Source organism: Cebus imitator, unplaced genomic scaffold (genome assembly GCF_001604975.1).
Source record: "Cebus imitator isolate Cc_AM_T3 unplaced genomic scaffold, Cebus_imitator-1.0 Scaffold268, whole genome shotgun sequence".
Taxonomy (NCBI): Eukaryota; Metazoa; Chordata; class Mammalia; order Primates; family Cebidae; genus Cebus; species Cebus imitator.
This window is the reverse complement of record NW_016107583.1, coordinates 149,806-221,894: the sequence shown is the minus strand read 5'-3', so window position 1 is coordinate 221,894 and position 72,089 is coordinate 149,806.

Below are 72,089 nucleotides of genomic sequence, written 5' to 3'. Positions count from 1 at the left end.
AGTCACAGCCAATTAAAATACGACTCAAATAGAAAGACTTATCACAGAGCAGAGTTTCAGAGATAACTTTAAAGGCAAAAGCTGCAGTTTTTTTTAGCTTAGCAATATCAGTATTCTAGAGTTGGACATTATCATGCCAAAATGACCTAAAAGATTAATGACAACTTCAAAGCACCCTTAGTGACAAAATGAATTCTCTCATTATGTTTTCTTTCTTTTCTTCTGTGTTTTTCCACATCATAGTTGAGAGATGCTCAGATGAACATAATGGATATACACTTGGCTAGACTTTTCTGTTGTGGATTCTTCGCCTTTGGAAGGCTAAATAAAGGTAAGATTAAGTAGTAAATTTTAACACCTACACCAGGTACTTCATTTTTTTTTTCACTTCCAACTTGAATAATCAAATATGTGAAGAAAGTAGATCAACTTTATTCTCTGGCAAGTTCAATGAATGGGTTTCTAAATTACTGAGTGTTTGTATAAATAATTCGAAATTCTGGATGTAGAGCCCAGTAACATTTGAAAGTTCTTATTGTTAAGGCTGGCAATGATTTTCAAATCTTGAAATGTAGAAGATCTATCTGAGGATCTGATTAGTGTCCATATATTATCAGTTGTTTACTGGCTATCATTCACTGTGTCGGAAATGGCAAAGGGAGGTAAGCAGAATCAAAGGAATCCAAATTCAGTCAAGAAACCAAGAAAAAGAGGACAATGGTAAAATTCAGACAAGGTGAGGTGATATTAGATGAATAGTACATTATTAGGTGCATGGATACAGCATTGATGATATGGGAGTGGCTATAAATCCCATACGTCATAAATCCTTTTTTTTTTCTCGTTTCTCAAATCCTATTTCCATCATTAATGAAAAGAATAGTGTCAATGTTTTTCATCATATATTGCCTTCAGAAAATTTCTTACATATCCGGATTTATTTTAAGAACAATATTTTCCCTGTGTAATTTTCTTCTGTTTCCTTATTCTTTTTTTTTTAAGGTTTAAAAACAGGTTACAAAAGGCAATACTTGCTTTGAGAATTTTGAATAATGAAAAGAATTATATAAAACAAGCTGCTAGACTTTTCTCATAAGCAGGTGTATAAGGAGGGTACTTCCACCAGACACTCATTTGTCTATCTTTACGCAGCTGCCTTTCCTATTTTCTTCCTCCTTTATCTCTGTCTTCTTCTTCTTCTCTTAGGCTAGGAGTAAGAGTTGTTGAAAAATTTAACACCCTTCCCAGTCTGATTGGAGACATGAGCAATGAGCTGGGGTGATAATAGATTCCTAATCTTTCATCCCATGAGACAAAGATGCCGAGAAAGCTTTATAAAAGCTTTGTAAAAGAATTGTAAAAGAAAGAAAATTCTAGATGAAAATACTACTTTGTAATCATTTTATGAATCTTGTCAGTGTCCCTTCTGCTCTCCATTTCTCACAAATCTCTATCTTGGATAAAATTGTGTTTTGCTCTAAGACATTCTTTAAGAAGCAAAGAAAAATTCAAGTATGGAAGAACTAATAAGGAATTTGATTTCTACTTAGATTTACTACTAACTGCTGTGTAATCATGGGAAAAATTACTGTTTCTAGTAAATGGAATAAAAAAACTCAGAGATTAATGGTTTTAATCAAGTGTAGCATTCTACCTGGATCTAGTTTAAATAATTTACCCATCACCTTGTTTCTGAAGTGGTTTTATTAGGGCGTGAAAGTGATAGAGGCTCATGAGGTTGGAGGATGAGATTAAATGCACAAATGTATGCTAAACATATGCATGATACAGAATCTCCTTCAAGAAAGATAGGAATAAAAGCTCACAGAAATGGTCTTAAAATACCAAAACATCTTACAAATATCAAATTTTTACTTACCTGAAAATTATATTGAAATGCCTTTATTTTTCTATTTTTCTGTTTCTTAATATTTTATTAAAGACCAAACTGCCTTGAAGACTCTCCTTTCCCACTCCAAATTCTCCAAAACTCTATTCAAAGAGCTTACATTGTTTCTGTCTAATCTCTTTTCTTCCTTTTTTTCTCTTGAGTATTTATTCTTCTCCCCAGTAAGTAGTCAGCTTTTCAATACAAATCTCTTAGCTTTTTCAATGACCTTATATCTACATCTGCTTCCTACTAAGATTCAAGATCTGATAGGTTAACACCGTATCTGAGAAGGTAGTAGGCTTGAAAAGAAAGGTCCAGAGGATATCAATGGATTCTCCTTAGCGGGCAGGGGAAGGAGATGCTATAATCACTTAAGCTCTGATCCCTCCCTCCCTCCCTCCCTCCCTCTCTCCCTTCCTTCCTTCCTTCTTTCTTTACCTACACTGTCTTCCTGCCTGCTTTTTGCATTATCATACTCATTCAAGTTTAAAGACAAATTATAACTCAGTCATAAATTATACCAGATAAAATCAGTCATAATTCTTAGACTTTATTTCTCTATTAATCTGTATCTAGCAATGAAGCCGTTGATCAATCACTTATCTACTTTGTATGGCAATCAAGTTTTGATTGTGCAGTAATCATTTTTCTCTCAGTTATTCACAGTGGTTAATATAGCTTTATGTGGTTTGTGGAAATATGGAGAGTGTTTACCAAGGGATTGTAGATTTGTAGTTTCTTCCTTGTTCTGGCTAATTATGTTCTCCTAAATATCAGCTTTAAACTACAGCTCTCTGTTGACTAATTTAAATAAAACTGCTGCTCTCTGTTCTCTAATGAGCTTAATTTACAGACATATGTCCTAAACTGGTGAATTGGATGAGTTTATAATTAGGACTGAAAGGAGTGAGTCACTAACTGTGGAAAATATTGGTGACGAAAAAAGATGAAAAAAGGTTGGAGGATGTATGAGAGAGACTCACAGAGAGAAGGTGATTTTGTGATATGCTATAGCTGTTAGTAAGCCTCTTTAAAATGGTTCCCACTTTCTGTCAATATTTTCAAAGACAACTGATTCAACATAAGAAAGTCCATTGAGATTAACCTTATAAAGGAAAGAAAATTGCAATTGGCCCTGCTTGTGCAACAGAAAGGACTGTCCAATTTGTCCCTTGCTCATACTTTAAAATTCAGGCCAGAATGAAGGACAGAAAATGTATGAATGTTTCTGGGGTGATAAACACCACTTTCTGTGTTTTATGGAATTTTGAGAAAGAAAACCCGTGAGTAAAGAAAGGAAAATATAAATATTTGTGGATTCAAATCTAGGATTCAATTAGAGGTTGCTTTGTGCTTCTGGAAACCCATGAGCATCTGACTTCTCCTTTGCTGATGTATAATGTATTTCTCAACTTTGCTTTTAGCAGAATTATCATATTATTTTTGCTATGCTTATTAAATAATAGTATGAATATGCTTCTTTCCAAATTAATTCAGCTGAAAAAGTAATATCAGTTCTTTCATAAAATTGTTATTGTTAATAATGACTTTAGAGCTTCTTATAGTTATATAGTTGGCTCAAATACCACTGAGTGATATGATTTAAGAGGTTGTCTCTAATTTTTGCTAATTAATATGATGAGAACAAAAGCTTTGGGGCAGATGAATGTAAATAATTGTTTGTACTTCACAGGTGTAATAAACTTTTGAAAATAAGTTCTATATCGTTTCCTTAATTCCATTATTTAAAGCTAATGTTTTAATTCAGAGAACTTATGAATATAAAACATGTATACAGTGAAAATACATTAATCACAAAGACAATACGTATAACAGGATTTCTCTTTTATATACGCTTGGATTAAAGTTTGAGAAAGGTCATTTGTCATCCAAGTTATAATAGATAAAAAATATGATATCAATAGGTGCAAAAGCAAGGAAGCATATACAAAAATCAACTAAAACTAGACCTGGAAAAGCTGGAGGCACTTAAATATTAGTGATCAGATAGAGATGCATAATACCAGAGGGAGAAAAAGTCACAGATGTACAGTCAAGCCGTCACACAGCAGTGGAACCTGTTCTAAATCTGAGCAGTAATATTTGCCATTTCCCATTTAGAAAAATGTCTTCTCTCAATTTTATATTCCCAAAGTACATATCTTCTGGCAATCTGTAAAACTGTAGGCTCTCTGCTTGGTTTTCAATTTTGATTTTTAAAGCTACCATTTTAAAGCTACCATTGTCACCCAAAATTGATCTCATCTCTTCCTTTCATCTTCTACTCTTCAGAACTACTGCTATAATGTCATGATTTGATAACTGTGGGTCAAGTTTCTAAGAAGGAAACAACAGGAAGAAAGATTTCAGGGTAAAATGGTTGCAGATATTGATTGTAGGATTATTGATAGAGTAATTATTGTACAGATATTTTGATGAACACAATATTGAATATTTTTAATAAAATAAAACACTCAATTTGAAATGCTAATTGGAAACCAATTTAAGAGCTTAAATATATAGTAGATCAAATTACAAAAAGATAACAGTAATTGCTATCAATTTTTGCTTTGCTATGTGTCCACTTATAAATGCATTATATAGTCTTATTAGATCCCTACAATTGAAATATACTCAAAACTAAGTGCATTTAATTAAATAAACACATGTATTACATTTAAATAAACTTATACGTTGATTATTTTAAATCTATATTGTCATCATAAATGAATACTCACAGGAAAGGGGGATTAGAATTGTGTCCCAGGTATGGGCATGTTGCATGTAAATTAAAGGAGGAAAAATATTGATAATCAAAGGAGCAATATGAATAAAGTTCAGGAGATGAGAATTGCTAAGATGTTGAGTGAACATATAAAGAGTGAATCATTAAAGCATGCCTTCTCAGTGAAAGAAAAACTGTCTCTAAAAGGACAAAACTGGCTTGGTGTAGGGGGAAAAAAGATAGAAAAACATCTTAAATATTACAATGGTTTGTGGTCCTTCAAAGCTCAATTATATCTGACAAAATCTTATTTCTTAACATTTAATTTCTTTCATTAGGTAGATACTAAATAAAATTTTAATTAAATTAAAATAGATTTTTTCATGAGGGGCATAATAAGGACAAATAGGTTGAGAAACTGTGGTCAAAGATAGAAAACGTTGGAAAAAAACTTTAATGGCAGTGTCATTCTCATTCGTTATAAATTCAAAAACAAAAAATTCAAGAGGAAACATTTATTAAGTCTTCTTCAGTAGCACAAACATAGTATGAATATGTTTAATGAAACTTATTGTATTGCATCGTATGTCATAGCTATTTGTGTAAGTATCTAGGACTGAGAGAGAGACAGTCCATTTGTTTTATACTGATTGTCCTAGAAACTAGTCTATCTTAGGCACCTAATGAAAGCTTGTTGAGTCTAGTTCATATTTAAATCTATAATCACCAATATCTCCAGTTTCTCTGATAATTTTGAACTTTCACAATTGTAGTCATACTTTAGTTTGTTAAAATCATTCTTGAAATGGGCTGAATGCTGAACTGAAAACTGAACTCCTACCGTCTAATCAACACAGAAGAAAAAGAGATTGACATGCTTCTCAAAACGTTCCATTTTGACAGCAGCCTTAGAAACTATTGGATACGTTCACTGTTGATTCAAATTTAGCTTAATCTCAATGGGTACTCTTAAATCTTCTTTGTATCTGCTGTTAAGCTACAGTTGTCAGCAGCAGAGGTAAAATATCTGTTTAATAAATTCAAAAGAGAATACTTTAATAACAAAATTTTATCATATTGTGTTCAGTCCAACATTCCAGTCTGCTTTTGAAACTTTTTTAAAATGTGAAACTTTCATCTGTTTATCTTCATTCAAGTATCATATTTGATCACTTAATAAGAATTCCACTCATGTGCTTCCAAGTGAATTATTAGAAATGATGTAAGAAACCTCTCATGGCATATCTTTTTCCAGGTTTACATTCATTCATTAATCATCAATCTTCCAATAAAGCTATTTAATAAAAAAAATGCACTGAATCATACTACCATCTATTGCACATTTAGCAATATAAATATCAATGATATAATGTAATACTGTAAAAAGTGCATTAAAATTGCTGAATCCAAAAATCATGATTGTAGCTGTCAACTGATATAACAGACTGGTAATACAAGAAAAAGAAAAAAAAAAAAAAAAGAAAAAAAAAAAAAAAAAAAAAAAAAAAAAAAAAAAAAAAAAAAAAAAAAAAAAAAGAACTTTACTCTGATGATCTATTTAATGATGCATTCTTTTCCTAAATGCTTACAAACTATGTTAGAAAAATGATTTATACTAAACATTATTATGTTTTGATATAATTAACCTTCCTGTATTTCTTTTAAAGAGAAAAAGAAATACATGTGAAGGCTCACCTAAGTGAACTGGTAGAGAAGATGAAAAAAATAACCTCCCTTAGAGGCAAGAGGTGCTTGAAACAGCAACACAATATGGATAGAAAGAAGAAAAAAATGAGATGTCCAGAATAAAGTTCCTTTATAATCAATAACACTTATTAGAATTCTAATTCTAGAATTAAAGGAGCTCACTTTGAAAAATTCTGATTTAAAACAATTATTTTGTTAAAAAGTACCCTGGGGTATTTAATGCCCTCCATCTTCTTACCTGACCCATGCTTTTATTATTGAAAATGTCAATATGAGGACCATTAAGAGCTCATTTCCTGCACTTTTCCACACACAAGAATTTTTAAACAGTATCTGACAGATGGCTGTGTATCTAGTTAGGAATGTTTTCCTGAGAAGTTACTCCATAATCTTCTGCAGCCAACTGTTCAACTATCCAGCTGTCCTTCCTAATCAAGAAGTATTTATTTAGATTTAACCGAAGAAGAAAATTAAATGTTCAAAAAAAAAAAAAAAAAAAAAATCACAATGATTCCTCGACATGTCAATCTTAACAACTGAACCAAGGAAAAGAGGGAGACATTGTTATTTTCTAGGAGATTTAGAGTCTTTAGGTCAATTTTCAAAATTCAGTTTCTGATTCAGGGAGCATTAATATTGAGACTTAAAAATAATGGTCACTTATGCCTGCATTCAACCTGTCCAGAAACCTCTAGTCCTCAATGTGTAGACACAAATTTTGGAGTAGTGCTTGAATTCATGGTTCAGTGAGAAGGATTTGGCACATTTTCTTGGATTCAAAGATATGACTAGTTTGTTGAAACAATCAGTGGACTGTGATAATATCAACAGTTCTTGAGCCAAAGACTTGGGGAGTCTGAGTGATGTTATCCAAACTCAAAACCTCAGAACTGGCTTTATTCTTATTGATGACATCAATAGTTCATAGTCCCTTGGAAAGTTTTATTTACCAACATTTAGAGTAGAGAACTAGGGCTATAAAATCATATTCCTCTCCCTCACTTGAAATTCTCAACTATAACCTCTCTCTGGACACCTGCTTCTGATGTTTGCCAAGACATCTGTGCATTCTCATTTGAAAATAGATTCATCAGATGTCAAGTATCTCCTTAGATGTCCAGTATCTCCTTATGAATGTTGAATTTTACATAACTATTTAGCACCTTATAAAATATAATATATATATAAGAATTTAATATATACCATTTTAATTATTTTGATCCAAATTTATCATAGTAAATTTTAACAATTTATTATTTTGTCTCTGCAGAGAGAGGAGATTAAGACTACTCATCAATTCAACAAACATCTGTGTAAGCTGCATATAAGCTCCTTGTATTTTAACCTCTATTATTCCACAAACAAAGACTGAATGTGTTATTGTGTCCTCAGACATTTTATTTCATTCATATTTTTTAACCCATCCCTGCGGCAGTTATGTCCACTCTTCCCTAAAATTTCTATGCCAAACTTGTCTTTCACAGAAAGACTTTCTGGATTAATTTAATCAGCTCCAATAATCCTGTCTCATTTCTTTTTAGCACCTATACAGTTTGCTAGTCCACACTTACTATCCTTCTTAATATATATATAGATTACATAATTGTGACCTATAGCTTTATCTGAACAGGAATCACAAAGTTATCCGTGCTTCAGGCCTTGTATTTACTACTTTGAGACACGTGTCCCATGTCCATATGTGCTACTGACAAGCACTATACCTACATTTCTCCCTGAGGATATTTAAGTATTTATTTGCTAGTTGTACTACCTCCTAGCTTAATTACTAAAGTGAAGGTCAATCCAAAAGTGAGAACAAATAAATTTTGAAAGACACCTCACAGCCATATCCTGTTATACATGGAAAAGAACATATTCTCAACCCATAATAATTATCCTTGCATTCAGGAGTTTACAAATATTTGCTGAAAACTCTCATAAGCTTTTGTAATTTAGCCTTCTATATCCCCAGTCCCCATTCCATCTCTTTCAGTCAGCAAAAGAGAAAAGATAATCTATACTATTAAGAGTTTCAAAATTTAAAAGAAACATAATATACGACCTTCCAAATTCTGAACCAAATGATAAATCAAGTATCTAGGAGATAATTCAGCTAGTGTGTATATATATATACATATATATACATATATATTTCTCCTGGTTTGGAGACCAAGCTTGGACTCATGAACCTAAATGGCCTACTTTACTTAAGTAGCTGAATTGATATAGTTCACCATATTGCAAAAAAGCAGCTGGAGAGCTGCAGATAAAGAGCAGCCCTGTTGAGCCTACATTTTAGAAGAAGCAGCACAGAGAACAGTCACCATTAACAACCAAGCAGGTCTCACACATGGCACCATATAACCCAAAACTTCTAACACATTAATCTCACTTGGAGTGACCAGGGCTGTCAATTGTCCTAGCATTAATTAAGCTTGGGTTGACTGAACAAGGTGGAGAGAGAGCCCAAGAGATTTTCTTTCTCTCTTTCCTCTCTGTTGAGAAGTCTGCTCTTGAAAAGATGAGAAAGCAGGAATAATGTTTCTTCTCACAAAATGCCAGGGAAGATCCCAAAGGTATTCAAAGATGTTCCATACATACTGTTTTCTGAAAGAATGGCCAGTGTGGGATAAAATTTTCCATGTTTGAAAGTAACAATCAAAGAAAAAAAAAAAAAGCAACATACATGGTAAGAATACATTTAGAGCAAAATATAAGAAATGCAACATATAACAGAAAGGAAAACATCTCAGAAAACTAACCCTAGAAAGCAGTTGAAAATACTATTCTCAAATAAATTGCACTTGACAGAAAATTAATGCAAACATAGGTTAAATGAAATAGAAATTAATAAAACAAGATGAGATAAAAAAGTATTTGATGCAGTTATGAAAAGAAATAGATATTGAACAAGTTAAAAACATTTACATGTAGCAAGTTGCAGAGCAGATATACAAATTTTAAAATCCTTGAACAAATAAAGAAACAACAACAAAAAGTCCGTGAACTGGATCACAGCCTCAAGAGCAATCAATATTATACAGGGGTACAATCAAAAAGATGAAACTCAACAGAGAAAAAGAGAACAGATATGGCAGAGGATAAAGTGCCAGTGATAAAGAGAGAGTAAACAGACATCTCTAGGCTTGTAAAAGAAATCTAAAAAATTGAAATGAACATAATTTTAAAAATATAATGAAACATTTTTTATGTAATGAAAGAAACATTAATTGAAAGAAAATCACTGTGTACTGAAAAGATCAATTCTAAAGCATTTCCTGGCAAAATGCTGAAACTGAAGATAAAAATATTATTTTTTTGTGAGCATTCAGGCCTATGCAGCAGGTCAATACAAAGGATGTACTTTAAAAACACAAATGCAGGCTTACTGCAGTTAGCAGCTGATGAAAAATATATACAATATGTTTCAAAGGAAAGAGGGCACTCTGAGAATTCTGTAAGTGGTTAAAATGCACACAATACCAACAGCAGGACACCTTTAATTACACAAGCGCTCAGGACTTTTCACCAATTTCCAGGGGTGCCACTCCCATTTGTATGCGTATGGAGGGAACCTACGAAGCTCTGCCATATACAATGTGTGAGCTTGTATGTGCTTCAAAACAAAAACAATAGGATATAATCCAGTTGACCAAAATAGAATCAAAATATAGTAACCACAAATGAGAAAGTCCTAGATTAAATACTGAACCTGGAAAATAAATGTGATGAGAACATTAAATATTATATGAAAAAGTCATAACCTTAGAGCTTTCGAAAAACACTGTTTTTTGGAGCAGTTTTAGGTTCACAGCAAAATTAAGAGGAAGGTAGAGAATTGTCATATGCCCCTTGCCTCCACACATGCATAGCCTCTCCTTATCAACATCCTCCACCAGAGTGGTACCTTTACGACAGTTGGAGAACCTCCGTTGATACGTCATTACCCAACATCCACAGTTCACGTGGGTTCACTCTTGGTAGGCTGTACCGTCTATGGGTTTGAACAAATATGTAATGACATATATTCATTATTACAGTATCAAAGAGAGAATTTTCACAGTCTTAAAAATCCTGTGTGCTTTACCTATTCATACCTCCCTACCCTCAACCTCTGGCACTGCCTCTTCCAGACTACCATACAGTTGGAATCATACAGTATATAGCCTTTTCACATTGATGTTTTTTCTCTTAGTAATAATATATACTTGAGGTTTTTCCATGTGTTTCCAGCTTCCTTTTAGTGCTGAATAATGTTCTACTGTCGGAATGTGCTACAGTTTAATCAACTAATGAAGAATATCTTGGTTGTTCCAAATTTTGGCAACTATGATTAAAGCTACTGTAAATATGCAACTGCAGGCTTTTTTTCAGGATGGAAGTTTTCAGCTCCTTTGGATAAATACCAAGGAGTGTGATTACTGGATCATTTCATAAAAGTATGTTTAGTTTTGTAAGCAATCATCAAACTGTTTTCCAAAGTGGCTATACTATTTTGCATTTCCATTACCAATAAATGAGAGTTTTTGTTGCTCTGCATACTTGACAGCATTTGGTGTTGCCATTGTTCTGAATTTTGGCCATTCTAATTAAGTGTGTCGTGGCATCTTGTTTTAATTTGTATGGGCTTTATAACATGACAAATGGAGAATTTTTATATGCTTATTTGACAGCTCTGTATCTTCTTTGGTGCGGTGCGTAGTATGACTCATTTTGAAGTTGGGTTGTTTGTTTTTTTATTGTTGAGTTTTAAATGTTCTTTATAGATTTTGGATAACAGTTCTATATTAGATATATCTTTTGCAAACATTTTCTCCCAGTCTGTGGCTTGTCTTCTGGTTCTGTTGACACCGTTTTTTCACAACACAGTTTTTAATTTTAATGTAGCTTATCAATTATTTCTTTCATGGATCATTCCTTTTGATGTTATATCTAAATAGTCATTGCCATACCCAAGGCCATCCCAGTTTTCTCCTGTGTTAATTTCTAGGAGTTTTATAGATTTTCATTTTATATTTAGGCCTATGGTCCTTTTTGAATGAATTTTTGTGATAGGTGTAAGATTCTTGTCTACACTCATTTTTTTCTTACATGTGGAGATCTGGTTGTTCCAGCACTATTTCTTTAAAAGACTATTTTGTTTCATTGGATTGTCTTTGCTCCTTTTTCAAACATCAATTTACTATATCTATATGGGTCTATTTCTGGTTTCTGTATTCTGTTTAATTGATTTACTCATTTGTTCCTTCACCAATATCACACTGTGTTCAGTACTGCAGCTTTATAGTCTTGAAGTTGAGTTGCATCAGCCCTCCAACTGTGTTCTTCAATATTGTGTTGACTATTCTGGGTCTTTTACCTCTTCATAGGAACTTATGAATCATTGTGTATATCCACAAAATAACTTTCTGGGGTTTTGATTGAAATTGCATTTAATCTACAAATCAAGTTGGGAGAAACTGAATTCTTGACAATATTGTCTTTCTATCATGAAAAATAAATACAAGGAATATCTTTCAATTTATTTAATTGTTCTTTGCTTTCATTCTTCAGAGTTTTCTATTCTTCCTCCTATAGAACTGATATATATCTTGTAAGATTTATATCTAAATATTTTATCTCCTGGGCTGCTAATGTAAATAGTGTTGTATTTTTAATTTCAAATTCCACTTTTTCATAATAGTCTTGTATATTAACCTTGTGTCCTGAAACCTTACTGTAATAACTTGTAAGTTCCAGAAGCATTTTTTGATTCATGTGGATTTTCTGCATTGAAAATAATGTCATATATAAACAAAGAATGTTTTATTTATTTCTTCACATTTATTACTTTGAATTTATATAGTTCATATTTAAAGTGGCTTTTGTTGTGGATAACATATATTTGGCTCTTGTTTTTTGAAACATTCTGACAAGCTTTTTTAATTGGTACAGACCTTTGACTTCAAGTGATTATTGATAGAATTAGATTACTATCTACCATATTTGTTAATATTTTATATTTATTACCCATGTTCTTTTCTCATGTTTTTGCTTTTTATTCTTTTTCTGCCTTTTTTGCTTTTAATTAAACATTTTGTATAACTCCTTTTCTCTTCTTTCTTATAATAAGAGTTATACTTCCTTTTTAACCTTTGACTGGTTGCCCCAGAATTTGCAATACACATTTAAAATAATGCAAGTCAGCTTTCAAATACCATTATACCATTTCAATGGTAGTATGAGTATTTTATGTAACAGGACAATCTTAATTTCTTTCTTTCATCCCTTATATAATTACTGTCATTCATTTTACTTACATACAAACATAAATAGGCATATGTATATACATTATGTATACACAGATAAGCATACAGAGTTGAACATATTGTTATTTTGAAAAAATAATTTTAATTTTCTTTTTTTTATTACATTTTAGATTTTGGGGTACATGTGAAGAACATGCAAGATTGTTGCATAGGTACACACATGGCAGTGAGATGTGCTGCCTTCCTCCCCAACACCCATATCTGGCATTTCTCCCCTTGCTATCTCTCCACAACTCCCCACCACCCACTGTCCCTCATCTATTTCACTCCTACAGATCCCAGTGTATGATGCTCCCCTCCCTGTGTCCATGTGTTTTCATTGTTCAACACCCACCTATGAGTGAGAACATGCGGTGTTTGATTTTCTGTTCTTGTGTCAGTTTGCTGAGAATGATGGTTTCAAGGTTCATCCATGTCCCTACAAAGGACACGAACTCATCATTTTTGATGGCTGCATAATATTCCATGGTGTATATGTGCCACATTTTCCCCGTCCAGTCTGTCATCGATGGGCATTTGGGTTGGTTCCAGGTCTTTGCTATTGTAAACAGTGCAGCAATGAACATTCCTGTGCATGTGTCCTTATAGTAGAACAATTTATAATCCTTTGGATATACACCTAGTAATGGGATTGCTGGGTCAAATGGAATTTCTATGTCTAGGTCCTTGAGGAATCGCCACACTGTCTTCCACAATGGTTGAACTAATTTACACTCCCACCAACAGTGTAAAAGTGTTCCTATTTCTCCACATCCTCTCTACCATCTGTCTCCAGGCTTTTTAATGACCGCCATTCTAACTGGCGTGAGGTGGTATCTCAATGTAGTTTTGATTTGCGTTTCTCTGATGACCAGTCATGATGAGCATTTTTTCATATGTTTGTTGGCCTCATGTATGTCTTCTTTTGTAAAGTGTCTGTTCATGTCCTTTGCCCACTTTCGAATGAGATTGTTTGCTTTTTTCTTGTAAATCTGTTTTAGTTCTTTATAGATTCTGGATATTATCCCTTTGTCAGATGGGTAGAGTGCAAAAATTTTTTCCCATTCTGTTGGTTGCTGATTCACTCTAATGACTGTTTCTTTTGCTGTGCAGAAGTTGTGGAGTTTGATTAGGTCCCATTTGTCTATTTTGGCTTTTGTTGCCAATGCTTTTGGTGTTTTGGTCATGAAGTCCTTGCCTACATCTATGTCCTGAATGGTTTTGCCTAGGTTTTCTTCTAGGGTTTTTATGGTGTTAGGTCTTTTGTTTAAGTCTTTAATCCATCTGGAGTTAATTTTAGTGTAAGGTGTCAGGAAGGGGTCCAGTTTCTGCTTTCTGCACATGCCTAGCCAGTTTTCCCAACACCATTTATTAAACAGGGACTCCTTTCCTCATTGCTTGTTTTTGTCAGGTTTGTCAAAGATCAGATGGTTGTAGATGTATGGTGTTGCCTCTGAGGCCTCTGTTCTGTTCCATCGGTTTATATCTCTGTTTTGGTACCAGTACCATACTGTTTTGATTTCTGTAGCCTTGTAGTATAGTTTTAAGTCTGGTAGTGTGATGCCTTCTCCTTTATTGTTTTTGGCTTAGAATTGACTTGACTATGCAGGCTCTCTTTTGGTTCCATATGAAGTTTAAAGTGGCTTTTTCCAGTTCTGTTAAGAATGTCATTGGTAGCTTGATGGGGATAGTGTTGAATCTGTAAATTACTTTGGGCAGTATGGCCATTTTCACGACATTGATTCTTCCTGACCATGAACATGGAATGTTTCTCCATCTGTTTGTGTCCTCTTTTATTTCGTTGAGCAGTGGTTTGTAGTTCTCCTTGAAGAGGTCCTTTATATACTTTGTTAGTTGTATTCCCAGGTATTTTATTCTCTTTGTAGCAATTGTGAATGGCAGTTTGTTCTTGATATGGCTCTCTTTAAGTCTGTTATTGGTGTATAGGAATGCTTGTGATTTGTGCACATTGATTTTGTATCCTGATACTTTGCTGAAGTTGCTTATCAGTTTCAGGAGATTTTGGGCTGAGATGATAGGGTCTTCTAGATATACAATCATGTCATCTGCAAATAGGGACAATTTGACTTCCTCCTTTCCTATTTGAATACGCTTTATTTCTTTTTCTTGCCTGATTGCTCTGGCTAGAACTCCAGTACTATATTGAATAGGAGTGGTGAGAGAGGGCATCCTTGTCTAGTGCCAGATTTCAAAGGGAATGCTTACAGCTTTTGTCCATTTAGTATGATATTGGCTGTTGGTTTGTCATAAATAGCTTTTATTATTTTGAGATAAGTTACGTTAATACCTAGTTTATTGAGGGTTTTTAGCATAAAGGGCTGTTGAATTTTGTCAAAGGCCTTCTCTGCATCAATTGAGATAATCATGTGGTTTTTGTCTTTGGTTCTGTTTATGTGGCGAATTACGTTTATAGACTTGCGTATGTTGAACCAGCCTTGCAACCCCGGGATGAAGCCCACTTGATCATGGTGGATAAGCTTTTTGATGTGCTGTTGCAATCGGTTTGCCAGTATTTTATTGAAGATTTTTGCATCGATGTTCATCGTGGATATTGGCCTGAAGTTTTATTTTCTTGTTGAGTCTCTGCTGAGTTTTGGTATCAGGATGATGTTGGTCTCATAAAATGATTTGGGAAGGATTCCATTTTTGGATTGTTTGCAATAGTTTCGGAAGGAATGGTACAATCTCCTCTTTGTATGTCTGGTAGAATTCACCTGTGAACCCGTCTGGACCTGGGCTTTTTTTGGGTGGTAGGCTCTCAATTGCTGCCTCAACTTCAGACCCAAAATATCCATATATTTTTTCAAAATAATATAGGAATTATTTTATAATAATTGTCAACTAAGAATCAGAAAAATAAAAGTTTTTATTTTTTTACTTTCACCTATTTCTTCTTTGGTACTTTTCCTTTCCTTGTACAGACTGCGTTTGTGATATATGTAATTTTTCTTTTATCTGAATAATTTTTTTAACATTTCCTATAAGGAAGACCTATGGACAACAATTTTTTTTTTTCATTTTTACTTGTTTGAGAAAGCCTTTATTTCTCCTCCTCCTTTATTAGTTTTATAGGATAATTTAATAGGGTACAAAATTTTACATTTTATTTTCTCTCAACATATTTCTTAAATATGTCACTCTACTCTCTTGCTTGCATGGTTTCTGAGGGGAAATTAGATGTGATTCTTGTTTTTTCTATAGGTAACCTGTTTTTTCCCTCTGATTTATAGTCTTTTCTTCAACTTTGATTTTCTACAATGTAATAATTATATATCTAAGTGTGGGTTTGTTTGTTTGTTTGTACCATTTATCCTACTTGGTGTTCTTTGAGCTTCTTGCATATGTGGTTTGGTGTCTGACACTTACTTGGGGATACACTCAATTACTATTTCAATTTTTTTTTATTCTCTCTTTTTCTTCTTCTTTGTTATGCATAAGTTATACCTTTTGTAATTGTCCCACAGTCCTTGGATATTTTGATCTTTGTTTAATGTCTCTGTTTTCTTTGATTTTCAGTTTTCAAAGTTTCTATTGATATATTCTCATTCTCAGAGATTATTTCCTAAGCTGTGACCAGTCTACAGATAATCTCATCAAAGGCTTACTTCATTAATGCTTTAGAATTTTTGATGTCTAGTATTTCACTTTGATTATTTCTTAGGATTTTCATCTCTGTGCTTATATTACTCATCTGTTCTTGCTGGCTGTCTACTTTATCCTTTAGAACCCTTTGTATATTAATCACAGATCCTGTAAATTCCAACATACTGACCATGTCTGGTCTGTTGCTTGGGCTGTCTTTTCAAGGTCGTTTTTTTTTTTGTATTTTGGTATGCCTTTTAATATTTTTCTGAATAGCCAGAGGGCATGATGTACTGGGTAACAGGAGCTATAAATAGGCTTTTAGTTATTTGGTGGTAAGTTGTGGGAAGAAAAGCATTCCATAGTCCTATGATTAGGACTCAACCTCTGGGTGAATCTACATCTTTATATGGTGAACTTTATAAGGATCTCAGCTTTTTCTCTTTCTTAGGTAGGACAGGATGAATAGCTTGATTGGAGTTGAGTACTTCCTTTGTGTCACATGGAAGACTAGATGGAGCTGAAGTTGGGTATTTCCCTTCTGCTAGGTCAGTTAGTATAATACCCCAGCAGTTAAGGCTCTGTCCAACCAGTTTCTCCTGAGGAAAGACTTTGTTCAGAACAGAATGCTCTGGTGTATTTCCAAATGGGTTCTTTTTCTTTCTGCTTGCGGAAGCATCAGGGATTTGACTTCATTATTTACTGTGAGAACTTGGTTGAGCTTCTGGAGGTAAATCTCACAATATTGTAGGGGACCCCCTAAAACTGGATGACCATGGAATTTTTAACTCTGAGATGTGTTCATACTGTGCCTTCAGCAAACTGTCAAATACAGTTCAGGTTTTCCTACGTTGGCACTCATTCCTGCTGTGCTTCCTGCTCCAGTAAGCCAGGACTTCCTGTATTTGTTTGTCTTCCCAGCCCAGGAAGCAGTGATTTTTCCTGTGCCTTCTTCTTTCTTACAGACCCAAGAAAACTTGTTGATTTTTGTCTACTCAGGCTTTTACTTGTTCTTAACATGGAGTGGTAACTTTCAAAGTCTTTTCATGAGGAATTGGAAACCTAATCTTACTTGTTTTATAACACAAAGTGAAATTCTTAAATAAAATTCACAAATTTTGGGAAAAAATGCCATTCAGGACAAAATAAGAAAACATTTACACAATATTGTAACATTTTTAAAAAGCAACCAAAGAAAAAATTATAAACTTGACAACACTAAACAATGATAGAGGAAAATTACTCTTTAGATTAATCAAGAAAATTAGAGAGAACATATATACTCATAATTATGAATTAAAAAGTAAACAACCACAAAGAGTGAAGGAATAAAAACAATGATAATAAAGTGGTTTTAATAATAATAAGCTAGCAGTCTGAACAAACTAGATCATTTTTAAGAAAAACTACAGATTTCAAAAATCACCAAAAAAACTTCAAAGAAATTAAATAAAAGTCTGGCTATCTAATGCACTATATTAGCTCCCAAAGTAAAAAAAAGTGAAAAAAAAATTTTCTAGTTTCAGAGAGCTTTACATATTTAAATAAATAATCATGTTGTTATATAAATAATTTTAGGGCATAGAAAATGAAAGAAACTTTCCACTTTCCACTGCTATGCCATTAATGCAGTCCCAGCTACTCCTGAGGCTGAGGCAGGAGAATGGTTTAAACCTGGGAGGCAGAGGACACAGTGAGCCAATATCATTCCACTGCATGCCACATTGGGTAATAGAGTCTTAAAAAAAAAAAAAAAGAAAAAAAAAGAAAAAAAAAAATAAAAAAAAAAAAAAAGAAAAGAAAAGAAAGAAAGAAAGAAAGAGAAAAGTCTATGACATTTTAACATAAAAATAATATAAAAGATAATAAAAGTTAGTCATAAAAAATCAATAACAAATTCATGGAAAACATCCAAATAAATGGCATCTGATCCCATCTCCACCATCCTATCATATAGGGCCTTAGTATTAATGAAGAAAGTACTGAAGTTTACCATATTAACAGCTTAAATGAGCAAACTGTCTGCTGCATGATCTAATTTTTATGTCAAAAGGCACCTGATAATGTTTAAAACCAGTTCTGACAGAAGTCATTAGTGAAATAGGGTTAGAAAGATTTTTGCTATGTTTAATAAGGAAACAATAGGAACATTTCCTTAAAAGCAGACGAAGAATTAGATTGCCAATAGTTATCATTTCTAGACATAAGCCATTAGGTAAAATGAATTTAAATATAATTACCCAAAATGAGGAAATAAAATTTTACTTATTCACAAAGAAAATCAACAAGAAAAATTCTATATTAAAAGAATACTGTAAAGTAGCTGACGATGAATTAAATACATGCAACCTGAAAGTCTCTTTTTTGTTTTTATACTTTATTCTCATCAGAATTAGTTGTGTATAGTTTTAAAAGCATAATTGTTATACAAGGTATGTTAAACAAAATTAAACAGCAGAGACAACCAATATTGCTTCTATTTACTGATTATTTATCTCCACATTTCTATAAAATATAATTTTTTTTTCAGTTTTAAGTGAGATTTTGAATTCCTAGTAGGGAAATAAGTATTAACCTCTTTTTGATAATCTTTTTTTTCTGCATATTCCCACCCTTTTTATCTCTTCACTTTCCTAACAGAGTTTTATCATAATTTTGGTTACATTGAAATCTAGTATTTTGACTACTTTTATGTCTAAATAATTTTACAACTAAGTCACATAGTAAGCCATTATTACTTTCTTTTTCCTATCAAATCATGGGTCACAAAGGTCTTTCTTGGTAAGAGACAAAAAATTAAAATCATTTAATTATTTGACTGAAATGACTATCCAAAATGAAAAATGCATGCTATATGAATGTATACATGTCAGGCAAATACTAAAAGCATTTTGAAATTTATTTATAATAAACAATTATTTTCTGAATATACAGTCATCTTCAAAATCAATAAGAATAAATGAATAATTCACTAAAAAATAGACTAATGCAATTCAAAAACAGACATATTTGAAAGGAACAAGCAAGAAAACACATGAACTTCATTAGTAATTATAACGATGTCTACAAAATGTCATGTTTTCCTCATTATTTGTCAACAGTTGAAGAAGAAAAGAGGTAAGATTCATTGTGAAGGAAGATTTGAATATAGGCTGTCACTATGTATTCCTCCAGAAGACACTGAGACAAGAATTTAACCACAAATAAATCACTTCAGCCCCCCAATTAGCTGAGGCTACAGGCATATGCCAACACATCAGACCATTTTTTTTTTTTTTTTTTTTTTGGATTTTTTGTAGAGATGGGGTTTTACTATGTTGCCCAGGCTGGTCTCAAAACTCCTGAGCTCAAGCCATCTACCTTTTCCCGGCTTCTCGAAGTGTTAGGATTACAGGCATAGCTGCCTCTCTTCTTATAAAGCCAGGAGTTAGGGACAATAGGGGCTGAGGAAAGAGAAGTTGTAAAGGGATCCTTGTGGTAATGGAAATCTTTAGTATCTTCATAGTTGTTATAGAAACATGAACCTATACATTAGAAAATTGTTGTACTAGTCCATTTTTTGCACTGCTGGGCAGAACTGCCTGGCACTGGGTAGTCTATAAAGAAAAGAGGTTTAATTGACTCACAGTTCTGTATGGCTGGGGAAGCCTCAGGAAACTTATAATCATGCAGAAGGCAAAAGAGAAGCCAGTACCTTCTTCACAAGGTGGCAGGAAAGAGAGGGGAGAGCAGGGAAAGCTGCCACTTACAATACCATCAGATCTTGTGAGAACTCAGTCACGATCATGAGAACAGCATGGGGGAGATGGCCCCCACGTTCCAATCACCTCCCACCAGGTCCCTCCCTCTACACATGGGGATTACAAGTGGAGATGAGATTTGACTAGAGACACACATCCAAACCATATCAATTGTATAGAGCTAAATGTACAGATACACACACAAATGTTCCTTTCCCATAATAATGTGTTAATTCATTAACCCATTAAACTATGAATAAATTAATATGTGAGTAAATTAATTACCTCTCAAAGGGCCTACCTTTCAATACTGCCACAATGGGAATTAAGTTTCCAATATATGAAATTTGGGGGACACATTCAGACCACGGCACGATTATCTTTAAATTATTTAGCATACTGAGTCTCTTAGCAGTTGTAATGTCAATCTATTTCTCCATAGCCATTTTAGAGTTAGTATGAATTGTTTTGTAGGTTAAATTAATAACTTTTAAGTCATTATTTTATAATTCATTTTACTCTTGCAATAACAGCAATTGCTTAAGAATTTTATTTTTATTGAAATTGTATTAAGATTATAGATTCACGTACAATTGTAAGAATTAATGCAGAGACACCATATATCCTTTAATTCATTTCCCCTAATGGTAACATTTTGCAAAATTATTTTACAACATCATAACCAGGATATTGACATTGAAACAATCCACCAATTTTATTCAACTGTCCCAGTTTTACTAATATTGTATGTGCATAGGTGTGTGTGTGTACATTTAGCCCTATACAATTGTATCACGTGTGTAGGTTCAAGTGTTTACCACCATTGTTAAGATACTGGAGAGTCCATCACCACAAGTATCCTTTTACAATCTTCTTTCCCTCAATCCTTCCTATCCCTAACTCCAGTCTGTTCATTTCTAAAATTTTATCATTTCAAAATGTCACATAAATAGAATCAAAGAATATGATACCATTTGGGAATGCCTTTTTTTTTTTCACTCAACATAGTTATTTGAAGATCCATTCAAGTTGTTGCATGTATCTATAGTTTGTTCCTTTCTGTTGCTGCATAGCATTACATGATATGGATGTACCACAGCTTATTTAACCATTCATCTGTTGAATGACATCTGGGATATTTCCAGATTTGAGCTGTTACAAATAAAGCTGCTATGAATATTTTTGTACAGTTTTTGTGTGAACATATGTTTTAACCTTATAAGTTTTAATTTAATTTTTACTTCATTTGACTGCTAATTTCAACATGTATTAACACATAAGAATATTTTCATTCAAGTTAAACCTTTTATATCCTACATCCATTTTAAAATGGATGATTGAATAATAATTCTGAAACATGCTATGTTCATATTACTGATTAAATTAACTACCTAAGTTGGCAATCAGTGTGATCACATTATTACACTTTTGTACAAATTCAATTTTTAATATATATTTGGTTTTTTAAACATTTAAAGGTCAAGGCTAAATTGAACTGAGTAACAGATTTTTGCAAAATATATCAGCCAATCTTAGTGCATTGTTAATGCCTAGAACAAGGCTAACAGCTAAGCTTACTGAATTAAATAATCGTCACCATTTACTTATCAATAATTAATGCACATTTCATGTTTAATTCAAAGTGGTGACTTGTGAAGAAAAAAAATGAATCTGTTATATGGTAAGTACTTTATAAACTTAGACTAAATTATGTGTGTATATGTCTGTCTGTATCTGTGTATTGGCCTTCAACATTTAACTCATCCATTATCTATTCATTCTAATAAACTGCTATTAAATACTTGTCAAAGGCAGACACAAAGATAATTCTTAAAATTTAAAGATTAAACAATATAAACTTCACTTTCAAATACCTCATTGTTTAGAGTCTATATGACTGAAATAAGTTCTGTGTTGTAGTTTTGACTAAATAGCATGCTGATGAATAGATAGTAGTGGATAAGTTTAAATAACTTATAATAATACAGAGAAAAAATGATTTTACCACAGAATATCAAAATTCCTTTGTGTATGTGTTATATATATGATATATATGTATACATAATGTGTATGTTATATATGATATATATCATGTATATGTATATAATACACACACAGATAAAGAGAGAGAGAGAGAAAGAGGGAGAGAGAGAGACCCACATTTACTAAAATGCTTTTTTTTTTTTCTGACTATGTCTCATTTGAGATATTGATTTGCATTTTAATTCTTTCTTATTTTCTTTCCCATGTAGGTAGGTGACATTCTTCACTAAAGTCCTCAGTTTTGTATCAGGGCTGAAAGCAACTTTTTTTCTAACTTTGCTTTTAAAAATTTTACATATTCTTTAGGAAAATTTAGCTTTGCCCAAATGGGAGAAAAAATAGAAGATCCCTGGGTAGAGATTGAGTCTGTGAAGAAACAAGAGGGTGAAAGAGTGTGCAAAGCTTCTTCCCAACACTGAAATAAATTCTGTGTGAGAGGAGAAATGTAGAGATATCTGTCTTTCCTTGAGTTACATGTCTCGAGGGCTGCTTTCTGGTGGGATCACCAAAGCTGTGAGAAACTCTGTGACAGTAATTCTCCCTGGTACATCTAGGCAGACAAGGTTACTTACAGTCCACTTCACTTCATAAGATTTCTTTCACTCACATAGCAGAGCATTATTGATCCTGAACAGTCACTGGGACAGGGATGAGTGACATCTTAGAGACATGTTGAACTGCCTCACTAATATGGCCTAAGACTTTTACTTTTGGCATGATCTAGACAAAAAAACCTCTGGAATGATGGAGATTTACATTTCCTCCAATATGGAAGACTAAGGCTCAAAAATAAAAATCGTATCTAAAACCGAAAGATAAGCAGTGGTTTGCTTGAACTTGAATTTGTGGTTTGAAAGTTGTGCTCACTCATAGGGCCACACTGGAGTAGAAATAAGTTACTTTGTCCTGGGTATTGGTCTGAGGCTCAGGGTGTTTAGGGAAGCAGCTGTGCTCATTTCAATGAAGAAGAAGGAGGCGGTGATGGAGACAACCATAGCTCCCAGGAAGTGGCCAAAGCGAGGAAAAGCCGAGCTTGCTACACAGAGGCAGTGGAAGAATGGAGTCTAAAGAGGACACGGTTATGAGTGTGTTGTAAATATCTCCTCTTCTCCCTTAAGAAATCTTTAAAACTAAAACCAAAAATCCTCCAATAGTGAGTCTGATAAGATTTAAAAATAAAACCTTGGAGGGTTGATGTTTGCGTGGTGATTTCAATGAGCTAGGCAGAGAGGCTGTGAGGATGAGAACACCTGACATCTGGCTTACAAACTGATTATTAAGGTAGCTAAGATTCAAGTTTGCCATGCTCTCAGTGTCAAATGTATAATTAGAAAGCAGAGTTTGTATTTATCTGGGCAAAAGAAAAAAAATGTTTACCAGACCACGTCAACCTTTCTCTCTTTAAAATTCAAGTAAACAAAATATAAGAATGTACATTTTGTATATATACACACACATATAAATACCATGCAGTATGTGTATACATATATATATGTGTATATATACACATCATTGAAGTACATTTTTGTTCTGTTTATTGCTGGTTTTATTTTCTATAGCATGACTTTATGCGAATAGCTATATGCTATATACTTTTTAAGATGGAACTAAGGTGATAAAGTAGCTATGTATTTTGGTAGTCACTGCTAGAGTGATCTATGGAGTCTTGTATCACTGAGCATCTACTGGGCCCTTTGATTGTGTGCAATGACATAAAAATACTGTGCAATTCTTTTTTCACAGTAAGTTCATTGAAGACAAGCCTTGCTATAGATTTCATAGTATTGTTATTTGTGTTATAAACAAGAAAAAAAGCATATAAAAACGCATATTGTATTACTGAGGTTTCTCTCTGGGCTCAGAAATAAAAGGAAAAGAACATGTACATTCCCTATGCTTCAGTACCTAGTTATACTCGTCTTTTTTCCTTTGCATTCATCACCTGGAGAGTTTGACATTTATAGTTTGCTAGTGAGTGAGTTTTAGAGCAGAGAGATGGGTCACTTTGATGCTAATATCAGCAGAGACTATAGTACTAACATGGATAGAGTTGTCAAATGATCTTGACAAACTCTTTATTAGTTCCTTGGTTTTGCTTTCCCTAGAAACACCTAGATGCTGAGATACTTGTACAATAGAAGCCTGAAATCATTTAATGACACTAGGATTTATGTCTGGGAATCTTACACAGTCATACATTCCATATCACATGTCATAGAAGGTTGAAGTGAGAAAGACTTCTGGGGTTGACTTGAGACACAAGTTTGCTCATTGATGCCCCCAAGAAAAACTCTGCCATTGTAGAACTATCTCCCTTGTCATTTAGAAATGCTCAAACTTGACTTTAGATGAAAACCTTGTCCATTCCCTAATTTTACAAATGGCATGCAAAATTTTGTCTGACTGGAAGTTGAGGCGGGGAGGCAAGAAGCTAAATTGATAGAGAAAGCAGTATCAGAAAGGTTTTAGATAAATTATTAGGAGAAATATGCAATATTGGAATTTTCTATGGGAAGGAAAAATACAGAAAATATAGAATAGAAAACAAACCGTATGCTATCTAAATCTTCTAGTCAACTGACATTGTCCAGTTTATCAGGTGTTTATTGAACTTCCACTGAATGAACACTGAACTGAGAACCCATCCATAAACCGTTAAAATATTGTCAGGAAAATGAAACATTCATGGGTGAAAGAAGTTTGATAATGATTAATTTCATATAATTACAAAGCAAAAGTAGTGATAGAAATAATGAATTCATAGAACTTCAGAGGAGGAAAAGGGTGTTTGGGAGTATGTGTAAGCCCTAGTTCTCCACTGGGGAGCAAAATACAGAAGAGCCTTCTGTACAGCCTAAGTCAGTAGTCTTCAAGTGGAGGCAAAAACTTTCAAGTTCGTTTTCCCATAGAAAAACAGAATATTACCATAAGTTCTTGAAAATGAGAAAAAATAATGAAAGAAATGTCACTTCCGGAAGATGAATCTGAAAAGACTGCAGGCATCATACAGAGTAAGTTAGCCAGTTATGGTAGACTACGACAAATAAGTGAAAGAAAATATTGTTTTAATTATATTTGCTTCCTAGTAAAAAGAAAAGCTAGTCCTGTATTATGGCCTCGTTGCTGAATGCTAACCTTCACTCTACGCTTCCACCTTTGGAATCTGCATGACCTCTACTAACTGGAGCTCCCAGGTTGGGCAGTGGTACAGAAGTTTCTGTGTGAACTCCTGGGCCTTACAAGAGGTTAAGGCGGCCGGAATAATCTGCCCAGAGCCACAGCAGGGCATTCATGTATCTAGTATATGTGTTACATCCTTAGGCTAGACAGCCATTTTATTTATGGTTTCTTAAGAATATGCACATCTCTGTCAGATGTTGAGTTTTTACTGTTGTGTTTTTCTGAACTCCATTTATCATGTAAATCTTAATGCCTATTTTTAATTATTAGATGTTCTCCCTGATATACCACTGCCTCGCTGTTCATGTCCTGTCTCTTTTCAGGACACTAACTCTGACCCTTGGTTGTGCAACCTTCTTTCTGATCTAATTCCGTAAGGTCTTACATTGGCTCTAATTAAGGTATAACCCTGCTTCCTCATTCCAGTTTTGCATGAGATCGTTAGCTGTGAACTTGCCTTTGCCCTTCAGAGACATGCTATTTTCACACTCACTCCTTCTGAACATAACTAATTCCATGCTATAGTTCTTGGCTTGTGTGCCATGTCACCCACTCTCCTTTGGCTGTTCTCTGCTGATTCTGCACCCTATTTTCTTTGAACCTCACCAAACTGCTTGCTGTCATTTGACCACTGGCTCATGATCATTTTTACTTTATAAATGCTTTGTTTTGTTGTTGTTTCTGGCGTTTTGTTTGCTTGTTTCTTTGAAAGTTCTTTCCTTACCTTTATTATTGTGGATTGTTGAAATATGTCAAAAATCATTCCAAAATCTACTAATTACAAAAAGCATTTTTGTGTATTTACTTCACAATATTATGCATTTTATATAATTTCATTATTTTGTTTACATATTCTAGACGGATTTAAAGTTCACATTTGCATTCATTTCTAACCCAATTAATTCTAAAATTTATTTGATTATTTGCATATACATCAAGGTAAAATTAGAAAAAAATTAAATTACAAAAAAAATTAAGGGAACAAATTAATAGGAATATTATTGTCTTAAACTTTGGCTAGAGATCAGACACACACAAAATATAAGCAAAAGAGAAATGTATCAGCAATCAGAATAGACTTCTAAAAACAAATTCTTTCATTCTGAGACCAGACAGATATTCACATATTAATCTCCCATAGAGAAACCGGTATGCAGTTTCAGGGTAAATATCTTTAAGAATACCTTTCCAGTAATCATCTGTAAAATCTAAATAAATACTTAAACTTTATGTCTGTCATATGATTGTTTTATTTTGTAGGTACATCAAATGGATACTTTATTTCAGAAAATATTTGATAATTTATTAAATAATATATTTTTATTTAAGAAATTAATGAAATATTTTATTTCAATAAATTTAAAATAGAACTTTGAAATTAAACTACTAAGTCTGAATCCAGTCCAACTCTGAGTTGAAGAAAACAAAAAATGAAAATGTAAAGTATGAAGAAGGCAAAGGCAACACTTAAAAAAATTTTCCATGATTAGTATTAATGGTTTCCCTTTTGCAGAAATTATTTTTCTTTTCCTTTGGCTGATTCACTATGTCTGAGTTAAAAGAGCCAATAATGCGATAGACTGGTCCAGCGAAAAAGCCAGCTCTTTAAGGAAGAAAACTCATTATCCCGGGAAATACGTAACTTCACTGGTCAGCTTCTCTAGCAGTTTTCTTAGTACCTGTAGGCTTCTAGGCTTCTTGGCTTCTGATTATCTGTGATGTTGAAAACCAACAACTGGTGTTTCATTAGAAGCCAAAGCTGGAGAAGTGTCTTGAGATACCTCAGACACATACACACACACACACACACACACACACACGCACACACACACACACACACACACGAGCACATTCCATTTTCTTTCTTATAGAACATATCACGAATATATCAGGAAGAAATCTTCCACTTCCACCCACAGGAGTTGTGCAATGAACTTCTATGCTTGAATCTGTAAACAATCCAATGTCTTTCTAAAAACTATTTTAGGTACTCTTAAAAAATCTCTAAATTTGAATTATCATTTCAGGCAGATCAAGTATTCAAGTCTCAAAATCAACATATTTTTTTTCTAATGTAGTTCTTAGCTACCATACTGCTTTCTTTTATCACAAATGTAAAATTAAGACACGCAATGACCCAAATTGATCATTTAGTTCCAGGTATAGAAAGACATCCTGAAAATCAGGATGTGACTTATCCAGATTAATAGAATGTAAATGGGAGAATCAAACAGCGAGAAATGAGGCTCCGTATTGTTTTTCTTTCCTCCTTAGAAATGTTATCCAGAATTTAACTTTTAGATCAGTCTTTAAAGAACATTTCTGTCTTTATTCACTCATTCATTCGTTCATTCATTCATTCATTTGCCACTTCCAGGGGCTTTCCATTCAGCTCTTGCTCAAATCCAGTCATTCAAGAGACCTACAAAGTACTGCTTGACCACTGCCCACTACTTCTATGATACGAACCCCCTGAGCTGCTTTTGTTCACTCCCTCCAGCCACGCTTGCTTCCCATAGTTCTGTGAACATGCTGAACACGATCCTGTCTCTCAGTGTCGTAACACTTGATATCTTTGCCTAAATACACCCATTTCCAAATATGCTCAGGTCTTTCTCACTTCATTATGTCTCTCCTAAATATCACCTAGTCAGAGGAGCGTTCCTACTGCTTTATAAAAATGACAACTCCCTTGTTGCTGATGATCAGTTTTTATTCTTCTTACCTTGTTTCATTTTTCTTTATAGTTCTTATCAATACTGGAAAAATATACATTTATTGATTTATTGTCATCATTCTTGATAGAATCCAAGGCTCGTAAGAAAAGGGGCTTCTTTTTTTTTTTTAATGGCAGGTCCTCAGTGTCTAAAGGCAGAGCCTGACATATACATATAGCAGGTTTCCATCAAGGATTTCTTGAGTGAATAAATGTATTTATTCATATATTTAATCACTGTTAAATACTCTGTGTCCGTTTTGTGTTATGCAGGAACAAGGAATAAAGCAGATGTGGGCTCCACCATCTAGTAATGTTGAAGGGTTCGGGGGACAGATACTGGGCATGTTAAAACATGTATGAAAATAAAAAAAATAAAACAAAAGAACTAGTTGCTGTGGGCAAACTTAACAGAGTGTGGTCTAGGTTACATTGAAATCGAAGAAGTCTCCACAGATATGACATTTACGTTCATATCTGGATAAATTAGAGAACAAAATCATTCAAAGAGTGAGAATAAGAATGTTCTATGCAGAAAGGAATAGAACTTTCAGAGTTAAAGGAGGAAAAACGAGGGCTATTTTCACTGTACTGTCTGTCAGTCGGCAGTTAAATAATAAGTGTGGAACTCAGAAAAGATATCTAGGTTCTATATTAATTTTAAATAACTAGCACAAAACTGGCTTGTAAATCTCTGAAAATGGATGAATTCCTCTATGGAGAGATTATAGAGAGAATAAGTACAGACCAAGGCTAAGGAAGTCCAACATTTAGTAATCGGGAAGTAAAGTATGAAAAAGAGGAGACTGCAAACAAACAGGTAAAGAAGATGCAAGACATAGAGTATATCTAACACTATGGAAGGCAATGAGAAGATGCTATCTGGCTCCTTTGAATAACTGAGAGGCGCCCCAAAAGACTTAAAATGGCAATGGCTATGACAGCACAGAGGCTATTATTGCTTTCCCCCATGACATTTTGCAGTCATGGAGAAGAAAGATATGTTGGTGAGAGAATGAGAAAATGGAAGAGGAAGACATGGGGGCTGTGTGTATGTAAAACGTATTCCAGGAGTTGAATTATGATGAAAAGCTAGCAAAATTAGGGGAGAAGTGGAAGAGAAGGGAATGTATGAGAAGGGGGACTTTTGCATTAATAGGCAGCTATTAGAGTACACTTCTTTGTCAAATTGAAGAACAGTATAAAGGAAGAGACGTTTCTTTATTTAAAAATGTATGTGCACCCAAAATTATACTGTGAATTTCAAGGAATTCATGCATTTCATTAAACCTTTCAGAATTCATGGGTCCAAGTTTACTAGCAGCTGTGCTAAGACGTACTTATTCAACTTTTTAAACCAGATGAGCTTTGATATATATTTTTTTGACATATGAGATTTGTATCTCCATGTAGTTGCCTCTGATAGATATTTATTTGTCAAGAAATCTACCTTCTCCTCTTTTTAACATTTCATTTCTTAGTGTTACGTAGTTGCTGTGTAGAGAATCTTCACGATAGATTAGAAAGTTTATTTCTTCAAGTGGGAATCAAATAATTATCACATAAGGTTATTTGAAATAGCCTTTTCACCGCCTTTGGGCACTGGAGAAAAAAATGCTGACCCTGTGTAGGTGACCGAGTAATTGCTCATATTTCCGCCTATTGTCGTAGTTCCGAAAAATCTACAGAGCAGGCATACAAAGTTTAAAGACATTTTCTCTGCTTGTAGTAGAGTTACTTAGGCTGTAGCATTCAATGTCATGATTATTTCAAAATTATTTCTACTGGTACTAATGGCTGAACTGGCCATAGATGGAGAGTGCATGTGACTCATTGGTCACCTTTACACTGAGTAGTTCTGCTTCTCTGAAATGTGAGTGTTAATAGGGAAAGCTGACTATGTCTACATTATTGTCGCTTTCTCCTCTATACAAGTCCAAGACTAACCCCACCCTCAGAATCCAAAAAAGATAGAAATTAGTACAAATGGGAGGGACTATGTAGCCTTTTCTATAATTAAGGCAATAATAAATGTTTCCAAATGAAGATAGAGAACACCTTCGTGTAAGTATCAATAGCAGCGGAATTACTTTTTTTAAAAACAAAAGTTCATGTGTGTTACCTGGCTAAGACACTGGGAACAAATTCAGAATGAAGATTGTATTTTGCTTTTTTTGGTGTAGGCATTTTCTAGTATCCTTTAGCTAAAAACACCAGGCATACTTGAATGTTGCGAATTCTTCTTTGGAGAAAAGAGGACAAAGCATTGTTTTAATGGAGCTGGAAACCAAAGTAATGTACACAAGTGCCACTGTTCTGAAGGCGATGACCACAGAGAATGAAAGGTGACAGGAGGCAAGATTGGAGACTGGGAGAGACCCTCTGATGAAGTGCTCTGGCCCAGGATTTTAATTCCCTGTTTCTCACAGGGAGGTAAGATGCTAGTAGGCATCAAGGCTTGGCCAGGTTATATTAAGTCTTTCATCCATCAAACATGTTATTTTGCTTCTGTCAGTGACTGATACCTGATAAAAATTCTTATCATTTACGGAGCACTTTGTATTTTCAATGTACTTTACAGTCATCGGGGAAACATGAGTATCTCCACGTGAGGCTCAATTTGTATTAAATCCACTATCCTCTCTACTCCTATCCTGTGCTTTTTCACTGATAAGCAAGCTCACCGCAGTAAAGTTTGCTAATGGGGTATGCTTATCTGACAAGTATATGGCAGTCTTGAAGTCACTATCAATTTAAAGAGATCTCTTTATAGGTAAATACTTCAGTGTAGATATATTTTGACATCAATGGAATTACACAGTACACATATTTCTTAATCCTATTTTTTCATGTGATTAATTATGGACAACTTTTTAAAGGTTTATTTGTATAGTATATATTCCCTACAATGTTTGATGTGAAAGACAGTAGTTTTTTTTGTTTGTTTGATTTTTTAGCTACTGAGATTGTCAGTAATGCCACTACTTCTTAAAGCGCCTTTATCATCACTTAGTCACAGCAATGAAATCAGGACCCAAAACAACAGCCCCGAGAAGTCTTTTTGAGGTAAAGGAACTTGAGGTGATGAGCTTCAAAGGTTATATCAGTGAAGCAGGTTTACAATTCTATGAGGGCCCTTGAATTGGTGAAAAGAATTTGCATAAAATTTATTGGCAAAAATATTGTACAATTTTTCCAATGGCTGGCTTATTCAATAAATCACATAATCCTGAAAAGCAGATGTTATAATCATTTTAAAAACAAATAAATATCATTGTTGACTTACAAAGGAATCTTCAGAGCGAAATTAAACACTGGTAAATATACATTTAAATATTTTTAAAACTGAGACTAACAGCTTATAATGTGTACTTGCAAAGTGCCTCAATAATTACAAAATGCTGTTATGATAATTTAGAATTAAACAGTAAGGATCATGCACACAAAGAGAGAGTGTAAGTATATGTAGAATGTTGAAAATCATATTATTTATATTGTACATGCCAACAATTTACTGGTTTCTCTCTTCTGTAATTTTATTTTAATTTCAAATAATTATATGCAGTCAACATTTTATCTCCATTTGAAAAAAACAGAACTTGCTCACATGGGTTTCTACTGTACAACATTTGCTCCCAGCTGAGCAGAAAAATAATTAAACACTAAGAAATAAAATGTGAAAAAGGAAGAAGTCAGATAAACTTCAAAATATTAAAAAAGATATGAACAGAAAGCCTCATAAAATATTGAAAATATAGGCAGTTATCATTTTATATGAAGAACGTTCTTTATAGAATTAAAGTCCTTGTCAGAAACTTCATAACTTATAGAAGAGAATCTATGAAACTAAGACTTATATTCCTGGATGCTGGAAAACCTAGGTAACAGTAGAAAATATTTAATGATATTATACAAATTTTGTATAAAAAGTAAATGTTACAATTGGGAATCTAAGGCAAGAGAAAGAAGATAACTAGTGGAAGACAGTGAAATGACATTTAGGAATTCAGACAGGGTCTCTAAATGGGGAAATATGTCAAAGTATATGGTGCAAGGAAAAGTTGGTGATAAAATTTACAGACTTGCAGAAGGTGCTCAATAGGGCCCCGAAGAGTTGATTATTGTCCCAAATGAAACAAGGTTTTCCAGGCTGAGTAGAGATCGTGAGTACTACTAAGCCATACTTTAATACAGGACCTATTATTTTAAAGACCTGTGAATTTGTTACAAACACGCACATACACACACACACACACACACACACACACAGTTGCATCCTTTCCCTGACTTTTTAATATAGGCGTTATTTTCATAATTTTATACATGAAAAGACCAAGATTCAGTGATGCTGAGTAGCTGGCTCAGGTTGAAGCAGAAAACAGATACTGGAAACTTGAATTTGAGGCCAGATTTTGATAGCAAAGCTCTAGCAATGTATTTAGCCATGGCTTTTATAATGACACTCACTAGTTATTTGATTCTGTTAACTGAGTCAAGAGTTGAAAATTATAAACTTAATTTCAAGAAGAGTTGCAAATTCGAAGTTACTATTCATTTAAGAACAGATAGATATTAACATTAACTGTTCAACTATAGCAAAGTTCCTAATATGTGAAATGAGAACATACCTTAATTTTTTTTTAGCTTTTATTTTAAGTTCAGGGGTATACCTGAAGGTTTGTTACACAGGTAAATGTATGTAATGGGGGTATGTTGTAGGGATTATTTCATCACTCAGGTATGGTAAGACTATCAAGAAAAGAGTCAAGATTTGCAGTGAGCAGAGTAAGTGGTATTCTGTTGTCTTCTAAGCACAGAAGACAAGCAAGATGTCTCTTTTCCCTGTGAAAAAGCCAAATAATTTTAAAATTCCGGATGGCACCAGTTTCTTCTTACAGCAGGGTCTTTCACAAATTTGCCTGGTCTTTTCAAAGGTCACATGGGGAGTGATATTTCATATGTAGATGTGACCATTGTTTTGTCAGTGTGTGTGCAATCACCCTACAGATAATAATTTCCATGGAATAAATGCACTAATAGCAATGAAAGAAAATACCCTAGTAACTTACTGATTTTTTCTTTACTCATTATCTTGATAGAAAGATATCTGCCTAACATTTTTTAAGTTATTATTTATTATTATTAGACATTATAATAGTGAGATACACGTGAGATACACGTGCAGAATGTGCAGATTTATTACATAGGTATACACGTGTCATGGTAATTTGCTGCATCCATCAGCCTGTCATCTGCATTAGGTATTTCTCCTAATGCTGTTCTTCCCCTATCTCCCACCCTCTAACAGGTTCCAGTGTGTGATGTTTCCCTCCCTGTGTCCATGTGTTCTCATTGTTCAGCTCCCACTTACGAGTGAGAATATGTGGTGCTTGGTTTTCTGTTTTTGTGTTAGTTCGCTGAGAATGATTGTTTCCAGCTTCATTCATGTCCCTGCAAAGGACACTAGTTCATCCTTTTTTATGGCTGTGTAGTATTCCATGGTGTATATGTGCCACATTTTCTTTCTCCAGTTTATCATTGATGGGCATTTGGGTTGGTTCCAAGTCTTTGCTATTGTGAATAATGCTGCAATAAACATACATGGCATGTGTCTTTACAGTAGAATGATTTGTAATCCTTTGGGTATATACCCAGTAATGAGATTGCTGGGTCAAATGGTATTTCTGTTTCTAGATCATTGAGGAATAGCCACACTGTCTTCCACAATGGTTGAACTAACTTACACTCCCATCAACCGTGTAAAAGCATTCCTATTTCTCTACATTCTCCCCAGCACAACTGTTTCCTGACATTTTAATGATGGCCATTCTAGCTGGCATGAGATGGTATCACATTGTGGTTTTCATTTGCATTTCTCTAATGACCAGTGATGATGAGCTTTTTATTTTTCATGTTTGTCGGCCACATAAATGTCTTCTTTTGATAAATGTCTGTTCATATCCTTCACCCACTGTTTGATGGGGTTGTTTGATTTTTTATTTTTGTAAATTTGTTTAAGTTCTTTGTAGATTCTGGATATTAGACCTTTGTCATATGAGTAGATTGCAATGATTTTCTCCTATTCTGTAGGTTGGCTGTTCACTCTGTTAATAGCTTCTTTTGCTATGCAGAAGCTCTTTAGTTTAATTAGGTCCCTGTTGTCAATTTTGGCTTTTGTCACCATTGCTTTTGGTATTTTAGTCATGAAACCTAACATTTTAAAAGAACTAAAAGAGCGTAATTGGATTGTTTGTAACACAAAAAATAAATGGTTGAGGGAATGGATGTGCCATTCTCCATGAAGTGATTATTTTACTTTGCATCCCTATATCAAAACACCTTATGAACCCCTTATATATGGGTACCTAGCATATATATATATATATATATATATATATATATACACACACACACATATATATGTGTGTGTGTGTGTACACATACTATAAGATCCACAAAAATTAAAAAATGAAAAACTTAAAAAATACTTGATTTGATAATATTGGATATAAATTAATAGTAAGAAAATTTGGTGTACAGAGTAGTAGAGCTTTGAAGCAGGTGGTCATGTGATCTGTGGACAAGTGCTGGCCCACGAACTATTGGTTACATTACAACCAAAGTAAATATAGTAAATTAATCATTTAGAAATTTGTATAGAAATTTGCAGAGTAATCATATCTCTGTCTGTTATAATAAAAAGAATTTACATTTTTATGTCTTTTATTTCATTTATTTTAATGTATATTAGAAAAGTAAGGCTTCAATGAAAAAAATAAAATTCAGCTTTTTAGGCATTTTATATTTTTAAATTTCAAAATATTTATTTCAGTGGAGTTTACAGAAGTATTTGTCCATAATGGATTGGGGGAAAATAGTTCTTCACCATGAAGAATTTGGAAAACACTGATAAAGGGTTTTGTAGATGCTGTGAATCCTTAGGACATGATCAGGGTCAGCAATTGAATTCTCAAATGAATAAAGAAACTGCTAAAGTGGGGAATTTGAGGAATTAGACTTATAACTCTATGTGGGGATCTACATCCTAAATAAGCGCACCAGTAGAGGCTAACTACAGGTTCAGGAAAAGGACACAATATGAGTCTCAATATTTTACTTACCAGATTTTAAATAATTAAAAATTGTTAATCCCTACAAAATTATGTTCATTTAAGATTGGGTTTTTCTAGTATTTCCTTGGTGGTGGTCAAGCCCCCCAGAGATTTAAGTTAGGCAGAAGGGTACAGTTAGAAAGGTAAGAAAATACACAGAGGAGAGAGAGGGAGTCAGGGGGTACAGCAAAAGAGGGAGAGAGAGATGCTGCTTGCAGGCAGATCTCATCCAGTAGTTGTTGGTGGATGAGATCTAGAAGAATGCTACATCCTAGTTTCTTTACAGTCTGCTCCTTCCTTTTTGGTGCAGTTGAAAAAAAGCTGGCTGGGGATATTTTCAGAGTGAGACCGATTCGTGCGACTTCTTGTAGCTATTAGTTCCAAGTCAGAAAAAATCACTTTCTCAGCGCATTCCATAATTTGACCACTACCAACAAAATACTAGCAAAATCCAATCTTAAATGAACAGAATATTTATTTAACGTTTCTTTCTTTATACCTAATAGTGCTCTGAATATTCTTACACATAAATATTTTGTCTGTATCTGAGCCTCTGCTTAAATTCCTAAAAATAGAAGTACTTAGTATGAGCATGGATATTTTAAGAGTGTTGATATTTATTGCCTAATTTGTCCCATAAATATTAGGGATTAACAATTTTTAAGTATTAAAAATCTGGTAAATAAAATATTGAGACTCATATTGCAGGATTTATAAACATAATTATAATTTGAAATACTGCTCATTTTTATATTAGAAAATATTTTGGGTTTATGAAAATACAATATGTTTTTGAACTAAAAAGAGCTATAATCATAAAATGTAAATATAATCATAATTTTAAGTGTTCTTTGTTGCCATTTTTTTCTGTGTGAGTATATTTTTTTCAGAATTTATATAATACTGTATATGTTTCTGTCTCCACTAAATATTGTATGGTGGTTGTATTAATTTGAAAGGGCTGCCATAACAAAGTGCCGCAAACTGATGGCTTAAACAACATAAATGTATTGTCTCACAGTTCTGGAAGCTAGAAGTTTGAGGTCAAGGTGTTGACAGGGTTGACTCCTGCAAGCTATAAGAACTGTGAAGAAGAATCTGTTCCATGTCTCCACCCTGACTTCTGATGGTTTTCTGGCAGTCTTCATCATTGCTTGGCTTGTAGCTACATCACCCTGGTTTTTGCCTTCATGTTCACATGGCCTTCTCTGTGGGCATGTCTGCATCAATGACCCATATTAATACGGAGAGCAGTAATATTGGGTTAGCACCTACCCCAATGAATTCATTTTTACTTGTATATTTCTGAAAAGATCCCATCTTCAAATAAGGTCACGAAGTATATATTATGTGGGACTAAAAAATAATTTTTGGAGGAGGACACAATTCGGTCCATAACAGTGGTTTTCTTTGTCAATTCTGACAATATTCTTTGAAAATCTCAATTCTAGTAACTGTAATATTTGTTGCTCAGATAAGCCATGCTTTATTTAACCATTACCCTTTTATTGGATATTTATTTATTTAACTTTTCCAGCTTTATACATAATAGTGCTATGAATATTCTTAAACAAAAATATTTTGCGTATTTCTGAGTCTCTACTTAATTTAAATTTCTCAAAATAGAAATAGTATGAACATTTTAAGAGTGTTGATATTATTGCCTAATTTCTCCCATAAATATCATAGCGATTAATATTTAAGCTATTTAAAATCTGGTAGACAAAATACTGAGACTTATTTTTGCTTTAATGAAAATTTTTTGCTTGTAAGGAGGTTTAATATTATTTGTTATTGTTCTTTTTTTGTATTGACTACTTAATAACTCTGTTCACTTTTGTAGAGGTACATTAGTCTTCTCCTTGCTCATTTGTAGAAGAAAGCTAGCTTCAATATATACCTCTTTCACATATAAAGCTTATTTTAATTGTTATGCTTGGATATACAATATAAAATCAAATATTAACTTACTAAATATATATATAGGCTAATCATCTTATCAATGAACTTATAGTCATTGAAAATCCAAAATCTATTCCATAGGAAATATTTAGAATTTTACATTCTTATAGGAAATGTAATTCTAGTTACCCAGCTGCAGCAGAAGAAGGCTTATACATCAATGAAAGTTAATTATAAGTTTTCTCTGACATAGAAAGGTGAAGTGACTTTCCAATGTCATAAAACTAGAGAGTAGCACAAGTGGTAATATAATTCAGGTCTACTGAATCCCAGTGCAATACTTTGGTGAGTAGACAACTATAATTTGTTGTGAAATAATAATTGCTAATTACTTTGTGTATTACTTTCATGTGAGACCTGATAATGTTCAGAAGTTCATAAAGGTGTTTGATGTCCAACAATGCCTTACAAGAGGACTTTCCCTTAATATTATGTAAAATACAAATATTAACTTTGATAATTTCACTAAATATTCTGATGGATATCTCTAATGACACGTGTTGATTTTCTACCTAGTGGTGGTGATGAGAGTGTGCAGGGTCCCTCCAGCAGAGATGAAGAATGCAAACATCTACTGTGTTTCTCGTGTATGACAGAGATTTATCATTAGTATTTAATTTATTTTCTATAAAATTTCAAGCAGTGGGTTTTATAGACTAGTTACCGAAGCTGAGATGATTGACTCAAAGTCAAGCAGATGAAATAAGAGAGCCAAACTGAACTCAGATCAAAATCTAAAGATCCCACACCTTCTATTAGTCTACAGTCTTTTCACACTAAAAAAGGGTAACAGTAGTTTATCTTCTATTCTAAACAGCAATTGAATTATGGAGAGACAGAAACTCAGATGGTATGATGGATTTTGTGGAAGACATTTTAAAAATACCCTCATTAGATTAGAAGTGGGGATGAAAGGAAGTAATATTCATTGAGGGTGTACATGGCATCATTTAACCCTCCCATTGGCATCTTTATTATAGCTGTTTTATTGCCAAGATCATTGAATTTTAGAGAGGTTAAATATATTGCCCAAGGTCACAAAGTTAGTTAGTGGTGGAGCCATGATTGAAAGGACATGTGTCTGACTCTGACAGTTCAAGAACTTTCCTTAACTCTTTGATTTATACTCTACTGGCAGGATAGTTTTATGATACCAAAAAAGATATTTAGAAGGTTGGTAAATACTACTTCTGATTAATGCATACATGATTTCACCTAGTCATCATTACTACTATTGTTCAATTGGCAAATAGTCTTATTTCTATATTTAAAAAAATTATAGTTATTAACAGATAATCAGTGCTAAGTGCACACAAACAACTATAATTAGTCCTTGATAAATCTTAGAGACAAGATTAACTATGGCTCTCTCCAAATAACGTTTAGATTTTATTTCTTTTGAATATTTTAGTTAGTGATATTTGCTATGGTAACAGTCCTTTAATATCAGTATATGTAAGACTTATCTGAAAAAAATGCATATATCATTGCTTCAGCCCACACATTTCAATTAAATATCTGGGGAAGATATTTTATAATTGTTAATACAAAATAATACACATAGTTGTATTCCCAAAATAATACACATAGTTGTATTCTGAAAAACAAACACTAAAAACAATTCATATATTAGTCTAAATTTTAGAAAATCATGAGGAATTTTCAGTGGAAAATCACCCCATTCGAAAGAAGTGATTCTCAAACTTTGGTGTATATGAGAATCACAGAATCACCACTTTTATTAAATGTGTACTTGTTAGGCTTCTGGAGACGCCTATTCAAAAGGTTCTGGAAATGCTTATGAGTGGCTTAGGCATAGTGGTTGATGACACACTCACCAGGCTGTTTTGTAGTCTACCAAATTGGAAAAATATTGTTGTAGAGTTTACATGGATTAAAACATTACTTATGAGTGGAATGCCTAGGAATATTAATATACTTCCAGGGGGTGGTCTTGGTAGAAAGAATTGTAGATTATATTCTGCCTGGTAACATCTGGTTGATGATACTTAAAATCCTTTAAATGTGAAAATTTCACATAGTGACAGAATGAGGACTTTTAAATACTACGCACTCTTTGGGGACTTTACTACCATATGTTAGTGGGATTTACATATTTATTTTCTTAAGTAGACACTACGTTTTTACCTTGAGGGCTTCAAGTCCCACTTCCCCAGAATTGTAGAATAGTTAAGGTAGACAAGTAGAGGTACTTGTCACTGACTCAACATGAAGTGCATTTGAAACAATATTGTGAGTTTAATATATAATGCTTAATAGAGAGTCTAAAGGTCCTTTTTCTGGATTAAATCTGAACACCAAAGTCCATAATAAGAGATAGCATACTTTTAAATCATCGTAGAGTGCTTTTTGGTTATATTTCACATGGAGGTTATGCAGTAGGGCCACACTGAGAGACATTACCAGAAACATCACTAAACAACTCATTGCTGACTTTTATTTGCTTTAAGTGTGGTGATGGCCATATTGTTCACAGAACAAGTGAAGCTCTTATAAAGAAACACAGGGATCTTCCCTTTAAGTATTAGAGTCAAGAATACTTATTATTAACACATAGTTCGTTTTATGGACACTGAATGTAAGTGATTAGATTTTCCATTTTGGCTTAGCTTCTATAAAGCACAGAGTGGAAGTCATGCTCCACTTTCCAGTAGGAAATTAAGCATCCCAATCTCTCTCCTAGCTTTATCTTACTTTTTCTAGTTTTACTTTCCTTCTTATTCTTTTAAATTCATTTTAGATACAAAATGAGACTTCTTATAATGTTCATAATTCATAAATCATCATAAATCATATACTGTGATATATGATTTATAAATACTAATGAAGTATTTTCTAATTAAACTAGCAATGTTTAAAAATATTTTTAGTTGTTTCATGCTAATATAACTGTTACTGTTTTGCGAAACAATACGTCCCTTTGTAAAGATCCCTTTGTAAATCATTGTTTCAATACAGTTATCAGTATGCTCTTCCTAACATGAATATATATATATATATATATATTTAAAATGTGGCTTTACTTTCTTCATCCCTTATAATTTTATAATATTAAAGAATATTTTCATCAGTTTCCTATCTCCTATCAAATAAATTACAAGTTATCGCTCTTAAAAAATTGAGATCAGATTTTTAAAATGTTCACTTATAATTAAAAATAACTTCATTTTATAGACTCTGATAAAACATACTTGTTAAATAATTTATAGCTACTCTTTCCATTGCTTACTTCAGAAAACTGTGATGGGTTCCTTAGTTTAGCAGGATGACTGCTATATTTTTGTAAGCATATACATATTTCCTGGATATTACCTGACCAGGATTCTCCCCTAGGGGAGTGGGGTGAGGGTTAACTTTAAATAATTTTAACACAGGAAAAAATTCATTAAGGAAGCTATAATGTGTAGGTGCATGCCATAATAATTAAGTATTTGCATAGTTGACTGCAGCCCTTATTAAGCAATGTGCCAAATGGCAGTCTGTTTTACATAATGGATGTGGGAGAACAAGTCACACACACCAGAGTAATGGAACACATTAATAAAAGTTTGCACAGTGTGTGTCCTTCATGCAGGCTGTGGTGACAAATATCTATGCCTTTACAAACTACATGACATTATGTTGTTTAGTCCTCTGGGACTTGCCTGCCAATTTGCTGTCTATCATTTATTTTCTGCCATGGTGTGTATGCTTTGAGTGATCTCAACAAAAGGTCACAGCCAGTGAAGTTTCCACACCAAACATTTTTTCCCCTGTCTGGGGCTTTGAGTGGTTTGCTTTTAAGGTTTATTGTACTTCTTTTTAGTGAATGTCCCAAGGAGACACAGAGTAGATCCTAGGACCCAGGTCTTTCATCAGTGTATTTGCTCTATTTGCTCCTGTGGTTTTCCCAGTTCCTATTTCTATAAATAACTGCTGAAACATTTGCAGTAATACTTTCATTGTCTTTAATCTTATCTTGTGTTACTTTTAAAATTCTTATAAAAAATAAGCTTTTCTCTGTCTTCCCACTTTGATGCCTATTGGCTACAAGCAGATGGGCAGTGAGACTGTTATACCCCTATTAAAACTGCATCCTTGTCTCCATCAAAGTTCTCCTCATTCAGGCTCAGCCATCAAAGAAGAGGCTGGTGACTGATAGTTAAACGGCATATCACCAGAGATCAGGATATAGTGTTCTCATTACATAAAATAACTTTGCCTGTTTTAAGTTGAACAAGTACAGCAAATTATCTTTTTCTCCCATATTTAGTTGCAAGCCAGTGTTTAACAATAGACCTTTACAAAGGGACATATTAAAACATCACCCCGTTATCTCAGGTCGTAGTTGGCCGATGGTGAAATTGAAAGAGTATGCACACCGTGCTTGTTCCAGAAGAGGCAAACCTGTAATCTTGTCTAAGGCACTCAATTACAGCTCTGTGATGGGGTAGTGGACATTAACACAAGGGCTGCTCTGAGCACACCCAAGGCACCAACACCTGGATAGTCTTTTATCCTCTGACTCATTATTTCCAGGGTGGTATTTTTAGCTCTTCACAAAGCTGGCGTGCTGGGCATCTGTCCCTCCCACTTCACTATCTCTTGGCCTGTCTCATTTTGAGGCGGTGGGCCCTGGTGTAACAGCTGAATAGTAAGCTAGCTCCATACAGATGTCTGCAATGCTTTGCTACCTCTTATGCAAGTATTCTGAGCTTGGCTAGAACTAGAATCAGAGCAGAGGAGAAAACAGAGAAATTTGCTCCTATTTGAGCTGCATTTCAAGTCTTTTGTGCATGACACTTATTTAATTTGGGAAAAGTAAAGATGCCACAAACAAATCTTTCATAAAGCCCTATTACTTACAGTGCCTTTGAGCCTATTCTTTATGTAAGCACAGAGAGCCAGTGCTATCTGTGGCTAACCTACTATACTGTGTTGAAAGAAATAATTTCTAAATTATGCCAAAACCAACTATGAAATGTGAATTCTAAATTAAAGGGATTTGTTATTGGATTTTAAAAAATGGTTCCTTCCTCTGACATCTTTTTTATTTATCCTGTTAAAGAAATGCAACTCTCAATCAGGATTTATTTTCCACATCGTTATTAATATAGATGCCTAGCTCATGTCTAAATCAACCAATTGTGAAACCACATTTGAGCTGTTCTCTGCAAACTATCAAACTACTGTCAACTTGTTTTTGTGAATAGAATTCTTGCAAATTAGCATGCTTATTTCTTATGTAGTTTTTTAAAAAAGGATACCTAATATTTAAATATGTTGTCTATTTCTTCTTCTCATTACTGATTGAAAATGATTGCTTTGTTGGGTTTGCCGTTCATAAAGATACATTATATTTTTCCCAATATGCTGTGACTTAAGTAACTTGTAGGACTTGACTATTTTGATAATCAATATACTAATTTGTCTGTTAACTTAGCATCAATCGAGGACTTTTCAACTCCATGGCTTGCTATGCCTGCCTGGGGCTGGTTTCCTCCCAGATTCATTGCCAGTAATCCCTCTCCTCTGATCTTTATTGCAGAAGGCTGAGCCCTGCAAACTAATTTCTCATAGTCCCTTACTAAGATATTTTCATTTGAGTTTGAGCAACAAGGAGCATTGAAGGGAGAAAGGCAGGAGGAAGAAGGGGAGAAGCTCCCTCTCTTCTTGCTTTTGGCCCTTGTCTCTGAGAACAGCTGAGTTTCCGCTGTGAAGCCAGCTTTTGTCTGGCAGTCTTTTCTGCTGAGGTACCAGCTCCCACCCGGAAGAACTTGTGTTTCTAAGTCTTGCCTGGTGGCCTCGACTCCTGGTACTTACTTAAACCACTGCTTCCCTTGGCTCCTGAGGGTGGAAGTAGCTTCCTGTTCTCCTTATATCTATTTTGCCTTGCTATTCCATTTGCTTTTTAGCTCAACCAATTTTTTTTTAACAAATTCCATTGCATGGACATAGGATTACTCTTCAAGAGAACATGCTGTGGCAGCTTCAAGTTGCTACATGTTTGGACACACTATCACATACAGAATTCATCTAATGGCCAATCTTTGTTCTTGGGGCTCTTCACTGGCCTATTCCAGACTTATCCTGAAGTTTGCTGTAATCTGGGACATTTCCTACGAAATCCTTTTCTCCTCTCCACTCATGGTTGTAAGCCTGTTTCATGCTCTCTCCACATATTGCTCCTTTCTCTTTTTCTGTCACAGGCACTTTCCCCAATCAATTTTTTGCAGATCAGATCCCACATTGGCATCTGTTTCCTGGAGGATCCCCACTGACACAACCTTCAGAAGATTTCTTCTTTATTGAGCAACTTAGCTTGGATTCTCTTTCCCTGGCTGGACTTTAACGCATCACATATCCAGAAAATGTAAGGCCAACATATGCTGTAGGTCCTTTGTTAAAAATGTTATGTTATACAAAAGAATTTTTGTTTGCCCCATTATTTTATCTTCAGACAATATCAATCTCTGTCATTTTTGTAGCCATCTGAGGAAACAGTATGAATTCTCCACTCAAAATTTGGTTTCGAAGTCAAAACTGAAAATGCTACACAAACTTCAAGAGAGCAGGAGCTATCTGAGGAGAGCAGTGAAGGCCTGCCAGGCAGGTCCAAAGTGGCTTTAAGAGAGCAAGAAAAAGAGAGCAGCTAGGGGTTTTTATTGTTATTAGGGGCTGGGTCTGAGGCAAGCGTTCTAATGCATAGACAGGAACTTGTGTAGGATTTGAATCTCCCACCAGCATCAAAGGAAAGAGCACATGGGCTTTTTATCAGCCCACATGTGGGTGACAAGGCAAAGAAGGAGAAATGAGGCTTAAAAGCTCTCAGCAGCCAAAGGTCAAAAAATAGGCTGATGTCAGTATCTTTATTATACTCACATATAGTAGAATCTCAATGATGAAAAAAATGTACTTTTCTTGACTGCAGAACTTCTGAGCCCTTAGCATTAAAATGCTTATTGTGAATCTGCCAGAAAGAGAATACAGAATTTTTCAAATGTACTTGTTCATAGAACCCTATTTTTAGAGAATCTTTAGAGGATATTGCTCCATGAAACATCCTTTGGGCGAACATGTATGAAATTTTTAAACACAGAAATTCATCACCTTGAAAGTTTTTTTTTAAACTTCTTTCCTAGTTAATCAAGATATGAAAGATGAAATTATGGCTTACTTCAATTAAGAAAACAAGTAATTCTTGTTGAATTGATATTAGATGACAGTGTGGGAGATGACTGAGGCTATAAAAGGGTGGAATGTGGTCAATTCAAAAGGAAAGCAATGGGATTATTATATTCCACATGTCTTAAATGTGCCAGATTATATGGTAGAATTCTCTGTGACAACACACTTTTTCTGGCCCTTAAACCTTTTGATTGAAGCCCTAAACCTGATTATTATCCAGACGAATAATTCATTTTCAGTCTTGTGCTTTACACTTTGATGAAAGAAGTGCTATTTTATATTTTCCATGGGAAAACTTTGTTCTTATCATCACTGTATCTTGATTTGTTTAATTTCTATATTACCATAATATGAAAACAGATTTTAACATTTATTTTTACTAAGTGGAAATAAATCAATTTTATTATGTGTGTCTTTTAGGTAATGTGCTCTTTTTTTGTTTCTCTTTCTTCCTCCTTTGCAAGCTCATTATGAATTCAGATTAAATGCCTTAAAGGCTTTAGTTTCCTGAAATATATCTAGATAATAACCTATCACTTTCATTCCTAGTCTGCTTTTTGATTTCTTGTGATTTTCTTATCCTCCTATGCCTAAATTGAATTGTATCAATAGATCTATTAGAAGCTGAAAATCTGATATTTATTTATCTTTAATTTTTAGTAGTTTTTGAACAAGCACATCACTAAGGCTATGCTATTTGAAGATCAGAACACACCAAACATTGTGCTAAATGGCTGGTTGATTATAACAAGTCAACAATCAAAATTTATGTTCAGCAAAAGTTCATGTTCATTAAAATGGGCATACACATAAAAGGCAAACAATTATTTATCTAGCAAATAATTTATGGTTCCATAAAGTTTTCCCATTTTGTTTATTTAGAAGTCACATACAGATAAAACAATGTCACTTATTTATTCAATTAATTATTCCTGAGTGAAAATAGATGGAATAATCTTGTATTGAAAACACTGGTAATAGAATATTTATTCACTCCATATGTGTTGAACTCCTACTATCTACAAGGGGTCATGTCAAGTAGTAGTGGATACGTGTTATAAACAAGAGTTATCCCTGATGACCCTCGCATTTTTCCAGTGGATTTTCCTGAAACAGGCCATCTGCTTAGGTCTTTTGCTATGGTTTTGGATTCCTATGACTATGTTCTTTCTGACTCTCCAAATGACTCTCATGCTCCTAGGTTGACTATCTTGTTACGCCTTATCTTTTGCTCAGTAGTTGGGTCTCGAGACAACAACATCAGCTACAAACCACTGAAACATTTTCAAAACAAATAGTGCAATTATATTCCTCAAAAAATGATAATTTATTTTTAATCAATAAAACACAGGCCCTCATTTATTTCATGATGGTTAGGTAACCCCTAGTGTCTGAGCTCAGGCAATTTACTAGACAGTTGCCTAAGGGCCTCATTAATTAAGTGGATCAGTGAACCTATAAAGGGGTCACGGAGTAGAGCGAACACTGCACCAAGAATCACAAGGGTAAAGAACCTGATCTCATTTGATTCCATTTCGTCTACAGACTAGAGATAACATCTGACCATGGTACTTCAAAAGGTGATTGCAAGGATCAAATGAGGTAATGTTTATGAAAATTATTTGAGAAATTATAGAGTAAGACTAAGGTTTAATGTGGGGTTGTAATATGCTGGGCATCTTTATCTTTCCAAATTGGGATTTCGATCAGTTCCCGTAACAAACTTGTGAAGTAGGTGGCCAAAGTAGAAACTCTCATGCAGCTTACATCTTGTGCAGTGGGGTTCCAACCTCAGTGTTCTCGTGTTATTGGGTTACAGTTTTCTTGGAATTTAGTAGCAGCAACTTTAAATAGCATCCTATAACTTTGTGTTAGATATGTTTTTATTTCTATGTTTCTTATTGATTTCCATTATGAAAGATATGAAGTGAGGATTTTAACTTGTCAAGAATATTTTTTGTCAGTCTAGTTTAAAGGTGTAATGAACAAGGAATACTGTTAGTAAAGAAAAAGTGATTGAGAACAAAGCTACTAAATGGCACTCACATCAATTCAGATTGATTCTCCTTAGAAATGCCAATTCAAAAATACAAATAAAAATATAATGGCATGATGTATGAGAGGTACTTTTCCCTTGTCTAAAAATTTAATTATTATCATTACCTTTCATAGGGATACTTGAAAAGGGAAACTTATTTTCTTACTGACAACCTACAGGTAGAAGGAGTATTGCCACATTAAAAAAAAAAAAAGTTTTTTTGGTCAATACTGTTGAATAGGGCAGGATCGATTTCTTCAGTTTTTCAGAAGATAATTAATATCTTAGGTAATACACAATACAGTCTTGTACAATATTTAAACAATGACTTTTGCCTTTATGAGCTTCTGCAGCTCAATTGATTTCTTTGGAAGTTATGTCAAATTATGGCACCTTGTCTCACCTTGATTATATTTGATTATTTGCTCAGTCCTTCTCTCCTGACTCTGGTGAGGAGTAGCAAAGAGAGTTATTGACACTATGCTTTACATAAAGCATAAATGGGAAGAGAGAAAACAGAAAGCTCCTTTAGGAAACATGCTTCTCTACACACTGTAAAAAAATGTAGGATTGGAAAAAAATGCTCAGAAACAGACATATAGCAAATAAAATATAAAAAGAATATGTAAGAAGTGACTAAGGAATTGAACAGGAAGCATACAGTAACCAAGTGGATTAAAGGGATCAAATCTACCTCTATTTCTTTTGGAACATGTGTCCTAATTAACTATGTTGTTCACCTTGTCTCCCTCTGCATCTATTTTATCAATTTATAGGAAAAAGGGCCATAGATAGATGGGTGGATTTATAACAAGAAGGCTAAGGGGTGAATGGGGAGTAAATAATGCAATAGTGTTTAGGAAAGAAGAACTTGGGAGGAGTTACAAATATATAACTCAGTAATCATACTTTTATTTGATCAATGCCAATCGTAAATAAAAATATCTTCTATGTGTTACGATAGCATCTTACTAGTTTTCCCTAGTAGTGGGCAAAATCCACGTACAGTAGATTAACACTATAAATTACTGTTACACTGAGACTAAAGTAAATTGAAAATTCTTCAAAGAAGTTAAATTTATTTTTCTATATCACACAGTGCTTTAAAAGGCAGATTTCAAGCATAAATTTATTTCAGTTTATATGACATCTATTTGGTGATGATATTATTGATCTGAGTGAATAGTGGGTAGCTGCTGAGGCAACAGTAAAAGGCAAATAGTTCTGAATTTTAAAGGAAAAAGGAAAAGCTTCTAATAAAACCTAACATCATTGTCACCAAAAATAAATAATTTGAAAAATAACTAAAAATATAAGTACTTTTAAAAGAGGAGATTCAGATACAATTCTTATTCTCAAACCAAACAAAAGATGTAGATTGTTACCTCCCAGCATCTGGTGAGGATAAACAGTGATGACATAAGCCCAAGTGCTTTGTAAACTTAACTGTCACATCAGTGAAAGGCACTTCTATTGTGTGTGAACACATTGAGTCAAGTTGTCCAGTGAGTTTGGTCTCTCTCTTTTATAGATAGGGAAGTCATCCTACACTGGAATGACCAGATTGAATTAACACAGGCATGAGGACAGAAAACTTCCTCTGCCTTAGCAAATAAAGGGTGAAATCATATCTGAAAGCTTTTCATCCATGGAAATAACCAGTGGGGATCTGGCTTTGGCAAAAAGCTCAGAGGCAGGGAGCATATTAGCTTTGTGCCAAGGACCTTGAACACCCTTCTTTAACTTGTCTATAAGTCTGTCTTTGCAGAAACAGATGTCTGTACAACTGGGAATCCTTCAGCTAACTGAAGGACAAAATTTTTTGGGATAGAAAGATGGTGGCAATGGTGGTAGTATTGGTAAGATTATTCAATCTGTCAGAAAAATATAAAATAGAGTAAGACAAAATATGTTCATGTTTGAATAATGTGGGGGTTATTTGGTTTGGTCATGCGTAATTTGAAACGAGGTATTTTTTTGACTAATTGTTAGCAGAGAAAGCATAAAATGCTAAATGCTGTTATTTCTCTTTGTCCAAAAATGTATTAATGTCATGTCTAGAAACATGGTGTAATTCTAAACAGCTATGCAAACCTAAGGTATAATTTCAGTTTATAATTTGTGAAAGCATACTAATTCTTTTACTTTCCTTGGCAGAATGTCTAAAGATCTATTGGAAAGTTATAGCTGTATTTATTTTATTTTCAGGGATGTCATCACACTTTTGAGCAGCTGTGACAATTTACTGCTGGAATAACTCCATCCCAAAATTATTACTGTAAATTGGAGTCCTATTTTTCTGCCCCAAGTGTATTCTTAATATTAACAGTTGGTAATTAGTCTGTCCTTTGGAGAGACTCTGAACAGCTTTGAAGAACATCCTGCATATTTAATCAGTACATTCAAGCCAGACAATGAAATGTAACATTCAGTAAACTGTGGCAGTGTTCGCTAATTGCTGATGCTATCTCTATTTTGTTATGTTTAAGTTATATTCTTTAATGTTTTAAGAATCATTTTATTTATTTATTTATATTTTGCTGTAATTCTTTCTAAAAAGCTCAGGTTTTGAAAGAAACTACAAGACATTTATAGATGCAAAAGTGAAGAGTAAGCTAATAGAACAGTGTTCTTTTTTAGAGACAAATATGTATCAAATATTTCTTTTTGAAATCCCTAAACCAACAGGTAATTTATTATTATAATATTCAACCTACCTTTCCCCATCTGGGTGATGTACAAATGAGCATTATTTTGCTACATTATACCAATCTAGGTACCAGCATTCCATATCTAGAGAGCATGTTTTGGATTTAAGCAGTTTAAACTACTATAATCATGATTTCAGAATGGTGTTGCACTTTTAAACATCTTCATTTTATTTTATTTAAAACATTTAGATCTACGAACATTTTTATTTAATGTTCCCTTACAGTTTCCTTTTCATGCTGCCATGAAACTTAGGAAGCACATGTATATTTGCAAAGTTTCATGGAATTATTTTACACCATTGAAGCAGATTGTCTTTGTAGTTCATTACATTTTTGTTTAGGAGTCCAAATTAATGCTATACACAGTAATGTAAACTAAAGTCCCATAAATCATTTTTGTTATGTTCAAAATGAAATCCTGTTTCAGAATGTTAATAAAATACATTTTATTAAAAACAAAATTTAGAGTTGGTTATAATAGCTTTCCTATTTTTGTATATGTAAAATGTAAGCTAGATTTTAGCAGAATTTTGCATTTTTACTAGGAGGTTTCAATTACCTGCAGACACTGTATTTGTGTTGAACAATTTTCTCCCCTCCTCTCCCTCCTCCCCTCCCCCTCCCTCTTCCCCTCCCCTCCGTCCTCCCTTCCCTCTTCGCCTCCCCTCCCTCTTCCCCTTCCCCCCCTCCCCTCCCTCCTCTCCACTCCCCTCCCATCCCCTTCCCTTCCCTTCCTTCTTCTCTCTCTCTTTCTTCCCATTTTATAGCTATTTTAAATGCTCATTGATCACAAAATTGATAAGATTTTATGAAAATGAGACTTTTGGGTAATTTCAGTACCTTACTTTTTAAAACAATTATGGTTATACATATGAAAGATACTTAGAAAATGGTCTCATTAAAACAGGTCCAAATAATTAAAATGCATACTTGACTGGAACCTTAATAGGTCACTCAAATTCATATCTCTGTGCTCACAAGATTGAGAATACAGTTTACACAGAATATAGAACTAACAAAATAGACTATTCCATAAGGTCTTTTTAGAGAACTGCAAAGGATTTTGCTAAATCAACCCAGTAAACTTACAAATGAAAAAATCATCAAAACTTTGACTAGAAATTACTGTTATTCATGAATATACCACCAAAATAGGTTTTATTGGAGGCAAATAGAACATACAGCCTATAGTCAATATAAATTATACATATACTGCTTCATTTATGCCTAGCCATTTTAATAGCAATTTATTTGGGTAGCAGTTAATATCTCTTGGACATGAGCCAGAGAGAGAGAGTGATTATGATAATACATTCTGCTACTAAATAGGCTGAATACTTCCAAGCTTCCAATAATACAGCTGTTAACGACAGTGGCTTTGCTAGTTAATCAGATGTTTTGCCACTGGGGATTGCCCATGTGAATGGAATCTGACAGAGGCTTCTGCTTCACCTCAAATGTAATGACACAAGTGTATCACTTATTAGGGACTCCGGGAAAAATGCACATGGCATTCACCCTCAAGCAACGAGAGCTCCTCTCCAAGTATCATTCCCATTTATGATATGATAATAAGTCATTCTTTAATTAAATAATGATTCAAAAAAGAATGCAAGTGTTTTGCATATTTAATAGCATATATTTTTCTTTTGTGTATGTTTCATTTTGAGCTGTGAGAATTTTACTGTCTAGGGGCACAGACTACACCATTTAAGAAACTCAGCTGATTTGTTAGCATTTCCCAGAAGAGATGAAAAAACTCATTTGTAAGTAAAATGTGAACTATATTATCAATGTCTTCCTAGTCATAATGTCATGAGGTGGAAAAAAAAATGGGTTTAAATTTTTTTTAGATTATTTAAACTATTTTATATTTTGGTTTACTTTTGTTTAAGTTTTTCTGAGAATGTGTGCTCATTAGTTAACCTGAGGTATGCTTTAAATAAATGTGCTTGTGACCTTTTTATAAAAAGCAAGATTATGTTCTTGATGTGATGTATCTGATGCATTAATTTTCTGCAGCAAATTTCAAGGTTATGGAATAAAAATACGACAGAAGTTGACTATTGTGGGTTGGCGCTAGAATCCAGATGCTCCAACTCCTTCAGTAAAGTTAGTCAGCTGCCAGAATACTGGACTGATGAAGGAGATGGATCTTTGGATTCAGTTCTGTCCTAAAGATGAAGGGAGAAATTTGAGGGTGAGCAACACTTTGGGGTAGCACAGCCTTTGTAAAGCTTGTTAATAATAATTTACAGACATGAGAAGACCAATTAAGAATTTGTTAGCCACCTGCAAATAGGAGAAATTCTTTAACCATGCTTTTGAATATCAACAAAATTAAATGTTCATCTTGAAAAATGAATCTTAAATTCCTTTATTACTAATAATAAGGGATTAGCAAGCTCAACAGCTCAAATTTTAAAAGAAGCATGAAGTGAGACCAAGAATAGTTGAAGGGAAATGATTTCTATGTTCTTAGGATATTACTGATGAAATAATGTATTTTAAAAATAGCTTTATAATAGTATACGGCAAATATTATCTACAAGATTCTTCCTTTTTTCCATCAGTTAGATTGATTGCTGTTAGTGACCTGTTAGTCTCCCCTGGGTTTGCATCACTCAAACTAAGCTTTATGTAGACATAACTAGGTCACCTTAATTACCTGTGGAAATAAGGCATACTTGTGAAAGTTTCAGTGATAATTACTCCAAAATGCCAAACTAATGTATACAAACCTTGGAGGTACATGCTGGAAAGTACTGCATAACCAAGATTAGTCAAACCAGATGGTTTATTTTTCAAGTTTTCTAACACTCTTTAACATTATTTTTTTTACCATAAAAAATGCAATCTTTGCCAATTATTGCATTGAGTATATACTTTATCAATCAGCTGTTAGATTTTTTTTTCCTTTCCTTTAAATTCCTTTGAGGTATTTAAGAAATCAATGGACTATTGTAAAGAAACAAAGGAAAGCTAATCACCTTTTGTTTTGTTACTCTAAAACGATAGCATGAAACTCTAATTGGCATGATGTTTTCCCTGCAGACATTTCTGTACCTGTCATTTTGTCATAGAAATAAAGTGAGGAACGTTACAAAATGTATAGTCTTTAACAGCAAGGGACTAAAATGTTTTTGCATTTTCATATGGTTAGTCATAAAACAGCTAGCTACCTGTTCATAACAATTCCCCTGAAGACTCAAAGCTCTTGTAGAAGCCTAGTAAGTGATGGGACTTGAAAAGACAAAAATCAAACTAGATTTGAGAAATATTAGCTGTTTTTAACTCTAAAAATACCTGGAAAGTTTTAATGAATTAATGTGTAGAACTTATTTCTAATATTGAGGATCATTATTTTTAACAAAAATAATGAAATAACTTTTTCATCATTCCATAAAAAATTAGTAATTGTTTTTAAGTCAATTGACTTTATGCAATAAGGAAAGGTAGTTTTTATACTTGAATTAAAGCATGGTTTTCTGAGTTTTAAGGAGTTAATGGAGTAAAACAAATAACACAAAATATTTACACAGAATTGTTAAAAAATAAATTTCTGAATTTTTTTTTTTTTTTAACTTTCAAATTGAATAGATTTATAAGAAGGTCAATTGCAGGTTTTTAGAGGGTTAAATGATGAAAACACATGGACACATGAAGGGGAATGACACACACTGGGGCTTTTCAGAGGGTAGAGGGTAGGAGGAGGGAGAGGATAAGATAAAATAACTAATGGGTACTAGGCTTAATACCTGGGTGATGAAATAAACAAACCCCCATGATACAAGTTTACCTATGTAACAAACCTACACTTACACTCCTGAGAAAAAGTTAAAAAACTAAAATGCATCTTGCAATGAAAATTTAAAAAAAAAATCCAGTAGTACTATTATGTATTAATCCACAGGATAAGCATTTGAAATTTGAGCTTTCTGGTATGAAATAGGAAAATACATACCATTTCAACTATTTTTTGCCCTATACCGAAGGGTTTTTATGGTGTTGTCCCCAAACAATTTTGCTATCGTTCCTCTTTTTTTTTTTTTTTCTGAGTCTACGTTGGAAGTGATCTAGCACACTTTTCCAAAAAGAATATATTAATATTTTGGATTACTGCCTTGTTGAGAGAAGTCTGAAGGAAAGAACGTAATTTGGGTTCTGGATATAGTATTTTTATGTTTTGCAAAACTTCTCACGGTTCCCCAGGCTCAACAAAGTGCTTTATATATATTTCATGCTTCTTGAAATGCTGTTCAGGTATTATCTGAAAATATGAACTACACTTAGAGCTGAAACTGTTTTATTAATTTATTTAATTTTACAATATTTGCCTATCTAGTAGCTTCCTGAGGCCAAATTCGTAACTTATGTTGGTTTCTAGGACTCTGATCCCAGCTGCCATCTCCATTGTGAATACTTGTCACAGAAAAAGTGGGAGAACTGTGCCGAATATCATTTATAAAAACAAATCATAATTGCCAACATTTATCAAGCACTTAGCCTAAGCTTTATTCATTTAATCCTATGATGTTTGTACTATCATTATCATCCTTTTGCAAATTATGAAACTGACTCCAAGACAAGAAACATGTCAACGGTTTTCCAGTTGGGACTGGAATCTTGTCTCCAGTCTTCCTGATTCTGAGACCTATGAGCTTAGCCTCCAAAGACATTGCCTGCTCAGCAACAGCATGAGGCCAACTATGTTCTAGATGCAGCTTCTGGACATCTGACTGCTAGGAAGCCTGGTAGAAGCCATTTTGTCCAAAAATTGTGAGAAATTAGACCTTTTGTCTTATTCCATGTAGTATCTTTTCTCTTTTTCTGTTTTTACTCCAGTGTTAGAACCCACAACAGGGCCTAACAGATGGTCCACTGAGATCAAGAAAGTCACCAATTTTAAGCTTGCTAAAGGGATTAATTTAGATCATACACTCATAGAAATCTCAGCTGTTTTCTTGCTAGCTTCTAAATTTAGGTTCCAAAACCAAGAATCTCTCAGGTGTACCTTCTGAGATAGTGGAATGGTTCACTGGAGTGTGTTGATGCACTTAAATCCAGTTAAAAGAACGATTTTAGTTATATGATCTAGTTATAGTACATTATGTGACTTTCTATGTAGTAGAGATATTTACTCATTATTTTTTTCCATTATAGTAGTATTGCCTAATATTTCTGCAGTGCTTTGATCTACATTATCATCTCCTATGAGCAGCTCAGTAACATTACGAGCCAGGAATGATTATCCCCATTTTAGAGAGGAAGGTTTTAAAGATGAAAGTGTTGGATGTGATTTGTCCAAGGTCATGAAACTAGGGAGTCGAATGCTCTGAACTGGATGAAGTGATTTATCTATTTTATCAAGATTGTTGCTACCCACTTGCAAGTGGTAGAGTGTGATTAGTGTTTTTGTAGCCCTGGCCATATGTAAATAAAGTCTCAAACTCTAATCTAGATATAATTGAATTAAAATCTACAGTATTCCGATTTGGACATCTGTATTTTCTAAAAGCTATACTAGTCAACATTTAGAACTTGTCTCCTAAACAATACTCTTCTTTTTTTGTTGTTTATTTTTTAGCATTTTTTATGGTGATAAGCAAACACAAAACATTAAATTTCCTGTCTTAACTACTTTTAAGTGTATAGTTTAGTAGTGTTATGTATGTTGATATTGTTGTGTAACACATCTATGTAACTTTTCATCTTGCAAAATTGAAACTCTATACCCATGTAATAATCCTTCTTCGTTTCTATTATTTTAATTTGAAATAATTTCAAACTCACAAAGGAAAGCTGCAACTATAGTAATAAAAACTATCCCTCCCTTAAAGTATTTGAAGATAAATTGCAGTGTATTTTCTATAAACAAGGAAATTTTCCTACATAATACCAGCATAGCCACTAGTGAAGAAATTAACATTGAGATATTAGTGCTCTCAAATCCGCAGACCCTGTTCAAGTTTCTCCAATTCCAGTAATGTCTTTTACAGTCATAAGAGCCAGTTGAAAATGGCATGTTGCATTTGTCATATTGCTTTCATTTCCCTCAGTTTGAAATAGTTCTTTAGTATTTCTTTGATGTTTAAGAGCTTGACTTTTGCAAAGACTGCTATAGCCTAGTTGTTTCTCAGAATTTCCCTAAAATTTCTGTTTGTCTATTATTTCTTCAATATATTAGTTTGTTTTCATACTGCTGATAAAGACATGCCCAAGACTGAGAAGAAAAAGAGGTTTAATGTACTTACAGTTCCACATAGCTGAGGAGGCCTCACAATCATGGTAAAAGACAAGGAGGAGCAAGTCACATCTCACATGGATGGCAGCAGGCAAAAAGAGAGTGCTTGTGCAGGAAAACTCACGTTTTTAAAACCATCAGATCTCGTGAGATTATTCACTATCACGAGAGCAGCATGGGAAAGACCTATCACATGATTCAATTTTCTCCAACCAGGTCCCTCCCAAAACATGTGGAAATTATGGGAACCACAAAATGAGATTTTGATGGGGACACAGAGTCAATCCATATCACTCAACTTAGAATTAGGTTATTCATAGCAAAAGAACTGTAAAAGTGATGCTATGTCCTTCTTGAAGAATCCTGACAAATGGTACATAATTTCAATTTGTCCCATTATTGGCGATACTAACATTGATCATAAAATTAAGGTGGCATTTGCTATCTTCTTCCACTCTAGAAGTATACTTCATTTTTTATTTTATAATTAATAGTTTTTAGGGACAGATTTTGAGATTTTATATATATACATATACACACACATATATGTGTGTATATGTATATCTATATATCTATATATATTGTGTTCCTCAATCCTTTGCACACTACTTTTTAACATCCATTGATATTTATTGGCTAAAATTAATATGACTGAAGGTTGCCAAACCAGTATTTTATAACTTCACATTTCATTGTACTTACATGGGTTGCAACTCTACTATAAAGAAACAATTTCTCTACTTTCCATTTGTTTATTTATATCTTTGTGGACTCATGAATTCTTGTTTTATTCAATGGCTTATAATATTCTAGTATAATTTTTTATTTTAATATTATAAATTGTCCCAATTTGGCTGCAAGAAACTTCTTCAAACTGGGTTCTGAATCCTTGTGACATATCGCTTTAGTTTTGAGTTCTTCATTCCTATTTACACAAGAATACACTCCAGAGTTACTCTAATTTTCTGCCCTAGCCTTGTGATAAGCAATTTTTATAGTAAACCTTGTACTTTTTTCATGAAAAACATATTTGGAAATCAAGATTCAAGCTTTGAGGAAGTCACGGGTCACTGCTTCAGGCCATGTCAGTGGACACCTATTTGTATCTATATTTCACTATGTTTTTTCGTACACATGTTGAACATCAAATGTTTTTATTCATATTTCCAAGTAAAACCTACCACTGTACTATTTGTTCTAGTTTTCTTCTTTTTCTAAATGTAGTTCTCCTTTTTGGACAGTAATAAACCTCTTTTAATAGATATACTTTTTATGTATATATACTCTTCTCTGGCTATCAATGCTGCCTCCTCCACTACCTGCACAGGTGCTATCATCAGCTCTCCTTGAACTTCAACAGCCTCAGCTTCAACCCCACTCCTTCCCCACATCAATGCCCATCTTGTTTGACTCCTTATAATGGCTTTTGGGCTAAACTTTTCTAGAAGAAAAGGAAGGAAGAAACAAAGATGGGAGTTAAAAAATAGGGAAAGTAAAAAGGAAGGATAGAAGGAAGAAAAAAATAAAAGGTAGATATTTTAAGGGCAGAATTTTTTAATACACGTAATATCTAACACAGTGACTTAAAAGTATTAATTGATCAATAATATCATGTGAATGCCAAAAGAATGAAGAAATGAATAAAGAACTTCTTTGAAGCCTGAAAATCATTTTACTAATATTATGATTGTAAAAAATGTGGTGACAGCTTGCAATGTAAGACAAATTATTTATTTACACTACTATCTCAAAAACTTGCCAGTAACAATTAGGATTTAAAATTTGAAAAATGGAGGCAAGTTTGCTGAAAGAAAGAACGCAGCTGACGTTAAGTATAAAGTTACATAAATGTCTTTAATCATGTACTTATTTGACAGGAGATTTTCTGAGTCCGTCCTATTTTCTCTTTTTTTCCCTTACCATTTGACTGAACTGAATAACAATAATTTTGTTCTCACAGTATGCTTGTGGAGACAAATAGGCCCCATGTTTGAGTTTTATTCTTTGCTTATTGATTATACGAGGTTGTAATATTTTAATATTGATTTATTCATCTGCAAAAAAGTATTTTTTTTTACTTTTTGTGGAAATTAATGAGAAATAGTTTGAGTATTTTGAAGTGCTTCCATGTACAAAATGTTTCACTCTAGAATTTAATGATCTGTATATCAAGCCTTTAAAATTATCAATTATTGTCATTATTAGTTTGTTAGGCTCTTTAGTTACTTTTTAAGTGTACAGATTTAGTGTATAAGATTTAGTGGGCACTTTTACCAATTGAATTCCTATTCAGTTAAATCTTTACTACAATGACTTCTTATTTGACCCAAGAAAATGGAATCACTTTCATGAGTTTATTTGCCACCAAGTTCCTCAACATTATTTTTGAGGTCTACATCTCTTGCTTATATTTTACTTTGGAAGTTGGAAGATCAACATAATCTGAGTTTGGAAAATATTTGACAAAATTCAAAAAAGGAAAAAAAAATCTATTAAAATATACCTGAATAAGAGGCATAGAAAACACAGATGTCATGTTTAAGGAAAGAAGGCACATATGGGAACTCAGGTTGAATAATTCCATTTATACAATGTAAAAACACAGTTAAAACTCACCTGTGTTCCACAGGATTGTATAGGCAATGACTAGCGAGGAGCAAGATGATGCTTCGGGGGTTGCTATTATTTTTCCGTCTTTAAAAAAAATTCCAAGTGCTAATTACAAGGCTGTGTTCATTTGGAGAAAATTTAATAAACCACATTTACAATGCCTACACTAGTGTTTGTATATGTTATCCTTCAAAAGCAAGTTTTAGAAAAAAATCATGTCCACGTACCATAGCACAGAGGCAAGCCTTCAATTAGTTATGTTCTGCTGTTTATCAAGCTTCTATTTCTACCTAGGTACAAAAAGTACAATTAGCTGCTACATCTCTGAGAAGAAATAATTTTGTTGAGGATCTAACAGAACTTGTAAGTCATCCATCAGATGTTTTATTGTTGCCAAGAACTCAGTAAAGTCTGTGATGGATGTGGCAAGGTCATTTGTCAATTTCACATCAGCATGGTTTAGGACCTGCTTGTCAGTAAAGAATTCCACTGTTGGAAACTCACTTTTAACAAAGATGGTCTGCTTCTGACCAAATGGTTTATGCTACAGCAGAGAAGGTGAGTAAGGCTGTCCCTGGCCATATTAATAATCAATATAGTTGGCTGATTCAGTAATTTCATGATTGACATGACTTGTGGATTTATAGTTTATGAAGGCAGATTATGCCAAATAATATTGTCTGGTCACTTTATCCTAGAGGAGTGCATCTTTATAAAGGTGCTTACATTCAGCTTAGGCTTACAATGTAGATATTCTGCATTTTTATTTTTAACTGAACTACATATCTCCCTTTAACCTGATTTGTGCTTTTCTTGGTGATGGTGGTGGTGACAATTTTTTTTTCTGTTTTGTTTCTCCTTTATTTACAGTACATTTTTTCAGAAATGGGATAACATTCTCATGAACTTAATCATCTTTCATATTAGCTCTCAATACAAAATGACGTGTTTAACAGTTACAGTGATTTCATCCAGTTTTCTCTGGAACAATTTGTGACTGAACTAGTGAATATGTTATGTCCTAAGGTAATGCTAAATTTGGTTAATGCTGAACTTTCTCTAATTTCTCTTTCTCTCTTGTGCGCATATGTAAAATAAAACTGCACATAAAAATTGGGCAGCAGAATAGATGTTCATAAAAATAATCAAGGCAGGCATGTGGTTAAGATGTGCTCAATTGTTTCTTTCAGCTTATTTAGAGCTCAGCATTTTCAACATTTCTGTATGTAATTCTCTAGTATTTATAAAGCAATCCCAGCTAGATTGCTTATCCCTTCCAAAATAACTCATTAGGATAATTTTAATGGTGAATATTGTCTATTTAATGTGTTTTGTGAATTGATCTCATGTTCACTGCTTATTAAAGTAAAAAGTTGAAATTATTCCCACATTTAACCCTAGTTTTCTTTGATCTGATAATATGCCCAGTTGAATTAGTAGGGTTTTTTAAATGAATGATTTAAATTTAACTATTGAATAAACAGGCATACCGCTGAAACTGGTTATTAGAGTGAATGCCTAAGTTGTTATTATTTCATAGTATATACCTCAACTACTATGACTCTCTTCCAAACCGATACCTTTTGACCAACAATAAGATAAAAACTCATTAAATGGTTTACATGCTTGTGCTCCAAGCCTGAGTCTGAGAGCTGTCTAGTGATTTTACTTCTAGACTTAAATAAATCCTTAGTTTGTTTTAGAGCATCATCTTTATTTGAAACATTTCTGTACAAGACAGCTGAAAAATAACACAAACAGCACCATCTGTAATTTGTCCAGTATCACATCGCTACAGAAAATCTAGACCTGAGTGAAACTAAACACAATTTAATAGAAGAAAAATTTAAATAACCTAGAGAGGAATAGGAGTGACGCTTGTCCAGGTGCGATTCTAATCAAAACCTTATGAATGAAGGAACAATAGGGGCATGCTAGCATAGGGAAATCAGGACTGTAAGTAGTAGAGGCAGAATTAGTTAGGTCAACTAGAGTCTTCTTAGAATACAGCGAGAATAATTTTTAAGAATTGTCTTTTAAAGGCAATTGTCATTGTGTGTTCTTGATGTCCTATCAAAATAAGTTGTCTCTAAATGTGTGGATTCATTGCTGGGCTCTCTACTCTGTTCCATTGGTATATATGTCTGTTTTTATGCCAGTACAATGTTGTTTTGGTTAATATAGCTTTGTAATTTATTTTGAAGTCAGGTACTGTGATAGTCATTGTTGTTCTTTTTGCCAAAGATTGTCTTGGCTATCTGGGATATTTTATGATTCCATGTGAATTTTAGATTATATTTTCTATTTCTGTGAAGAATGTTGTAAGTATTTTGATAGGTATTTTGTTGAGTCTGTAGATTGCTTTGAGTATTATGGGCATTTAAAAATATTAATTATTTTAATCAATAAGCAGAGGGTATCCTTCCATTTATTTGTATTTTCAATGTTTTTATCAATTAATTAGGCATGAAATTTTGAAATAACACTTAAGGTTTTTCTAAACCCTGCCCAACTCTTTGTAAATAATCCTTTTACCAAAGTCTTTATCAGATGATCAAGTTTGAGCACACCATCTGTTTCTTGCCAGAATTTACACTGACAAAGTTCTTAAGAATAAAATATTTAGTAAAATTTAAATGTTTATTCAAGCATTCATTTAATTCATTTTATAATTTTCAGTGAAAAGACTTTTAACGTCCTTAATTACAGTTATTCCTAAGTGTTTTATTTTTGTAGAAATTGTAAATGGGATTGTTTTCTTGACATCTTTTTCAGGTAGTTTGTTGTTAGTGTATAGAAACACTACTGATTTTGGTATCTTGATTTTGTGTCCTGACACTTTTCTAAATTTATTAGTTATAACAGTTGTTTGTGAGTTTTTAACTGAGTTTTGTGTTTTTACTTTTAAATAGTCAGCATTATTTTTATCATTCTAAAACTTAGTGTTGCATTCATTATTATGTTTGTTTATACATATCTTTTATTCATTTATTTTAACTGCTTCATATTATATGAATATACCAAACACACTTTTCTTGTTGATGAACTTATATCCAAAGAGATACTTATTTGCTTATGTCTAGAATATACTATCAGTGAGAACATCAACTTTACTTTGTTCATTAAAATATTGGCAGTGCTTAGAAGGGTATTTGGCATTCAATAATCATTTTATTCAAGAATTAAATGAATGCTTGAATAAACATTTAAATTTTACTAAATATTTTATTCTTAAGAACTTTGTCAGTGTAAATTCTGGCAAGAAACAGATGGTGTGCTCAAACTTGATCATCTGATAAAGACTTTGGTAAAAGGATTATTTACAAAGAGTTGGGCAGGGTTTAGAAAAACCTTAAGTGTTATTTCAAAATTTCATGCCTAATTATCAAACTTAATCCTGAGGGAGAAAGAGAAGGAAGTAGTAACTAGAAACAAAGTAAAAAGAACTCATGGAAAGGGATGCTTTAGCTGTGACCTTAAGTAGGGTAGGCAACTTAGCAAGACTTGTATTAAATCTATAGAATAATCTGGGAACATTTCCCATTGGCATTGTGTTGAGCTTCTCAATCTACACACAGTCAGATATATCTCTTTAAATATTCAAGCTTCTACTAAGACCTTAAGTAAATATTTATAATCTTCTCCATGACGACTTTTGCATTCTTCAATATTTGTTTCAAATATATAATATTTTACTTGTTTGTTGTACATGTGTAAGAATGTTATTAATTTTGCAGTTTCATTATGTTGCAATCAATTTAATCAAACTATTTTATAAGCTGTAGTTTTTTGAGTCCACATTTTCTTGGTTTTCTTAGTAAAAATTCAAAACCAGAATTATGATATACTAACAGTTTTATGTCATCCAGTGTTTACACCCCCACATTTCATTTTTCTTCTTATCTTGCTGTACTGGCTAGAATTACAAAACAATATGAAAAAATGGAGATGATAGTGAATATCCCATTTTTTTTGCCAACTGAAATGGTAATGGTTCTGAAGTTTCAACAGTGAATTTATGTCTTAGTTTACATTGTTATTAGTTTTGGTTTTTATAATATGCTTAACAGCTTAAGGAAATAACTTTCTAGTTCAACTTTTCTAGCAGTCTATATCAAGAAGTGTGAAATTTTGTCAAATATGTTTTTAGGATGTATTGAAATGATTATCACATTTTTGTTTTTCTTCAAGCCATTAACATGGTGTTTTTACATTAATTAGTTTTCTTAGCTGAATCATCATTAACACAAACAACAAAAACAACAAACATCTGTTAAATCTTAAATGCTGATATTTTATATAGGGTTCTTGAATATTTACTTATTATCTATATTTTCCTTTCTGTCTGTATTTTTGTTTCTTTTCTTGCATCTTTCCTTTTTGCTTCCATTCTTCCTTATTTCTCCTGTCTATATTTTTCTTCTTTATTGATTCCTTCCTCCTTTATTCCTTTGTACTATCATTGTCATACATATTACATCTATGTATGTTATAAATCCAACAATATCATGTTATAATCGTTGCTTTATGCAATCACATCTTGGAAAGAAGTTAGGAGAAGAAATGAGAATATATAGGATTTTAATATATTTTAAACCACCTATTTCTTTTTACAGTGCCTTTAATTTCTTCTTGCAGATTTCAATTAGCATCTGATATCACTTCTTCCCAGATCTGATAAGAACACATTCTCTTGTCTTTGGAAAGAAAAGTTTCTCTTTGTCTTCCATTTTTTAATGTTTACTATGAGTTCACCATAATTCTTAGTAGACAATCTTGTTTTTATTTCTGTTTTCAGCACTTGAAATTGTCATTTCACTGTCTCTGACCTCCCTAGTTTCTGATAGAAGTTCTCCCGTATATCTTGAGCCTTTTTCTTTTGCTATTTTCAAAATTTTGTTTTGGTATTTATCTCCCAGTACTTTACCTATATGTCTAGTTGTGAATATGTCTTTATTCAACTTATAATTTGTTGAATTATTTGCATTTGTTGTTAAATAAACAGAACATATATTACTCATTTCTTGATACAGTTTATATTTTCCCCCAGGTTTCTGAGGCTTTGTTGACTTCTCTTAATTTTTTTTTTTCTATATTCTTCAGGTTGGATAATTTCTATTGCTCTAATTTCAAGTTCACCAATTCTTTCTTCTGCCGTCTCAAATCTTATGTTGGGCCCCTCACATGAGTTTTGTATTTCATTTACTGTACTTTCCAACTCTGGAAATTCTGCTTGATCCTTTTAAATAACACATTTTAACCTCTTTTTTGAGATTATTTATTTGTTATATCATCATCGCCATACTATCTTTTTGTTAAGCATGGTTTCTATTGTTATTTCAACCTATTTATAATAGCTATCCTAAAGTCTTTGCTTAATCTAACATCTGGGGATAATCAGAAGTTTCTGTTGACTGCTTTTTCCTCTGAATTTGAGTAGCATTTTCTTGTATCTTCCCATTTCTGCTTATTCTTTTGATAATATATCAGCAACCCTGATTTTAGTTCCTAACAACCTTCAACCTGATTTGTTGTTTGTTTATAAATTTGCCTAGACTACATCTGTGTAATCAAGGAAAGTTTATAATGTAATCTAGTAATGAATTGCTGCTGATTTCTGCTCAATTTTTTCTATGGTTTTATTTTTAAGCCTTGGTTCCTGTGCTGGCATAGCTTAGAGGTCATCCGAATATGGGTCAGATTTTTCTCAAATACTTAAAGCTAGTAAAGCTTCAACCCTCTGCTAATGGATTTGCGTGTTGGCCGAAGAGTATATTCAAACTTCATTTTCAAATCTGCCACACCTTTTACATTCTGCAGACTGTCTTGTGATTCTTTTGAGAGTTCACCTGGTCCCACCAGTCATGTGGAGCAGTTTTACATGGATAGTGTGTGTCCACTCTGGTCACTCTATACATGCACATGGTATGTAGTGAGCTTATTGAGCCCTCTATAACTGTCTTACCTCCTGGAACTCTCTGTTAAATCCCCAGTTAGTCTGCTGACACTTTCTGTTTGCTTGCTGCTGAAATAGATGCTTTAGCTAACAACACTTCAAATGAAGTGAGGCTCCACCAGCAGCAGCTGCAAAGACACTAGTTTTCACAGCTTGCCATGCCTTGGTCGAAGTACCACGATGATAGAGCTCAGGATGTGGGTTGAGGGAAAAGGAAATAGTCCTGGACATGAATGCCATAGACCTTTATTGTTCTTTTACGACGTTCATTAATTTTTATGAATAAACACTTTGTTGTATACCTTTGGTCAAATTCCAGAGTACCAAAATAGTTGCTTTGAATACTTCTTCCGGCCTTATGCTTAATTTTTTAGAAGTGATTTTTTACGTCCTCATTCCATCATGCTAGAAGTCAGATCTCTACTATAACTTTTTTATACTTTATGATGTATCAGATGGTCTCATTTGCCAAAGGATTATGTCCTTTGTGTTTATTTATAACTGTTCCAACACCATCAAGGTCTAAACACTTCCCTTTTTTTGCGATTCCCTGAACCAGATGAGATGTTTGAGTGTCCCCTAAATGGTTTCTTTCCAATTTTGATTTAAATCCAGGTTAAATCTTTCTTGGCCAAGTCGGAGTCTTTAGGTAAATCAAAATTTGTTTATCAATTTATCAGCTTTCAGTTGATGGGGCTCAGAAAAACACTTTTTTCTTAAATTTCTTTCATCATGTTAATAAATTCATTATTCTCAGCTGGCAACTCTACTTCTGCCACAGCTGACCTGCATATTTAATTGGACCTTGCTTTTAATACTCTGTAGTGAACAAATATGGATTTAGCTGTTGGTGACACATATTTATTGAGCCTACTGTAATAAGACCCCTTTCCCACGTTTTTTTTGGATTTCTATCTTGAAATGAACACATAATTTACTATTCTTTTAGTCTCAGCCTCTGCATTACAATTGCTTTTCTTTTCATGAACAAATGGTATCTATATAAAATTTCAGGTAATAATATCTTCACAAGAGAGAACCTCAGGTGATTATTCAGTAATAAGTGACAAGGAAAATGATTCTGAGTTTCCTGGGTGATAATAAATATCAGTTACTACCTCACCCTGATGACTAGTTTCAATGTTCTGCAAGGATAATGGGAAAAGAGTAATAGCTATTACTATTGAACTACTTACTATATACTAGATGCTATGGTTTATCTGCATTACCTAAATTATTTTGTGTAGTTCTCACCAAAAAAAAAAAGCCCACACACAAACTAGGAAGTAAGTATTGTTAATATTCATATTTTAAAGTGAAGAAATTGGCACTCAAGAGATGAGTTTGAAATGTTGATATTGAAGAGACCAGTATGATGTGGTTTTTAACCAGGAGAGATGCTAGCTTCACACAACAGGATGGCTTCACTGGTGCAGCAAGCACTAGTGCTGCTGAGGAAAAATATGAAAAAAGAGTAAATCAGTATTGTATTTACATTCATATGTCAGAAATTTCAAATAATATTAGCTTAGCAATAAGCTGGTTGATAGGTGCAGCAAACCACCATGGCACATGGTTACCTATGTAACAAACCTGCATATCCCTCACTTAAAATAAAATTTCTTTAAAAGTAAGCTAACATTATTTGTCATGTATATAAATATTGTTATTTCATACGGCAATAATCAAGCACTTGACTGGTTCTGGATTGCATATGCCTTCACAGATACATATTATATCCAGGACGTTTTTAACGTCTTACTTCTTTGGTGGATTCTGTTCTTATAATCACAAGAAGCTTGCTGAACCTTCAGATATTAGGCCAGCATTCCCAAAAGAAAGAAGGAAGAACGGTGAAAGGCAAAGGATCAAAGAGATAGGCTTGTAACTTTTTAAAGAGCTTTCCTTGATTTCATCTCTTGAATGCAGTATCTCCTGGGGTGATACAGCATAAAGTATTCACATGGAATTATATATCATTTTTGTTAAGTATTCTTGCCAAGACGTTTAACCTGAATCTAATCAATGAGAGAAGTTAGGCTAACATCCAACTTACAATAAATACAGAACTAAAGAAACAGAAAAAAATGATTAGAATAAGCAATCATTTACAATAATATTTAGACTACAGACCATTTTATAAAACAAGCAACAAAGTTTTATTAACAATTCAAAGACACGGAGGAAAATGAAAGAAAAAATATGGGTAAAATTATTCTTGATTGAAAGAGACTAAAATCAAATACAATTAGCAATCTTTGTTTGAATTCTAATTCCAAGGAACAGTTTTTAAAAAGATAATTCAAAAATCCTGAATTGGCCTGAATGTTATATAATATTAATTAAATATGTTGATTTTGTTGGTGTACACATGGTACATTATGATTCTGTGAATACAATTTTTATACTTCTGAAAAGCGCATGTGGAAATAGTTTTAAAATGATGTAGTTGGGCATCTGCAGCAAGAACAATAGCAACAATCAGGAGAAGACAGGACTAAAGGGAGTGTGTAGCGAGAGGGTGGGGCACATAGAGCCAATCCACTTCAGTGCATGGTATGAAACTGACCAAAGGGAGATACACGAAAAGGATTAAACTAGGTAAACATAGCCCCAAGAGTCAGAATACTTTCTTCCTTTTTTTTTTTTTTTTTCCACAGTTTCTTTTTCCAGCTATCCTTGTGCTATTCTGCATATTCCCTGATATCTTGTCTTTGGAGACCACCCTTTTTTTTTTTTCGTGCTCCACCACTAAGGTGTGGCAGCCACTCATTTTCCAATTTTCACCAATGGTCACTCGTGTTCATTTGATATGGAGCCTACTTTCCTGTTATTTGAAGACATAGCAGATGTTCATATAGCAGAAATGCAGACAACTTAAAATGAGTTCCAGCCTTTGGACTTTCCTCATATTTTTCTATTCTCTCTCACTCTTCTCTTTGACCTTTCTCACATTTGCCAAAAAGTTCCCCATGTATTACTAAATGGAGCAATATAGCTTTCTGCTCTCCTTCATATCTCTAAAGCCTCAATTAATTTGATAAATAATTCACTATCTAGTCTTAGTTTCACCCTTTCTCCATCTCATACCAGTCTGTAAGATATAGGAAGATTTAAATAAAGAATAGATCAATATGTGCTCCCTATGACCACATCCCCTTTACCCCTGCCAGAAAGTAAAACTAATGAAGTAATTTTAGTTTTAAATATTTTTATTTCTATTTAAAAATATTTATATAATTGAAATCACATTTTATATACTATTTTTATTTTATGTTTTTCTCACGTCCTTAAGTGTTATTGGCAATGTTATCATTCTTTTCTTTTGTTAATTTCCAAAAAAGGAAAAAACATCCTATTTCCTTTGTTATTGTCACCCACTGTGGGAGATAGATTAGCTATATTCTTCCCTGTCTTCACAATTATGTTATTTCAGAATGATTTGATACAAAGACTTTTCCTGACTTTGATTGCTGGAGCAAAACGTTGTTATAGCTGTAACAATAATATTAAAGTGTGATGTTGAGCAAACAGTTGTGGGCTTCAGTTTTTTCTATCCATAAAACAAAAGATTTAAGATAAATTATCACTAACGACCCCTGCAACATTGTTTTTATTAAAACTGTATATTTTCTTTCATTTTCCAAATGTGAGAGAATTTATCATAGGAAGATTAACTAACATCTGAAAGGCTATATTAGAAGAGCTGATAAGTTTTTATTTCTGTCTTCTTAATATATTTGTCTATAATGATAAAATTTCTAACATTTAGTCTTTCAAGTCACAGTACAATATGGATATTATGGACTAGTGTGCTCCGTAGACATCACATATACTATCCAAGCCTTTGGATTCATACACAGAGGTGGAAACTAAGGGTCACTTTTCCCTTAGGGAGAAATGACTTTAAAGGGCTATCTCACTGGAGACTACAGTAAAAGTCTCTTAAGTGGTTATAATGTCAAACCTCTTAAAATGACTTTAAAAGTGAAATATCTGTAGACTTTGAATCACTCTACTTGAGCAGTATCAACTATGAGATCTGACAATTACAGTAGTTCCCCTTATCTGCAAGGGATATGTTCAAGACCCCCAGTGTCTGAAACCATGGATAGTACTAAACTCTCTCTCTCTCTCTCCATATATATATATATATATATATATATATATCTCCACCCACCCACCACCCACACACACATACACATATACAAACTATGTATAACATATACTATACATAACTATATATATAACCATACACATATTATATATAACTATATATATAACTATATATATATATATATATATATATACACTATGTTTCTTCTTATCATACATAGCTATAATAAAGTTTAGTTTATAAATTAGGCATGGAAAGAGGTGAACAATAACCAATAATAAAATGGAACAATTTTACCAACTATGTCATAATAAAAGTTATGTGAATATGGTCTTCCCTCCCCCTCAAAATATTTTCAGACAGCAGTTGACTGTGGGTAACTGAAACTATGGAAAATGAAACCACGGATAAGTGGGGCTACTGTACTTATAAGCAGAGGACAAAATTCCCATCCACAGTGTCTTTGCCGGCACTGAGGTGACATTTAATGAAACACTGCTGGGCTGGAAATTTATAAGGAGCAGATGGCAGCAGGATTCTCAAGGAGCTTTTGAAATGCAATTGAACAGGATAAGTTCAAGCAGGAAAGACAGAAGAAATGCTTTAAGGATGAACAGAATCAGTTTCAAGTAATACACCCTAGATGTGGATTGCTGGGAAACTGTGGAGAACGGAGTCATTCTTTTTGATCGATGCTTCAGCTTGACTGAATGTAAATTGTAGACCTGAGACTAACAGCAAGCTAGAACCGCATGAATTTAGACACATTTTATAGAATACATGAATAATTTAAACAGTGCTGATCTGATGTCTTTTTTTTGAATTATCTGTGGATAAAAACTCCTTACTTAATCAATTGCAAGGTAAACACTTGAATTCCTTTTACTATACAACTTTTCATTATAAAACACCAGTTTTAAACAAACACATGTAAATATTTTTTTACACTTATTAAAGTAGGTTTCTCAATGTTTTTCATCAAGAAACTCCTTTTTGACTGACTTATTTTACAACCTTGAATCAATTCAACAATACTTTTATCCTTTAGATTTCTAGTTAATTCAGAACATGTTCACATTTTTATAAAATTTGCCTTAATTTGCTATAATTTATTCATTTTGAAAATGTAAACTAAGACTTACTAGGAGCTTACTATGAACCAAACACTGGACTAAGCACTTCATTTGCATGTTTAAAATTTAATATAAAAATCATCTTATTAAATATGTTCTATATGAACCCTCAATTTATAACTCAGGAAACTGACAGTAAGTGAATGTAAGTAACTTTATCAAGCTCACACTACTGGTGAATGGTAAAGCTAGAATTATACCCTACATCCCTTTTATCTCCCAGAATAGTCATCTAATATGTTATATAACACATAATGTCACTCAAATCATGATTTACCAATCCCAGGAACTTGAAAACTCTTAGTTGATTCTTTTCTACTTTATAAATTTGCAATGCAAAAAGATTTTTTTACCATTGATCAATCAACATGAAATTATTATTTCAACTGATTTTAGCACCTTTAGTAGACATTGTGGTTGAGTCCCCAATATCAATTTTACCCTAGTTGATAATTTGAGCAAGTCATGGCAATCCTAAACTTCTTGCTTGGCCATTGAAAAGAGACAGGTGTGTTTGCCATTTCAGGGAAAGATGAACATAGAAGAATGAGGCCATCCTATTCTCTTATGAGCAACTATTCTTAGGGTGAGGCCAGCACTGTGGTTGAGAAAGTTGGGTCATATATTATACTGTGGGTCTGTGGACATACTATGGGCATATCTGTGGGTCTCTGAATATGCTGACTCTAAGTACATCCCTACATATACTGACTCTAATACAGCCCTACTCCTTTGTGAGCTTGTACATTTAAAAAGTTTAAGAAAGCTTGAATAGAATTTCTTGCTATTTGCATACAAAGTCAGGGTGGTATGAAATCAGAGTTGATAGTTGTCATAAGATCACATTAGAGTGAGCTTGAAGGTCAGGCAAAAGTGTGTAACTGATACTGTAGAAAATAACCATTCTTAGTTTTAAAAGAAATGATGGCATGATGCAAGATTTCATTAATACCCCTGTCCTGGAAGTGTTATGCACTTCTTTGGCGGAGTATGATAAGATCTTTCCTAATATTAAAGGCATAATGAGAATAGAGTTTGTATTAAAGAGAGTGCAGGAGATACACCAAATGCATGGTAAAAAAATATAATTTTTATTCACTTATGCTACAGTATTGGTTAGGTTCTTGGGGTAAAGAAGAAGGAAATGACAAAGATGAATAAGAGTTCCCTAGGTTGTACAATAGTAATAATAAAAACAACAGTAATGTAGGGCTTTTCTATGTGCTTATCATTGTTCAAGGTTCTTTAGATACATTGACTATTTAATTATTCAGTGGCCTCATGTGATACTTATCATATTCTTTTTACATATGAGAAAACAGACTGACTTGTCCAAGGCCACATAGCTAGTGAATGGCAGAGCTAGGATTAAAATTCATGTAGACAAATTGCAAGGAGCTTTTGAGGAAAGAAACTGGTCTTGGGAAAATAAAGTACATGTTTTTAATATATGGAGTTTGAGATGATGATGAGGCTCCTGAATACGTAGCATCAGAGCTTAGGTGAATGAATTGTTAGAGAAGTGAGTCATAAAAGCAGTAACAATTATATCACATCAATTTGAAAAATATCTTTTCAAGACTATTTTTTAACAAGAATTCAAATGAGTCACGAAATCAATATGTCTTTAACTTACACAAAAAATATAAAGGGTACAAATACAGTAATAACAAAAACCAGAATTTGGCAGTAAGTTTGCTCTTACCATGGTGTTTGCAAAAACGTATGTTTCAAACAGAAATGGGGTTATTGTTTGATTAACTTTTGTCAGCTTATTTCACTATTGTTCTATATTTTCTAACTTGGTAGAAATACTAAATATGATATGACCACATTGTACTTCTTATAAAACAGCCTCTATTCTTTTTTCCATTATTTGGCAGTTAAAGAATCATTCTGAAAATGATTCTTCTTTCTTCAAAGATAAATTTTTTTTGTGAAGTTCCCTAAGATACGTAATCACCTGAAGAAGTGGGGAATAGTTTACTTGCATGATAAATTATGCTTCTTCTGTGTATTGTATTCCCAGGTTTACCTGATAAATGGTAGAAAGGAGAAGTGCCTGCAGCCTTATAGATTAAGAAAAATGCCTAAATTTATCCCAAGCAAAAGCATCATTTCATACTCTATCAACTGGAGATATTTTATAGTCTTCATTTGGGTTCATTACTTAGGTTATCAGTCTATCATTAATTCAAATCTGAGTTTTGACTGATTTAATCAGACCATCAAATGTACATTTAAGTAGCCGGAGGCTTTTCTTGAGTGTTCGGGTAAAGGAAAGAAAGGAAAACAAAGAATAAGGGGTTACATTTAATGCTGCTGTGGACCAGTATTCTATACTTTCTATACCACAACCACCATTTTAATTTTAGGACCTACTTTTCTTATTTGGATATATACAAATAATGCAAATATTTTGCAAATAATGCAAAATAGTGAGGTTTATCAAATGAAGTATATATACTACACCCTGAAATGTATATATAATCTATATGGAATATATGATCTTAAAACTAAAGTTCCATCTAGACAAAGTGGTTTCAGGATGTCCTCTTCAGACTATAACTTCTTAGCGTCAAGTCATCAGGAAAACGTACAGCTATTGAGCTTAAATATAACCATCTAAAATATTTAAACCATTGTAAGCTTATCTTAAAAGATTGACAAATTAACATCTCCAAATAGTGTTTAATGTAAAAGTACAGGCATACAAATATTTAGTAAAGGATTCATTTCATATGGACTTTTCCCAGGTTTAAAAAAATACTTATTAACTGGCACCTACTATGTGCTGGACAATGTGCCAGAAATGAGAAATGAGGATAAAATAGTACATATGGCACACAGCACTGACTTCATCCACAAGGCATTCACTGATATTCTAGTAACAAAAACAGATGGCATTGAAATAAAACATTTCTACTTCAGATTCTAAAAATAAATTTGGGCATTTCTTATTAATAAACTTTTACCTAGTGCCTCTGAATTTTGAAGTTATCACAAAATAGTTAAAAGTTTTCAAACCCTCAGGGAAAACACCCAATTATAATTTTCAGCTTCATCTTAAATCATATGCACTTTCTACCTAAAATAAAGTTTTCTCTCAATAGCATAAATGCAAAT